Raw genomic sequence first — 70651 nt, 5'->3', positions numbered from 1 at the left:
ATACCACCAACAGAATTTCCAAGGGTCCGGCGGCTCGGGCGGAAGTTACCAGGGACATGGAGGAAACAATCACCAACCGGGTAACCAGCAACAGGGCAATTAGACTGGTTACCAGAGTAACCCCAAACAGCTGAACATCGGCCAGTACCATGTGTTTGTTACCAACACAGACAGGAGAGACCGCAAGCTTAAGAAACGCCTGATCAACATGGTTGAGCCAGCGGTACCGCAGTACCTGAGATGGTCAGAGCACCCAATAACCTGGAGTCGGGAGGATCACCCGCCCCGGGTCATCTGGCCTTAGTGGTGGCGCCTCAAGTTGGGGGCTACTCTCTCACCAAGGTGCTTATGGACGGGGGGAGCAGTATTAATATTCTCTATTACGACACTCTTCGGCATATGGGCTTGTCTGAGAAAGACCTCTCCCTATCCACTACCGTTTTCACGGAATCGTCCCTGGCAAGTCAACCTATCCGATTGGCTGGGTCAAGTTGGATGTGGCCTTTGGGTCAGACACCAATTACAGATGTGAGTCTTTGTCTTTCGAGGTGGTCAAGATTAAGAGTCCATGCCACGCCCTCTTCGGACGGCCGGCCTATGCCAAATTCATGGCCCAGCCCTGCTACATCTACCTCAAGCTCAAAATGCCTGGCCCTCGTGGCACCATTACGGTCAATGGTGATAGGAACATTGCCCTAGAATGCGAAGAGGGTGACGCCACGTATGCAGAGGCGGCTTGCGCCGCAGAAGAACTCAAGTTTTACACTGACAATGTAGACCCAGCTGATATGACGCATCTCAAAAATCCCACCACTAAAGCTGACCCGCCACTCAAGTTCAAATCCGCCAAAGATACCAAGGACGTTGAGTTCGTTCCTGGCGACTCATCCAAGAAGTTCACTATCGGGGCTGACTTGGACCCCAAATAGGAAAGCGCGCTCGTCGAGTTTATCCGTGAGAACCGAGACATCTTTGCATGGAAACCTTCTGACATGCCGGGTGTACCGAGAAAAATCGCCGAGCACCACCTTAATGTGGACCCCAAGTTTAAACCAGTCAAGCAATACCTCCACCGTTTTAACAAGGAGAGACGCAAAGCAATTGGTGAAGAGGTGGCCCGGCTCCTAGCTGCCGGGTTCATCGTTGAAGTTTTTCATCCCGAGTGGCTGGCTAACACAGTGCTTGTTCTCAAGAAAAATGGCACTTGGCGAATGTGTATTGACTACACAGACCTCAACAAAGCCTGCCCCAATGAACCTTTCGCCCTCCCACGTATTGATCAAATCACTGATGCCACTACAGGCTGCGAAACCCCCTGTTTCTTGGATGCTTACTCCGGCTATCATCAGATTAAGATGGCCGTCGAGGACCAAGAGAAGACGGCTTTCATCACCCCCTTTGGAGCCTTCTGTTATGTCTCCATGCCGTTTGGGCTCAAAAGCGCTGGGGCGACTTACCAGTGTTGTGTTCAAAACTGTTTCCACAGTCAGATCGGATGCAACGTTCATGCCTATGTTGATGACATTGTGGTCAAATCAGCCAAGAAGGCGACTCTGTTGGATGACCTCAGGGAGACCTTTGCAAACCTTTGCACATATCAGATGAAACTTAACCCGGACAAGTGTGTCTTTGGAGTCCCTGCTGGCAAGTTACTTGGTTTCCTGGTATCCGAGCGTGGCATTCAGGCTAACCCGGAGAAGATTCAGGAAATCACTTCACTTACTGAGCCCAAGAATCTCAATGACGTTCAACGCTTGGCAGGTCGAATTGCGGCTTTGAGTTGGTTTATAAGCCACCTTGGCGAGAAAGAAATTCCTTTGTACCAGATGCTCAAGAAAACAGACAACTTCAAGTGGAGTGCTGCTGCCAACGACGCCCTGGAGGCCCTCAAGAAGCAACTAGCTGAGCCGCCCGTCCTTGCTGCTCCGATCACCAAAGAGCTTATGCTCATGTACATTGCTGCTAACAATAAGGCGGTCAGTGTTGCGGTTGTGGTGGAACGAAAAGAGGTGAGTAAAGAGTACCCAGTTCAGAGGCTAGTGTATTATGTCAGCAAGGTCTGGACACTATCCAAGCAACGTTACCCTCACTGGAAGAAACTTGTTTTTGGTGTCTTTATGGCAAGTCGGAAGCTGAGACATTACTTCTTGGAACATCCCATCACATTGGTTTGTTCGGCTCCCTTAGGTGATATTATTCACAACAGGGAAGCAACCGGTCGGGTCGCCAATTGGGCCATCGAACTTGGTCCACATAACATCAAGTATGTCCCTCGTACAACTATCAAATCTAAAGCCCCGGTGGATTTCATCAACGATTGGACTGAGCTTCAGGCACCTGAGGAGAAACCAGACAACACGTATTGGACTATACACTTTGACGGATCTAGGCGGCTTGAGGGCTCGGGGGCTGGAGTCGCCTTATCTTCCCCTCGAGGTGACAAGTTCGGTTATGTGTTGAGACTTATGTTTCCCTGTACTAACAATGCAGCTGAGTACGAGGCCCTTCTTCATGGCCTCCGTATTGCTAAGGAGATGAACCTCAGTCGAGTCAGATGCTTGGGCGACTCAGACCTGGTGGCTCAACAAGTTTCTGGCACTTGGGACTCAAAAGATCCCCTCATTGCGGCTTACCGACAAGCGGTCATCAATGTTGTTGGTCACTTCAAAGGTTACTAGGTGGATCATATAGATCAACGACAGAATGAGGCGGCTGATGCTCTATCTCGCCTCGGCTCGCAGCATAAGCCGGTTCCTCCCAATGTTTTCCTCGACGTCCTTCATAACCCATCAGTCAACTACCATCGGAAGAGGATCTTGCCGTTCCTGACCCGGAGGCTGAACTTGTGGCGGCTCTGCATGCTATCCCAGATTGGGCGATCCCTTACCTAGATTACTTGACCCATGGTGTGCTCCCTGATGATGAGCTTACGGCTCGCTTGATTGTCCGATGTTCCAAGTCTATGTCAATCATCAACGGTGAGTTACACAGGAGAAGCATCACATGAGCTTTCCAAGGTTGTGTTTCCCCTGAGGAAGGCCGTGAAATACTCAATGAGATTCACTCTGGCGACTGTGGCCACCATTCCGGCTCAAAGTCCTTGGTGGCAAAGGCTTTTCGTCACGGTTTTTTCTGGCTCACGGCTCATGCTGACACCGAGGACATAGTCAAAAGGTGTGATGGATGTCAGAAGTTCGCACGTCAGGCTCACGTGCCGGCTCAGGAACTCAGGATGATCCCAATAACTTGGCCCTTTGCGGTCTGGGGGCTCGACATGGTTGGTCCGTTTAAACCATCCCAAGATAAGGAAACCCACCTGTTGGTTGCTGTCGATAAGTTTACCAAGTGGGTCGAAGCAGAGCCTATCAGCAATTGTGATGCAGCTACAGTAGTCAAGTTCTTGAAGAAGTTGATTTTCAGATTTGGCTTTCCACACCGCATCATTACCGATAACGGAATAAACCTTTCTAAGGGAGATATGGCACAGTTCTGTCAAAGAGAGCACATCCGGCTCGATGTGGCGTCTGTTGCGCACCCTCAGTTCAATGGTCAAGCTGAATGCGCTAACCAAGAGATACTACGAGGCATCAAACCTCGACTCCTGTTTCCTCTCTAGCGCACGCCGAGTTGTTGGGTGGAAGAGCTTCCTTCTGTATTATGGAGCATACGGACTACCCCCAACAGATCAACTGGTTTCACGCCGTTCTTCATGGTTTATGGCGCCAAAGCCGTCTTACCCAGTGACATACGTCATGACTCGCCCCGGGTCACAGCATACATTGAAGATGACAACAAACAAGCTCGTCAAGATTCTCTGGATGCACTCGAGGAGGAGCGTGATTTAGCTGCAGCCCATTCTGCCATATACCAACAAGACCTACACTGCTATCATAGCCGTAGAGTTCGCAGCCACACTTTCTAGGAGGGCGACTTAGTGCTCCGGCTGATTCAAGATCAGTCTAACATGCATAAGTTGTCACCCCCTTGGGAAGGGCCCTTCATCGTCAGTAAGAACCTTCATAATGGATCTTACTACTTGATTGATCTTCGTCCTGGTAAGGAGTCTCGCACATCTGAGGAGGAGAGCAACAGGCCTTGGAACATAGCTCATCTAAGGCCTTACTACACCTAGAGCTCCGGCTCAGGTTACCTTTGTACATACATATGTGTATGTATACTATCTTATGATCAATAAATAAAGTCGGCACCCCTGAAACTCGGGGTCTCTGTCGTTTCATCTCAATCGTTGTGCATGAGTCTTTACCTTTTTCTGATCATGGGTCACTTGGGGGCTTCCAAACTCCACGAGTTAAGCTATCTCACCCTTTTGACTGGCACCAAAACGCCATTAATCTTGGTTAAACCCGCTTGTTTACTTGTTGCCTCTCCGATCGTATGACCCGCTGTACTCTTGCCAAGTTGCTTATTATAACTTTGCAAGGTTCAAACGACGTTTGTGTCATGCGAGAGCCGGTTTACAACAGCGAGGATACTCCAAGGGCTATCACGCCAAACACTTCTTTGAAGTGAGACTTAAGCCTCGAAAGCAAAGTCTGTCGAGCCTCGAACGCCGACTTAACATTTCTATGTTGTGTTTTTTTTGTTTCGGGCTATTTTTCATGATTATGACTGGCCCTTGAGCCGCTAGTTTTATATTACACTGGTTTCGTCTTACATGTTCAGCCGCCATAACTCGCCTCTATGACCTTTATGGGATCTTAACACACCAAGATCATACATCGTTTTCTCAAGATTTTTTAAAAGGATTACGATCAGGTCAAGACCTTGCACACAAATACTTAGAGGTTTTACACCTCATCATGATCAACAGTTATCAAACAGGTGCACGATGCCATAGCCAGAAGTTTTACTATCCTATTACATGGCCACAGAAGGGCTCTCAAAAATAATCAAGAAGTCTTTTTGAACCTGTGCCATTGATAGTTCTACCCGCCACAGTTGGGCTACTTTTGAGCCGCCTGTTCTTCACCCTGCGCCATCTTTATTGCTTCGACGATCTGAACATCATAAGGATCCCAATCAATGGTTGACAAAGCTTCAAAGAAATCACCCTCTTCAATAAGTTCGGAGGGGTCAACGTTAGAGGCAAAACAGTCCTTACGTCCGGCAGGGATCAGGCTGACAGTCTTGAAGTTGGGTTGCTCTATGCGTTTACCCGCCTCATCAAAACCCGCCTGGTACCTATCCAAATTCACTTCTTGTGCGAGTTTGGTAGCCATAGAACGGGTCTCTTTTTGCAGGCGGGTATAATCATCCCTGGTGAATGCTTTACCGTCATAGTTTAATTTTGGGAAGCCGTCAGCTAATTCAGACACGTCCATGTCTTCATTATGGGCTTTGGCCCGGGTCAGCGCATACATGGCGGCTAAACGCGCTGATGATCTTTTCAGTTCTCCCACTTGACTCGGCAATGTTGATAGCATGTTGAGCGTCTCCTTGATGGTCTTTGGTATATCTGCTGCACCCACTATATAGCGGATGGTACGCAAACTTCCAGTATATAACTGCTCAAGGAGGGTATAAGCCGCCTTCAATTGCACAAGAGGCTCCTTTTTCAGGCCCAAACTTCTCTTACCTACCAAAGGAAGGATGGTCCAGTGAGTTTTCTTCTTCATCATATCATTATGAACATTACAAGGATAGGGCGACTTACCAAATACAGCTGAGTCATTTCGAAGATATGCCTCTTCAATCCAGCAAGCTCATCCACCACGGATTTTAGTCGCCCTTCTACGTCTTGGGCATGCTTTTTCAGAGTTATTTTCTCTTTCTTGTGTTCTGCAAGCTGGGCCTTAAGTTTTTCATCCGCCACAACTACTGCTTTTTCTCAATCAACAGCGGTTGCTTCGGCATCTACCCTTAGCTTTTGCTCCGCCTTGAGGTTTTCCTGGCAGCTGGTCAGTTTGCCTTGCGCTTCAGTCAGCAGCTCCTGTTCACATAGAGATTACATGGATTAAACCACTTTGAAAGTCCCAAGCAGACTACCAGTACTCTACATGGCACTTGGGGGCTAATGCACAATCGAGTTTTTTGTGTATCAACAATAAGAGCCAGCCTACATTGGCATGATAACTCTGCCCTTGTCGAAATATCAAACTTACCTCTTTTCAGGACCATACCAGTAGAATATATTTAAGCAAGACCCAGCTGATTCAGAGAATCAAGCGGCCATTGGGGGCTACACATTTCTACCAACTACGTTTTTACAACCCTGCATACGAATTGTAATGTTTCGTATTCAGGATTGGGCGGCTATTAAAGATATGAACATCTAAGTGGTAAATTCTCAAGATGCAAGATATACCTCATATTTTCTTATCAGCATGTTGACCATGCTAGCTTCCATATTCCGGCTCTCAGACAGCCGAGTCAAATAAGTCTCATGGAGCTCAGCGGCGTTCAGCTCTTCCAAGTTTGGTAGCTCAAGTTTTTCCTTCCCTTTGGCCGAAACTTGAGACTCGCCCTTGAGTTACACTTTTGCCAAAGCTTGTGATGGCTCAGGAGCTTTGAACTCAGTCCTTGTAATGATAAGATCATCCTGGAGAGGAGACGTGGTTGCTTCATTAGCCGCCGTTTTCGACTTCAGCTCACAAGCAGGAGATGACGTGTTAACTTCCGGTTGATTATCGATATCTTTTGCCTGCATGTCCGCGTCATCACCTGGCGGCGGGTTATCCTGCTCCACAACCTCATGAGTCTCCTCAGTTTGGTCCTTGGCAGTTTCTTCATGAGTCACGAGCGGCTCTGATGTCGAGCCAGCCTCGCCAAATTTCTTTTTCTTTGCCTTGGCCCTACAGTTACATAAGGTGTACAACAGTGTTAACCAACATTCAAAGCCTGGTCAAAGAAATACGTCTTGATCACATGCAAACTTACCCTGGCTTGATAATCATTGGAGCCAACAGGGACCCTGATGAGTCCTCTGACGTCAATGGCGACTCCTGATAGCCCGAATCAGATGAGTTAAGAGGCTGTTTAAATAAGCCGGCTCGGGGGTAAGAAGGGGTTGGACTGTGAGGCACCTCATTGGCACGTTTGCCAGGATTTGGTGCAGAATCTGAGCCGCCCATTGAAGCACCAGAGTCGCCACATGCTCCTTGCCGAGATGAGCTAGCATACTGCATTTTCTTCATTAAGAAATCAGGGCCCAAATAAGCAAGTGGATGGGAAAAAGGCACCTTTCTCACTGCCTTTCTCAGCTTTATAGGAACATGAACATCTGATTCAGATGAGATAGATATTACCTCAACATCTTCGGCTCGGCTCTCACCGGCGTCGTCCTAGGAAACGCGTTGATAATAGGAATATTATAAGCAGTCAGAGGATCATGAGTTGGTCAAAGAAAAGAAGTTTTACCTCTGAATCATCATCTTGAGGTGACTCATTAAGGGTCGGGTCATCTTCAGGCGACTCTTCAGAGGCCTCTAGATCAGAGACGGTCTTGGCTTTCTTTTTGGGTTTGGGGTCTTCACCCGACACAGCCTTACGACGCTTAGTGGTCGTTTTCTTCACCATTGGTCGTTTTTTCCAGAAAGGGTCGTTTTCCTGCCAAGAAAAACATCAAATGATCACATGATTGAAGGACGCATAAGCTATGGTTAACTTTATTTCCAAACACTTACAGGGGGTGGCGGGGTAGATGTACAAAATGGCGCCAGCCCGAAATTGCCGCTGTCTGTGGAAGGGACCTTGAGCAAGGACCTCACTGCTTCATCAGCCTCCGCTTCGGTAAAGTTGGTCGAGCTGCTCCACTGAGGATCAGTCGTTTGAACATTGTAAGCATGCATCAAGTTGGAGCGGCGGCTTAATGGCATTATCCACCAAGAGATCCAACAACGTGCTAGGTCAATCCATGTCAATCCGTTGGCCACCAACGCGCCCACCTTTGAGCGAAGGCCGCTTACTTGTGCTCGTTCCTCAGGTGACGGCCAACCAGGGTAAGCCGCCGAAAGAGAAAGCCGGGCTAGACGGTAACCCGGTAAAGGATTTTCATCCTCTGGCGTAGTGTTTTTACAATAAAACCAAGTCTTATTCCAACCCTTTGGGTGACTCTGCAGCTGAGCAGCAGGGAAATTAGTATCCCTTCGCCTCTGGAATGAGACTCCTCCGAGCTCTAGGCTAAGGCCCTTTGCGGTTTCACACTGTTTGTTGACATAGAAAAACTCTCTGGAGAGTCACTGACGGCTCTACTTGCACATATACCTCACATATGACTTGAAATTGGCACAAATTCACGATGGAGTTAGGGCCAAGATCCTGTGGGTGTAGACCGTAAAAGTGGAGGACGTCTCTAAAGAATTTCGAGCCAGGTGGGGAAAAGCCCCTTAACATATGGTCAGTAAAGATAATGACCTCCCCGTCTTTGGGAGTTGGGGGACACTCGCCCATTGGAACCCGGCAGGTAGCAGCCTCCTTTGCAGACAAGAGTCACTGGCTTATGTAATCCTGCATAATGACATTCGAGACCTGGGAAGCGACCCAGTTGCAGACATTCGGTTCCTTGGATTTGGATCTCGACATGTTTTAGCCTAAGTATGATTTAAAGCATAAACAGTGTCAGAGGTGATTTACAACTAAACATCATATGGCAGGTGGTTTAAGAAAACAAGTTGTGAGCCGCCCTATCATCGTGGCCATTGGGACAAGATCAATGATCAGCAATTACGTCACAAATAAAAGGGAACCCTGGAAGAGCAGATTTACGGATAAGAATACTAAGTAAACGCCAGTTGTTGGGAAACTTTGCAATGTTGAGTCGCCCTAGTCAGAGGGGTAGCTCGTTCTATGGCGGGGGGGGTGCCAATATTCACTAAGTGTTGCAACAACAAATTTCAAATGAAGTGGAGAAAATCACAGATCTGAATATTCAGTTTAAAGGGAAATAAAAGCAGTTCTTAATGAGTTCATATGCAGGAACAATGGGCTAGTATGGTTTGCATCTCCAACCCTAACGAACTATATCAGATCTATTTTCGACTGCGAACAAAGGAGAAAGACTTTCCCCTAGATAAAAGCAGTGACATGGCCGACCAAAGGCGACCGCGACATTCATGGCGGCGCCGTCGAAGTCAAGAACATGATGAAATAGGTTTGGGGGTTTTGAAATAATCCAATTCAATGGTGATAAGTACCTGAACTACGGGGGAGAGATCCTCGTGCGATTGAGAGCGGCTTGCGATGACACCCCCTGAGATGCTTGGACCTCGGACGCCGGCGAGCTTGGCGGGAGGCGGCAGAGCTTCAGACGCGACGGCGAGAGGAAGCAGAAGAAGCAGAAGCGGCAAACAAAAAATGAAACCCTGAGGGGGTATTTAAAAGGAGGTGGAATTGCAAAAGGCAGGCGCGAAAAATTAGGATCTACAGTGCCAGCAGATGCCTCGATTATCGCGCCTGTCAGATCCACTCAAGGTATGGATGACGTCATGAGAGATTCATTACGATTTGTTGAATGACGTCATAGAATTTTCAAGCGGCAAGTCAAAGAAGACTGCGCGAGTTGGCTTTTAAACCGGCACAATGCGAGAGATTCGCTTAGAGTAAAACGATCCAGAAGCTTGAAATGAACAAGTTCAAATCAGCTTGAGGGCTAATGTTGGGGATATGACCCCAGGATATAACCCGCCCGTCCAGGGCCAGGTCACCAACGACGACTTACAAGGAGTTGGGCCAGGTGGGCCGTATTCTACTGAAGATCATCAGGAGGAGGATGAGCCGCCCTCCGCTGGGCTGGCTCATTGTGTGCTGGCCTAGGCCTGTTTGTAAACCGCCATGTATGTGTTTTCTTTACTTAGGGAACAAGTTGTAGACTCGTTCTCAGCTTGGACTCTCATGTACGACCCGGGCCTCTACCTATATATAAAGGGGAGCCCCAGGTTGGAGGGGTTGACTGACAATCTCTCGAGCTTTAGGGTTGGCCTAGCGCACCTGAGCCTCGAGATCATAATCGATACACCCAAAACAGGACGTAGGCTTTTACCTCTCCAAGAGGGACCGAACCTGTATAAACCCTCGTGTCCTTCGTGTCCACTTAACCCCTTTGATCTACCACTCGACGTTATGGCCTCGCGACTAAGTCCTATGAGGACATCTGCCGCGGAAATACCACGACATGTCTACTGTTTCTCCATCAAAGCTATTGTATAGGACAAAAGGAAGAGGAAGGAGTGCACAAGGACAATAGGAATGGGAGGCATCAAGAAAGGATCCATGCCAAATATTTGCACCTCCAACACTAGAGGTGCAAATAAACAAGGAGGGCTTTCCTTCTCTTCATGCTTACTCTCGGAGCCTACGAATCTAACGAATCAAAACCTCTCAAACAACAAGCTTGAATTGCTAGACAAAGTGTTTCAGCTTTGAGGCATAAATAACAGGTGGTGCACCATATGGAGAACCATAGAGGAGTGCATGGGGCATAATTGTATTGTCAATGATGGTGGGGCTCATAATCATGGAGCCCTGTCCTATTGTCCTCTACTCATAAATTAGAGCAAGTGAATCCAAATCTTTTTTGCTTACCCTGTTACCCATATCTAAAACTAGTACATAATATCCTCATCGGCATGTGCATTTATACAGTATGAAGAAGTGTAGCAATAAGAAGTCATGAGATAAAATAATATGAACCTGAAAAAATTAAACAAGTACACTTGAAAACAATATAGAACAATGGGGGGGCACTGAAGTGACAACAAATTTTTACACAAGGTATTTCAGAGCCGATGTACACCATTACAAATGGAAAAATATGATTAGTCCATGATTCTAGAGATATCATAGTAGTAAAACCAAATGTATATATGCCATTTTATCAAGAGAGAAAATGTGTATATGGCTAGGGCTATTGTTCTATAAGTAATTTAGTATCCAAATTCTAAAGGTTGTACACAACAATGTACATGGAAGGAGGGAAAATAGGAAAATGTATCTCCAAGGAAATCATTAGCCACAACCCCTATGAGGAAAATACATGAAGGTATAATGATCATATATTCAGTCTAAACTCATTGTAGACATCGGTTCAACATGGATCGCCTAAGCAACATGATGAACCACCTAGTATTTCAGGGACAACGTTCAGATACAAAGAACGAGATCCTTAGATATCTCTTTACTTCTTCCACCCATTGAAGGACTTCCCAGTTACAACCTTGTACCATGACTTGAAGGATCAAATTACCGTTGCAACACAAACAGCCACCGAGGTTCAAGAGTGGGGCCTTATCTCGCACGTATAAACAATCTATAAAAGACATCATTTTATGATCGTGTACAAATTCCATTGGATTTTAGAGTTTTTGAATCGGTTGTTCCTTGCTAGCCTGCGTATATATCCATTAGTTTGCTATGTGCATGTGTGAAGTCTTTAGGAACAATTTGCTGATTTAGATCATTTTACAGGGTGGATGCTAAAAACAAGCTGCAATGCATGTGTTGTTACATGTTTTATGAGCTGACTCTCATCTTTGCCAATCTAATTTCTGCTATGACTCCTATCTACAGTGGTTGGCATTGGCGTGTCATTGATACGATTTTCTCTACATCATGAGTTCAGTATAAGGGAACTAGTGAAGAATCTGCATCATTGTGTGTCTCATCTTAACAAGCCTGAAAGTGTGTTTATTTATGTTTCTACAACTAACTGGCCCTTTTCCAGATATAGCGATGTGTACTTCATGTATGCAATATCTGACAGGTAAATTAAATGTCTTGGTGTGTTTCATGGTGCAAGTAGAATCTTACAAATGAAACAATACTACCAAATTATCATGTACTATAAAGCAATTTGCCTGTTAAGCCGGCATCTTATCTTGTGAATGGATTAAGGCATGCCAGAGAAACAAAGACAAAAAATAGCAATCTAACTATGCATGGTGTATGAACTTGAACGAAATCATTTTAAAACTAGGAATCCTTTTTATGTTGTGTGGTCCAAAATGGAGAGGAAGGAGAACCAAAGAACAATAGGCATGGGTGCCAAGGTTTAAAAAAATAGGCATGGGTGCCAAGGTTTAAAAAAATAGGCATGTGTGGCAACATGAAAACTCAAAACAAAGCCTCTGTTAAACAAGGATCTAAGGTCTTTAGCGTTCCATCATGTTCCCGTGCTTACTGCTCTTAGGTCGTTTTTTCTTTCACTTCCTGTCTCACATTGGACATCTCATATAACATGAATATATTTGCACATATATGTTTTTTCTGCTATAGCAATTTAGCAAACAAAAAGGAAGAGGAAGGAGTGCATAAGAACGATAGGAATGAGAGGCATCGGGAAATACCAAACCAAATTCCCATCACAACACAAGAGATGAAGAACCAATAAGTTAGGTTTTCCTCTATGTTCTCATTCCCACCGCTCTCGGGCCCTCTCTTTCTTCCTCTTCCTAGCTCGCTTTTGAGATCTCACATCGGATATGTGTGCACATATTTTCTTTCTACGCTAAAGCAACCAAGCAAGCCAAAAGAAAAGGAAGGAGTGCTTGAGAACAATAGGAATAGGAGGCATCGGGAAACACCAAGCTGAATTCTCACCTCCTACACTAGAGGTGAAAACAAAGCAAGTTAGGGTTTCCTCCATGTTCCCACTCCCACTGCTCTCAGGCTCTCTTTTCTTCCTCTTCTCGACTAGCCTTCTAGCTAGATCTCAGGTTATTTAAGTATGTGCATACATATCTACGATTTGTGCATTTATCTATTGTGCAAGCCAAAGGGAAGAGGGAGGAGTGCTCAAGAACCATAGGAATGGGAGACATCAGGAAAGCACAAAACTGAATATTTGCACCTCCAACACTAGAGGTGAAAACAGAGGAGTTAAACTTTCCTCCATGTTCCCATTCCTAGTGCTCTTGTGCTCTCTCTTTCTTCCTCTTCCCTGCTTACTCTCGGAGCCTACAAAATCTGGAGAAAAAGGTATCAGACAACAAGCTTGAGTTGCTGGACAAAGTGTTTCAGCTCTGATGTATAAATAGATGTGATGTGCACCTACAGAACCATAGGAAGATCAAGTAATTAAGACACCCGGTGCATAGTATCACTGCAAAGTCAATGACAATAGGGCCCATTGTCCTGTGCTGTACATGTAGAGCATGTGCAAGGAGATCTTCCGCTTACATATATCTGGGAAGCTATTGCATTCATACACCAGGAAAATAATTTAGCATTCGCGGCAGGAGAAAATAAAAATACTCTCCTTCGCCCATACTACCACCTGGCGATGACAACTACTAACACCTTGGCGCGCACACGCACCTCACCTGCCCTCGTCGATGATGGAGGTGAAGATCGGCGACGGGTTTCCGGTCGCCGGCGTGGCATCCCCGCCCGCAGCATGGCCGCCGCCGGAAGACTGCTGCGTGGTCGACGATGACGACAGGCCGGCCTGGCTGCTCGTGCCCGTGTAGCTGCTGCTGCTCCCGGCCTTGACCTGCCACTCCGTGATGTAGCTCGGCTTGATCACCTCCTCCCCGGCCATGTCGGCGTCTCCTGTGAGCATTGACACCACCCTTGACATGGACGGCCGTCGGTGGGGCGATCCCTGGGTGCAGATGAGCGCGACGCGGATCACCCGGAGCACCTCCTCGCTGTTGAACTTCAAGAGCTTGGGGTCCACAAAGTCCAGGGGGTTGCCATTCTCGTAAAGATCCCACACCTGAAAACATCAGACAGTTTCAGTGATCGTAGTACAAATTTCAACTGTAGATCTTGCCGACAATACACCGACCAAAGCACAGCTGCCGCTTTACTTTCGAGAACATTTCAAAATTTAACTTTCGAATGTACTGTGGCTTTTATTGATCTTTACCTTTTCAAATATATAAGTTGTCTCCTCTTCAAGCGTAGTGTGATGGTTTGATTCACCAGCAACAATCTCCAGCGCTACCACGCCGAATGCAAAAACATCAATCTTCTCAGTCATGTGACCTCTCATGGCGTACTCAGGTGCAAGGTAGCCACTTTGGAAAAGGAAAGCCAGCCAATCACCGTCAGAAAATTTACAAACAAATTTGACAAACTCATGAGGGCTGCGTCGATGGAGATGCACTTACAATGTGCCTGCAACTTTTGTGCTCACATGAGTCTTCTTGTCATCATAAAGCTTGGCAAGCCCGAAATCCGAGATCTTTGGGTTGAGATCGGCATCTAGCAAGACATTGCTGGCCTTAATGTCCCTGTGCACAATGCGGACGCTCGACTCCTCGTGAAGATAAGCTATACCTCTTGCTATGCCTAAGCATATCTCGAATCGTCTTGGCCAATCTAGGTTCAAGCCTCCCTTTCCTGAAGATAAACATTGAGGGGCTTTAATTTTTACAAAATTAAGTTTCAACACAGCAGAGTCATAGTCGATCTTGAATGAAATCATACCAAACAGTGCGTGATCAAGGCTTCCATTCTCCAGGCACTCATAAACCAACAGTGGTGTCTTGCTCTCGAGGCAGCAGCCATACAACTTCACGAGATTACGGTGTTGCACCCTTGATATAGTCTCTATTTCCGTAGCAAATTGAACTTTCCCCTGATTAGATGATTCAGAGAGCTGCTTCACTGCCACCACTCTTCCATCACTTAACTTACCCTGCAAGGAAGTTGCACTAATCAATTAAGCTCAGGCTTTAACCAGGTTCTAGCAAATGAATACACTTGAAAATGATTAATTTACGCATATCATCTGACTATGATGGATACTAAGTTCAAGTTCAGATTATGACCAAGCAGTTTCTAAGCATTTACCAAATACAGATATATAGTTTTTTTTTGAGTAATCACCGGGGGGGAGAGGATCCCCACCTGAATTAGTACAGATATATAGTAAAACAAACCAACCTTGTAAACTGATCCATATCCTCCTGCACCAAGTAGGTTACTGGAATCAAAATTTTCGGTGGCTGATCTTAGCTCACTATAACTGAATACATTTGGTCTTCCAACTATAGTGTACAGCTCTGCACAACAGGCAAAAACGATCCTTAGCATAATTCTGTCTACAGCAAAGTAAACAATATGACCCTGGAATATCAAGGAGTACCTTCTAACTCCAATAACATTTTTTTCCTTTTCTGCCTCCATACAAAGACTCCAGCAAGAGCAGCCAACAAACAAACAGCAACACCAATTACAACTCCAACAATCACACCAGTTTTACTGCTGCTCTTCTTGTCCACAGAGTAATGCACAGTAGGGATGAAATCTGAAAAAAGTTAACTTAGTTTGAGTATGCAAAACATTGAATGATGCTTAGTTGCATTGCAAGAGGAGCAATTTAATACAGTTATGATTAAATCAAATACAAATGTGAATCAGGTAGAATTTCTACGCTCATCATGGGTCTTCCAACATTTATGCTAATTTTCAGTTGATATAGAAGGCATTCAACTTGTTTAGACATGAATCAACCAGTGAGCATACACTGGCAGGAACTATACTACAGAGCACCACTTAATCTTTTTAATGAAAACGGTCACAAAAAAGATTGATTACTAATTTCAAATTGTAAGTATCTTTCACATCAAAGTTTCATGTTCAGTTTTAGATATTAAATACACCAGTGGTAAAAGTGAAAAACACTGGCACAGTCGATACTACAGTGAGATGTTTCCCTGGCCACTGTGTTATACAAGTACTCCCTCCATCCCAAAATAAGTGACGCGGTTTTAGTTCAAATTTGACTTCAAGATGGTAGTGTAGAACAAAGAAGTTCCAGTTCAGGTTCATACTTGGGGTTGCGCTCAAAGCCGATATTGCAGGCCCATAGTAGCCTTGAGTAGGAATGCAGCAAGTACCCTTGCCAGCCCAAAAGAGATGAATCTCAAGGAAGTTTTTTACCACAGGAACAACATACTGCTTCTTTACAACAACGAAAGATTTCCCTCCTGCAGCCTTTCTTATGTCGAAGTTCTGCTCCCTTCGCTCTCCCTATACAGACACCAATCAAAAGAATGTATTGGTTTCACAGTAGATGAGCTAAAAATATCAGACAACATAGAAATTTAAGCTTCTAAGCTACCTGGAGATAGATGTCAAAAACTCTTCTCGCTCTGCTTTTCCAAGCCTGTGGATCAGGGGAGTCAAACTCTGCAAACTGAAGTGTCACTGTATAGTTTCCATTCTCGAGTCCAATGCCATAGTATCTCAAAGACGATGGTGACATCCTTGCTGTTTGGAACAGTCCAGAATCTAGTGTGTTCTGAAATTGGCGTGAGCTGTAGATTATGTAACTTCCATTGGGTGGATCCATGAATCTTCCACTGCTGCTAACACCCCAGATAGGTGCACCCCCAACATAATGTGACGCAGCACCAAGATTGGCATTATCAGCCTGATACATGGCATTGTCTGAGCCTGATATGGTTCTACTACCACCACAGTCCACCGCTAAGGAGGAAGCTGCACACAAGTTACAAAACAGTAATCTTTACTTGGGAATCTGCAATTAAGGGTCTAAAATTACTGTAGTGTACTAAAAGATGCAAAGAGTCGAAAGCTTACACTGCGGAGAGCCAAGAGAACAGGGGGTATTTCGCTGAAGACAATTCAACCCAAATGGCAAAACACTGCAAATGGGGAAAAGGTGAATATTTTTTAATTCCACTTACAAGCTCATATGGATATATTATTCTTCAAAAAACACACTGAGATGAATATTTTTTCCTAAATGATTTTGGCAGGATTAAATGAAATGCAGCAAGTACCTGTTATTGGAGCTATCGATCACAAAGTCGTTTGCCACCAAATTCCTAAGCACAACACACAAAAGATGGGTGGAAAATCAGATTTTGTTGCTTAATTCAATCAGAGTGGCTGTGTATCTTTAATCAGTAATAATCATGAAGCATACAATTGTAGGTTTTTCTGGGAAACCCAAGAAGGAAAGCTTCCTGAGAGGTGGTTGTATGAAAAATCTCTGAAAATGAACACACCAAATTAGTAAGTAGATCGAGACATATTTTCTTGTAGAGGCCAATACGAAGTGAAAATCAAGGAGCATATGGTCATACAAATTGGCAAGTAGCGGAGATTTTGTGGCTGGTAGACTTCCCGAAAGGCTATTATTGCCAAGAAATCTAATGAAGAGGGATATTTGCAAACATTAGAGAAACATGATTCAAAAGAAACATTATGAGAAAACGCTAACAAGTAATGCGCTTACAGATAACTAAGCATAGGAAGATCAAAGATTGACTGAGGCATTTGGCCTGTGATATTGTTAAAACTCAAATCCCTGCACCAATGGGACAAGGAGTATCAGACAACAAAGTACCGCACTTCTAACTGAAATTATACCATAGTAGAAAGGCTTCCATTTGACTCTGATTTTTCTGATAAGGAGAATGCTTACAGTAAAGTCAGATTTACAAATTTGGAGAAGTCTACTGATGCAAGTGTGTCAGATATCTTGCTGTTCCTCAATACTCTGCAGGTCAAATAGATTACTCATCAGGATCTTAAACTAACATGGAAAGGAAAGCAAAAAAGAACGTGCCATACAGTTCACCCAAAGATGTCATGTTTCCGACAAACGCCATTGAAGAGCTTCCATTTACAATATCGCCTATTCTCCTGTTATATTCAGACACTCAATGCGTCTGTCAGTGCCACAAGCTTATCTTTGCAATGAGAACACAGCTAGTGAAACTGAAACTGCTAAAACTTACAGGCTTGTCAACTTGATAAGATTAGAAAGACTTCTGGGAATCGGTCCTTGAAAAGAGTTCCCTTGGAGCCTCCTACAAGCTCATACGTATTTTGTTAGTAAAGAAGTAATGCAAGCCATTTCCATTTATTAATGTCCTTGGCTACCATTTATGCTAAGAAAAAGTTTGAAAACATTTAATATTAGTGATTGGTGGAACATATATCTTACAGTTGGGTCATGTTGGTCAAACTCCCAAGAAAATCAGGTATCTGCCCGGTGAAACTATTGTCTGATGCCCACCTGGATGCACGATGACAAGAGTGTCCTGGATTATTGGTTGAAAGTTGAAACCTTAGTATAAATTACACTGATATCTTGGTTTGGAAAATTACAAGGTTGACAAGTTCGTAAGCTGGGACAGCGCCGCTGGTAGAGGACCGGTGAAGTCATTACTATCAATGTACCTACATTCCAAAGACATACATCATTTTCCATTCAAGAAGACTATTATCGATCTGGACAATGCAGAGAACACTGATGATCATGCGGGCATGTGCAAATGGCAATGTAAAAGTGAGTAAATAGATTACTTACAGCTGCTGAAGCTTTGTCAATTTTCCCAGCTCATCTGGAAGTGAGCCGTTAAAATGGTTTGAGCCCAATGCACTGAAAGCATGAGATAAACGGTAAACCAGGTCAACTCTAGAGCAATATTAAAAAGGAAGTGCCACTAAATCATTTTTACAAGTTCAAATGTTTCTTGATATTTGATGAGAAAGATGCTCTGTTTTGTTAGGTTTTCTATTCCAACTGTTTCAATTTGCATGAACAGGAAGACACATGAAAGAATATACTCTATTGCTCTACTTAGACATAGTGTTGCTATGCTGTCTATGCAAACTTCAAGCCCCACAGTACACAATGTCATGCACTTTTTGTGCGAGCGATTTTACACCCGAACTCGTTCAACTAATACAAGAAATGATCCAAAATTAAACATGATTAGAAGATACTATCAAATAATTAACATTACTCATTGGAGGACAAGATTGGATCTTACAGTGATACGAGATCTGTAAGATTCCAAAGCTCCTTTGGGACAGGTCCGGATAATGCATTGGTGCCCACGGTTCTTGCGACATTAGAGGAAAAGAGTGTAAGATCCGCTGAAATCAATCAAGACGATTAATGCAAAAAAGGTGTTGAGTCGAAAGCCTTACATGTACTTCAGCGAAGTCAGTTCTCCGATGAACGCTGGCAACAGGCCGGTCAAGCTATTTTTCCTGAAGTCCCTGAAATGACAAGATCAGAGACAAACAACGTTAATTACACAGATCTTACACTGAGTTCGGGAGACCCAAAACTGTACATCTAATCGACAATGTATCGATCTTCGGTGCTTGTCGTAACTGAAAACCAATAATTCAACACCAATTTGATAAACTGTGCAGTATATTGATTTCTATGGTTGTAGAACTTGGCCCGATTTCACCCATGATATGGAACCTGGAATATTTGTGGGGAAAAAACCTAGGCCTGGAACAATCGGCTGTAATATTCTAGGCGCTGACTGTTATTAGGTTTATAGTCCTCGCCGATATATTTGTGCTCGATGGAGCCAATCCGCACCACTGTAATGTGAAGAGAGCATACCTCCGGCTCCGTTGCAGAACACCGGTGGCGCACTGGGGCCACTCTACTGTCTTTGAAGTTTAAAATCTGAGCAGGAGCGACGGACTCGCCGTTGCGGCGGGCGGGCAGGCAAGCCCACTGCGCCCTGGAAGAGAGCCGGAGCGCGCCGGCGCCGATCCCCGGCTAACCTCGCCGGCGTTTTTTTTTTTTTTTTTGAGCGAACGAAATTTTGGTGGGTTTTTTTTAGGGGGCGACATTTTGGTGGTGGAATGCTGGAAATTTTTTTTTTTAGGGGATGGTGGAATGCTGGAATGGAACGATGGATATTGAAGGGATAGCCAGATGGGCTGAAAACTATACGCGAGAGGGCTGGGCAGAGCTGAAAAAGGCATGGGTCCTTTCAGACCCACTGGACCCGGCCCAGTAGTTATCTAGAGTTATTCACCATCACATTTCCCCAATGAGATTACCTCAAAAAACAAATTCCCCAATGTGAAAAGATATATCTTTGTCTGTTGACTATCACGAAAGTTTAAGTATAGTCTTTGAACTTTTATACCAAAGATTTTTGGTCCGTCAACTGACAAAACTATCCGGTTTTGATATTTTGGCACACTGAAAGTGGTTTCAGCGTGACATAAAGGCAGTTTTCCATGAGTTGCAACATAGAAAAATGGTAAAAAATCAATAAAATGATGAAAAATGCAAAAAAATGAGTTCTTTATTTTAATTTTAGTATTTGAAGATAAAATGGATTAAATAGGTTATATTTTTTCGAAAAACTTTAAGAAAATCTAGTGTCAGAAACTAAACATTGTTTTTAAATTTTTTAATGAATACTTGCGATTAAAATTGAGGAAAAATTATATTTATATTTATCAATAATATTTCTAGAAAAATTATTGGAAAGTATGGTTTTTTAAAATGAATAAATTAGAAAGAAACTTAGTGACTTTACAAATTCCATGGTTTTCCATATTTCTAATTATAAGGCATCCTACATTATTTTTTCAGACTGTTATGTGTACTAGTTTTCAGAATTCCTACAATCTTAATCCTTTTAATGGAATATTTACCCCCCGCCCTCTTTTTTCTAATTTATTTTTATGGTACATGGACTGCCACTTGTGCTAAACTTTGTCACGTCATCATCAAAACCTCTTTTGGCAGAGGTAAGAGATGAAATATACACACTTGAGAGGCAGATGTTTTTGTTATTCGAGTTCAAGTTGATGGACTATGTTTATACTCTGATTAGTAATTAGAATTTATATGAAGGTTTAGTCAATGAAAATGCTTTTTACGAGGCATGCCACAAACGAGCACTTACCAGAACTTCATATGGATTAGAAGCCTGGGAATCCAAACTCGCATATTTTTTCCCATAAGAGTTTTAATCATAAAAAATCTATAAATTGTTGTATCGATTCCGAATAACATCAAAAATCATATTTAATCAGAAAGCAAACTTCGTATTTAATCCAAGAGTCATCATATATTCATATTTAATCAGAAAGCAAAATTCATCAACCACATCGTGCATGCAAGTAATACACTCGTAGTTGAGCTAAGATGTCTAGCTAATCAAGGCGTGGGGTTTTAACTTGGCATAGTAGTATTGCCAAGCAATAATACTAGACTCACGGGGTGCATCTGACGGACCTTTACGGAGTGGCCAACGTGCCCTCTCATAATTCGCCCCCCCCCTGATCTTCACTGATGGGCCCGCTGCCCTTAATTAAATCCTAGCCATTAATACTTAATCAACCCCGTAAACACCCCGTGAGTGTAGCATTGCTCCTTGGTTGGTGAACAGTGGTTTTGTTGGTGAACACTCTTGAGGCTAGAGGTGGACAGGACGTACAGTTTGATGAGGTGGGTGAGGTTCCGCAGCTCTTCGGGGATGGGGCCAGCCGCGTCCAGCGAGTTTATCTTCCTGCTCCATCCAACCAAGAACAAAATGGTTCATCTTCTCCAACTGATCAGCTGGGTCGTCCTCATCAGCAATTCAGCAGACGAGAAAAATATGGAATGGGTGGTGAGAGAGGAAGAGCTAGCTTACAGTCTGGTGACGTGGCAGAGGGTGCCGTTCTGGTCGGTGCAGTCGCACTTGATGGCCGGGTTGAAGTTTGGGTTGTCGTCCAGCGGCGTGTCGTCCGTGGCGGCGCCGCTGCAGGGGTTGCCGCTGATGTTCCACGACGCCGGCGCCGAAAGCCCCAGCTTCCCCAGTATCGCGTTCACCGCCGCCGCTGCACTCCACCCCGCCAAGAAACCAACCAACAACCGTCAACCAAACAGAGCTTAACAACCAGAGACGAGCAGTGAATGCGTGCTACTACTACTAATCCACTGCATACCTTCGGTCGGCTCGGTCTGCGGCGGCGGCGGCGGAGCCTGAGCCTGAGCGGCCGCCCTCCAGGAAGAACACAGAGCTGACAGGAGCAGCGGCAAGAGGAGCACGGGGCCATGGCGGAGGCACGAGCTCCACCCTGGACTCGGACGACCCATCTCCCTCCCTCCCTTCCCCTCAGATTGCAGTCATACTGGAAGAAGAGGCGATGGATCAGAACAATAAAGCAGGCATCCGCTGGAGAATAGAGATATACTCAGAGGAGCTGTGGGAGGAAACATGCAGCCAAGTGGGTGCTGGGCGATTGTTTTTTTATGGAGGTGGCGGCCCCTACTCACTCTAGTATACTACAGCACTCCTACTATACTCCTATGCCGATCAGCTGCATGCACCTGCTGCTACTACAGTACGGCCAAAAGAAGAGTGAGCTATTGGTACTAGCAGTATTTTTTGTTGTTGTTATCTGGTGCGTTGCTGAATTTTATAGATGAATGCATAAATGCGCGGTGCTCGGATGGAATAGTCTATTCTCAGATGGCTGGCTTGGACCGGGACCAAAAGGCGTGACAAGAACAGATTGAGTTCACATGAATGAGTCCAGTGGACTCATCCTCATCGTGCTTGCCATTGTCCTGAATTTACATTCTTTTTCTGCCCCTTGATGGTTGTAGCGCGAGTAGGAATATACATGCATCCACATGCACACGGAGCAGGTGCCCAAGCAAATTAGTTGAAAATTTTCACATGGACGTTTGCAGTTAAGTGAATATGGTGGCAGTTGGGCATTTCGTAGGATTGGAAGGCGGCTAACACCATCTCGTACGTTAGGTGTGTATTTACATCTCTGTCGAGGGTAATTAATAAGGAGCTTAGTTTGTTAGCGTGGCCGGTCCCTCTCTCTTTGGTTGCGGTGTGCCAACTTGGGCCTGAACATCAGGCATGGATCTTACCATGTTAATTAAGTTCAAGACAGAGAAAGCATCGACATTAGCCATGAATATCATATCATAATACCAAAAGGCTGCCACCTTGATGAGAGGGGGGGGGGGGGGGGTGATGTAGCACTCAACTTGCCCAAATTTTAAAATGCTACCTAGCTGCTAATTTTAAATGACCACATGGTTTTTAAATAACATAATGACCTTCAACTTTATCAAGCCGATCCAGACATGTTACCCAACCCAAGACCCAAATGCAATGGACCGGCCGATGCCCAAGGCCGAAGCAACCACCTTAATGCGCTGATATGACTTTGGACACATCAGTCCACCAAGACTTAACGGTCAAGATTCGAGATGACATCTGAAACAACAAGTATATAACTTTCTTCCACCGGACAAAGTTGTAGGAAAATGTTGACGGAGCAACGTCAGCAACGCCGGGTCACGTACGTGCACGTTGTTCAGCTTTCAGCTACCGACGATTTCCCGGAAAGACCGAAAAAGAGTCAAGCAAGAGACCAAGCGAATCTCTGAAGTGGATGCCACCAAACCAGGTAGCCCAGTCTAAAAACCAGAAACAAAATGCGCTGTCAAAAACGAAATCGCAAAAGTCCGATATCGCGACGACTGGACAGACATTCTTCTCAAGCAGGCACGTGGGCAAGAAGAGGCCACGAACCTTCCTCGAGCTTCCAAACTTCAAAGTCCAAGCCGAAAATTACTGCAAATCGTACGCGCGTCCAAGGAGACCAAAGAATTCAGAGCTTCACCTACACAAGTACACATACAACTATACTCATCCTACATACCACCACTGTACAGTTCAATACAATGCCAAAAAAAAAACTGCCTGTATCGACACCATCCGTAAGATGCATGCATTCTCAACAAATCTGTAGCACGAGAGGTCGATTGACATCAACCGGTCGAATTGTATCAGCGGCCTTCGTCGATGACGGAGCTCAGGAACGGCGAGGAGGTTTGGGACGTCGACGAGTTGGGCCTGGGCGCAGAGCTCGACTGCCCGCTGACGTCGGTGCTCATGTAGGAGGTGTTGCCGCCCTTGATCTGCCACTCCGTGATGTAGCTCGGCTTGGTCACCACGTCGGGCGCCTCGACGTCGCCCGTCAGCATCGCCACCACCCTCGACATGGGGGGGCGCTGGTGGGGCGAGCCCTGGGTGCAGAGCAGCGCCACCTTGATGGCCCGGAGCACCTCCTCGCTGTCGAACTCTTCCAGCCTCGGGTCCACCACGTCCAGCGGGCGGTTGTCCTCGTACAGTTCCCACACCTGCAAACATTCAGATGGTACGCTGGGGTTAACTTGATTCAATGGTGCTTTATTCAGGGGAATCATTTCTCTTACCCATTCGAAAATATAAACCTTGTTCTCGTCCTTTGTACTGTAGTTTGGTCTCCCAGCTAAAGTCTCCAATACTACGACGCCGAATGCAAACACGTCGATCTTCTCTGTCATATGGCCTCTCATGGCATACTCGGGTGCGAGATAACCACTTCAAGGAGACGACAAACGCCATCAGCAATACATATGAAAATACTACGTAAACATAAAGGTTGAGAAGGTGGAAATACACTTACAATGTACCAGCAACCTTCGTGCTCACATGTGTCTTCTGGTCATCATAAAGTTTGGCGAGCCCGAAATCCGAGATCTTAGGATTGAGATTGGCATCAAGTAAGATATTGCTGGCCTTGATGTCCCTGTGCACAACACGGATGCTAGATTCTTCATGAAGATAGGAAAGACCTCTTGCAACGCCTAAGCATATCTCAAAACGCGTTGGCCAGTCTAGGCTTGACTTCCCTTTGCCTGCAAATGTAGGTCTAAGTTTTTAGTTGTTTATACTAGCCCAAATCTGCAGATATGTAACTCCATCAATCAAAAGCAGTTGTACCAAACAGAGCATGGTCCAGGCTTCCATTCTCCAGGTACTCATAAACCAGCAGTGGCTTATTGCCCTCAAGGCAGCAACCATACAGCTTCACCAGATTACGGTGTTGCACTCGAGATATAGTTTCTATTTCCGTTGCAAATTCCCTTTTTCCCTGATGAGATTTTTCAGACAGCTGCTTCACTGCCACGAACCTACCATCAGTTAACTTTCCCTGCAAAAAGGCGACATTTTTCACCAATGAAAGTTTCAGGTGTCGCACTGCCAAACATAAATAAGCTTATCTGAAGTTACTTCCAGATTGAAAACTTTACAGAAAATTCAAGACTGAATGTATGGGATGAACCAACCTTATAAACCGACCCATATCCTCCTTGACCAAGAAGGTTATCAGGACTGAAATTATCAGTAGCTGACCTCAGCTCACCGTAACTGAGGACATTAGGTCTTCCCACAATACTGTAGAGCTCTGCAAGACATCACAAAAGATACAATAAGCTTACTTCGACTACTCCTTTGCTCAGTTAGAATACAATGTGGTCTTAGTATATCCCATACCTTCTTGCTCCAATGATAGTTTTCTCTTTTTCTGCCTCCAGACAAAGATCGCGGCAAATGCTACCAATCCTAAAACTGCTAGACCAACTATAACTCCGACAATCATGCCTGTTTTACTACCATTCTTCTTTGCCGCAGCATTACGCACTGTAGGGGTGAAATCTGATAAAAAGTTCACTTGTTAGAAACATGTGATGTCAACAGTCAGTATATTTCAAGTGAAGTTAAATGAAAGGTCTGACTATGTGCAAACTGGTTGGTGTATTACATCTTAAATGTCAGGTGATACATGTATTAGGTATTTCACTTCTCTAAAATTTTCTTACTGAAAACTATAGACCCAAAGTGGTCGGACCGTTCCCCGGACCCTGCGCAAGCTGGAGCTACGTGCACCGGGCTGCCCTTTAAAAAAAAAAAACTCCAGAGCATCCCTGAGTAGTTTGTTTAGTATATTTGATTTACTAGCTCTCTTGTGAATGTCTAACAAATGTAATAGGTAATACAGTAGTGGCAATAGACAAATTGATATTTCTACGAAGCCTCTCATTTATTTCGATGAACGATATCCAAATGTTTTAGTTTGAGCAAAGCCTGACTAGATGCGTTTCCGCATTCCATGGTACTGAAAGTATAATAATTAGAACTTCTATAACAGTTACGAGTACATCAATGACTAAATGAAATATGTACAGATCAGCCCTCATTTTCATATTGACGCTCTAGTATTTCCCTTTGCTATTATTTCAATCTGCACAGGATTACATTCAGCATAACTTAGTATGTATGTATTTCTGCCAAGTTAATCTGGAGAATATATGGTAGTCGGTATTAAAACCATTATTTCAAGTCAAGGAAAGTACTTGGTGTTGCACTCAAAGCTGAGATCGCAGGCCCGTAGTAGCCTTGAGTAGGAATGCAGCAAGTGCCCTTGCCAGCCCAGAAGAGATGAATCTCAAGAAAGTTCTTCGTGACAGGAACAATGTACTGCTTCCTAACAGCAGTGTAAGATTTCCCGCCTGCCGTCTTCCTTATGTCAAAGTTCTGTTCTTTACGCACACCCTATACCAACAAAATCAAGAATAAAATAATATTGAGCAGGTTATAAGCTAATAGTATTGGTTATCACTTATAAGGGGGACAGGAACCTACCTGAACATATATATCGAAAACCCTTCTCCCTGTGCTCTTCCAAGACTGACCGTCTGGAAAGTCAAACTCTGCAAATTGTAGTGTAACTGTATAGTTTCCATTTTCAAGTCCAATACCAAAGTATCTTAAGGATGAAGGTGACATCCTTGCATTCCGGAACAGTTCTGTATCAAGTGTATTCAGAAACTGGCGTGAACTGTAGATTATATAACTGCCATTCTGTGCATCCATGAACCTTCCAACATTGCTAACACCCCATGTTTGTGCTCCTGTAACATAAAATGACGCAGGTCCAAGACTTGCATCATCAGATTCGTAGAAAGAATTATCTGAGCCTGATACGGGTCGCCTACTACCAGAGTCCACAGCAAATGAAGAAGCTGCAGGAAGATTAAATCATTTAATACCGGTACTAGTTTAGTAAAGCTGCAGTAGCAGGTTTATAGTTCTTCAAGTAGGCATATGTTTAATTTTCAAAAGGCAGTAGTCTCACACTGTGGCGAACCAAGAAAACATGGTGTATTACGCTGAAGGCACCCCCACCCCGTAGGTAAGACACTGCAAATGTAACAGAGTGACATTTTGAACCCAAAATAAAAGCCAAAAGAATCTACTAATTATACTTAAGATGTTGAGGACATATTGAAATATGGCCGAACCTGTTGCTGGAACTATCAGCCACGAAATTATTTGTCACCAGATTCCTAAGTAGAAGGAAATTAGGCAAAAAAATCAGAATGCATTGTTCGTACTTCATAGCATATTAGGGCTTCTTTGCAATAGTTTAAATAAGAAGAGTTAATTTATGCATAAATTTTGAGCTAGACTGTAAGACTAATGTCTCCTTAGTCCTTTCACACACAGTAGTAGCAATAGGCATCTTAAACAATTTTATAAATACTTGTAAGATAAATGCACCAAAACAGCCTTTCAGATTTATCAAATATGATTCTAGCATATTTCATCTGTACACTATAAACCTAGCAAGTAAGCTCAGGTGCCTAACCTAGACCAAACGTGCCCTTAATTGGGCTATATTTAGTTGAGCAAAAAAGGAAAGTTTCAGAATTTGGAACTTACAATTGTGAATCTTTAGCCCAAGAAGGAACAGTTCCTGAGAGCTGGTTGTAAGAAAAATCTCTGTACAAAGTTAAAATATGAAAGCACCATTAGAGATTAAATAAACACCTTCCTTCATTTATTGGGTAAATAAAATTAACCACATTACGTACAAATTTTTAAGCGAAGATCCTATTGAGCTTGGGAGATTTCCTGAAAGGCTATTATTCCCAAGAAATCTAGTCACAACAAAATTTACAAACATTAGCTACAAGAATGATGAAAGCCTTCATTTCATAGAAATATGCTTTGCAAGTCAAGATAGTCCATACAAGAAGTTTAGTAACTTCAGATTCAACAAGGTTTGTGGTACTTGGCCTGTGATATTGTTGAAACTCAAATCCCTGTAACAAAAAAGAAAGCGAAAAGGAAGGATGTCATCAGCCAATGTATAATACATAGCGATGCATTTAAGTATCTTGCACGAAAGGAATTTGGCTCTCGTTTATTGTGGAAATAAAATGCTTACAGTAAGTTTAAACTCGTCAACTTTGAAAAGTCAATCGATGAAAGCTTATCAGATATCCTACAGTTCCTCAAAACTCTGCAAAAAAAAAATAAACATGTTGCATGTTTTAGACGTGATGAACCTGACGAGTTACATCAAATTGGGATTCTAATCTGAGACATTAAGTGAATAACAAGTTATGCATACAAGGTGCTCAAAGATGTCATGTTATTGACGAATGCCAGTGAAGAAGAACTCCCATTTAATATATCACCGATTCGTCTGCACCATAGAAGTAGATTATTAACTGTCCCTGCTGCAACCTTGACATTTAAGAATGACATTTATCTCTTATCACCAGCAGTAGGCACTTACAAGCTTGTCAATTGGGCAAGATTGGAAAGAGTAGCTGGAATCGGACCTTCGAAAGAATTGCCTTGAAACCTCCTACAATGTCATAGTTCTAGTTAGTCACTTCGAGCACCCTTTGTTGACGGATGTAGTAAGCTAATAGTGAAAGAAAGGACATCTCTATTCTTTGGAAAACAAAAGAATGTGAATATATGTAGCTAGAAGTACAACTTACTTCTGAAGAAACGACAGAATATTGAAAGTGATTCAATGCTTATTAATCAACTTATCCAAAACTAGCAATCATCTAAGCTTTAACTATTTGAAATGACTCTCCCACTTCAACACCAATTTATGTTTTTCACAAACTAAAGCTTGGCTTGTAGCCTTGTAGGTAATGGTAGCAAGCTGCACAAATATTCTCTGTAAACTTTCCCGAAGAAACAAGTATTCTTTGCAATTGTGTAACCAACGTATTCATATTACTTGCAGCATTTTTATATTTTTAGAGAATTGCTATAAATGAAATCAATAGCAATCTTACAGCTCTGTTAAACTCCAGCTCCCAATATAATCTGGTATCTGGCCAGTAAAATCATTATCTGATGCCCACCTAAACAAAGAGCAGAGAAGTACAATAAGATGGGATGGTGTGAAACACTATAATGTCAACAAGACATCAACTATAGGCATACAATATTTTCATTTTCGTGAGCTTCGAAAGTGACGCTGGTAGTGGGCCAGTAAGGCCCGCACTGTCAATGTACCTGTAAGTGATCAATACAAAAACAGCACACATTAGACACTGAGATGACACTAGCCCAAGCCCAAAAGAAAAATCGCTTGGCAGAAGAAAAAAGGAGTGCCCAGAATTCAGTAAATACGTACATTTGTTCAAGTTTGGCCAGGTTTCCCAACTCCGAAGGTAGTGAGCCATTAAATTTGTTTGAGCCAATGCCCCTAAAAGTACACCAAGAATTTCAGGTTAGACAAGCGAACCTGACAACTATAATCTATATCCTAAGAAGCATGAAAGTTATCAGCATAGGTACCCTTCAACCCGAGTTTAACTAAGTCCTCGGTACAAGATGTCAAGAATAGACAACGAATAAAGATTTCACTAACAATTTCAGGGTCCTTTATCGAATCTTGCAAACTTGAGGTCGGTGGCATATTAAACAATTCTCCATATCTTGATCATTTATACAACCAATCGATATTTATTGTTTTTATTAATTAAAGAAACAATACAGTTGTGATGAAATGAATAAATTACTAAAGGTATATTTCTTACAGTGATACAAGATTTGTAAGGTTCCCAAGCTCCTTTGGTAGAGGTCCAGATAACGCATTGATGCCCAAACTCCTAATATATTCAAGAGAGGAAGTGTTAGATTAAATGACAAGAAACAAATCTATTTATTTGATGCAATCATTTTTTGAGTTCCGAATCGTACAAGTACTGCATCTGAGCCAGATTCCCAATGAATGATGGTATAGGTCCTGTTAAGTAATTTTGTGCTAAATTCCTGAAACAATACCAAATCAGATACAAGAAATAATTGAATTTAGTGTGAAATTGGCATATCATACAGAATGTCTTTTCACGTTAGCACAGCAAAGCATAAGAAATCATTGCCACTATAAGTATATAATCGATATTGTGGGCGGTTCCCTTAATGGAAACATCAGGGATGCTAAAAAACATTGAAGATATTAGTAACAATTAACTGAAATTATGTACTAGCGATCATCTACGAGCCCTTTTAAAACAAATACGAGGGCAATGGAAAAAAGCTAGAATGTGTGAACTTGGGCAAAAGTTCGGTGGCAGAGCTAACCGACAAACAGCCAACTCTGCTGGTGCCTGGAACACAGTGCTTTGTCCTAGAGACCATTTCACGTTTGAAAGTTGAGAGGACATACAAATTGGTGAGGCTGGTGAGGTTCCACAGCTCCTCTGGTATCGGGCCGACCGCGTCCAAGGCGTATATTTTCCTGCATTGGCAATGACGAGCATCCCATCAGGTACTGGCGCCTGTAGGCATTTCATCGAGCAGGCTGGGGGGAGCGCGGCGGGCACTTACAGCCTGGTGATGCGGCAGAGGGAGGCGTTGCCGGTGGAGCAGAGGCACTTGATGGCCGGGTTGAAGTTGGGGTCGTTGTCGATGTCGGTGTCGTCCGTGGCGGCGCCGGTGCAGAGGTTGCCGCTGATGTTCCATGAGGACGACGCCTTCTGGCCGAGCTTGGCGAACACCGCGTTCAGCGCCGCCGCTGCATGCGAGAACAAAACCGGGCCATCAAAAAAGAAAGTGGGAAATCCGAGTCAGCGCTCGACCGTCCGATGCGGATCCGATGGCCAGGGAGTGGAGGCAAAACCAGGCAGGCGAAACCGGACAAGGTTTCTGGCTTTTCTGTGTAGGGCCAGCCAAAGTCAAACGCCGGAATGAAACACAGCCATCGAGGTGCTTCGATTGACTTTTTTGACCGAGACGCCCGAACGAACAACCTACCAGTTTCAAGCTCGCAAAGGTGGTGGGAAATTGGCGAATTGGGCAGCGTTCCGCGGCCGGATTTGTTCAGCGGCGGTGGTTGATCATCAGACAGAGCAAAACAGAGGCGATAATCGATGGTTCCGACGACAGCAAAAGGACAGGATGAAGAAAAACAGAAAATGAAGCAAGAAAGTGGCTGGATGATTCGAGCAAGATGCGATCGGAGGTCAGGAACGAGGAGCAGCGTGAGCCTTGGGGTGAGGAGAAGGACGGAAGAAGGCGTGCTTACCGTCGCCCGCATGGGTCCTCGGGGTCCGCTGAGCGTGGGCGGCCGCCGCGAGAAGCAGCAGCGCGAGCGCCGCGCCATGGAGGAGCTTCATCTCCCTTCCTCGCTCTAGGTCTCTAGCTTAGCTTAGCCTAGCCTAGCTCGACGGCGTGGACGGCCTCTTTGTTTGTGAGTTTGTGAAGGAGGGGATGGGAGCCGGGACAAAGAAGATAGATAAAACCTCACCCGGAAAGGGACATGTGTGCGTGCGTTGGTGCTCCCGGAGGCATGTACGTACAGACGACGGTGATGGGTACATGTAGCCTGCCACTGCCAGGTAGTACAGCCAACCAGTACAGGGTTGGTAACGGGAAGCACCAACTTGATCATCTCCTTCGTTCCCAGTTGCCAAGTGGGAGGACTATTTTCTTTATCAAGCTTTGGTTGAAGGCCCACTTGGTCAATTAGAGAATTGGTACGCAGTGCCTCGATTCGATGAACACGTGTGGCTCCGGTTAGAAAAGGGGTATAATCTGAGGTGTCGGATTGGAATTGGCCCCTACGCCAGCCGCCGCAGCCACATGCGACGGTTGCGACGGGAGGAAGCTGCCAAGCTGGACGGAGGCGGAGCGGACAGCTTTGACACTTCGCCGCGCGCGGGAAAGGGTTTCTCTTTCTTCTTTATTATTTTTCCTTTGGACTTGTTATCCTTGTTTGATTTCCCGTCTGTGTGTTGTGTTGTGCGTGTCTGTCTTGGACGGGTTTTTTCTTTCTAAGACGGAGAAAAGATGGAGCTTGGTTGACTGCTTTTGGCGTGGCGTGCTTAATCGATAATTGGGACAGGTGCATGCACGTATGGGTATGGAGGATGTAAGTACAGGGCGATCAGCGCCTCAGTTTTCTTCAGGAATAATGGAATCGTACAGGATTGATTATTTATTTATTTTTTGATGAAATATCCAGCAACTTGCTGGCCTTTTGATTGGTCAAAAAGCCGGAAAACAACCTGGTGGGGTTAGATATAAAGTACCGAAACCTCATATATTAGGGCATGTCCAGCGGGTAGCCTTAGGGGTGCTGCCCCACTGGTTCGGGTGGTCCAGCTAGATTCGGTTGATGCTTCAAACTTGTTAGGGGATCTTCTGCAAGAGGCAGCCTCTTAGGCAGAAAAAGTGAAGAGAGATGAGAAAATGTGAGAGCAAAGATGATAGACACGGGGTCCATGGCATGAAAGGCATGAACTTTTTGTTCATGTGACTGAAGAAATCAATTTTCCCATACCTAGCTGGATGCATCGGGGGCGGCAGCTACCGCTGCCCCCATTGCTCATGCCCTTAGGGGACGGAGGGAGTTGGATCCAAAGAAAAAAAAAAGAGAAGGCCAGACCAACTATTTTGGTCCGGACACTAAAAAGTGCTAATTCTCACGGTGGATCCTGGAAAAGGCACTCTACACATTTAGCCCCACCCAGTCTTCATAGCTTGATGTTTCTTGCCACTCCACTGCATCAATGGTATCCTTTGATGCAGAAACTTTTCCCCTGAAGGTGTTGTTGTTGTTGCGTTCTTGCCATATCTCCCAGCAAGTTAGTGCCTCCCTTCCTTTTGCCTGCTTTCGTTCTCTCGATGCTGTCATGCATGGTCGTTGAGGTAGATTGTTGCCGCCATTCCTCACGTGGGGTTAGCGAGATGCAACCCTTCCATTGTGAAATTTTGCTCCACACCTTCTTTGCTAAAGGGCGGCTCCAAAATAAGTGTTGGGAGGTTTGCAGGTTTCGAAGGCAAAGCTGGCAAAAGTAGTTGTTCTCCCATCCTCTCCAATGAAGCCTGTCGTTGCACCACATCCGATTTTGTAGTAGTAACCAGGCGAACATCGTGATCTTCCCGGGAACCCATGTCTTCTATATGATCTAGTCGAAACCAGTGTGCTTAAACCCTGAAACTGCAGGTTATACGCCGATCTCGTTGAGTACTATACTGATCTCTCAAAATTGAACCGATGGTGTCCTGAACTTCCTCATTTCTGACAATGCCTGCCTCCTGGATCTTCCGATGCATGAGATGAAATCGTGCACCAGGTTTTGCACGCTGACATTTGTGAGATCCCAGATCCAGGTGTCCTCCGCGAGCGCCTCCTTTTACAGTCCTGTTCTTCCTTTCTCCAGTGCTTGTATAGCATGGGGAAGTCCGTGGCGAGTTTCCCCGCCCCCAGCCAGGAAGAGTGCCAGAAGGAGGCCACCGCGCCATCACCAACCGTCACCGTAGTTGTGGCGGCGAACAACGCCCTGTCATCCTTGTCACAGGGTGGTTCAGACCCCACCGATGGTCGCTCAGGGTGGCGCCATGCCAGCCCAGCCATCGCAGGCATAGGGCACGGCTGAAGCGCTTCAAGTCATGGATGCCCAGGCCGCCGTGCGTCGTGGGAGCACAGATGGCCATCCAGTTCCCCTTGCAGCTCCCTCCGGTGATCTCGTCGTCTGCGTCCATAAGAATCGTCTTCTGCATTTGTCGATGTCCTTGAACAGCTTTTCTGGCGCGCAAAGAACGGTGAGTGCAAACGTTGGCATCGCGCCCAGCACGCTTCGGACGAGAACTCGTCTGTCAACCGCCGCCATTGGCTTGCCCTTCCGTCCGGCTAACCTAGCTTTGATGCGATGGACTCGAGACGGCTGCACGTCAAGGTCCAAGCCAAAATTATTGCAAATCGTACGCGCGTCAAGGAGACCAAAGAATTCAGAGCTTCGCCTACACACGTACTACTACACATACAACTTTACCTGCTACTCATCCTACATATACTACCACTGTACAGATCAATACCAGTGCAAAAAAACTGCCTGTATCGACACCATCCGATAAGATGCATGCATTCTCAGCAAATCTGTGCCACAAGAAGTCGAACCGAATTGTATCAACGGCCTTCGTCGATGACGGAGCTCAGGAACGGCGACGAGGTGCGGGACGACGGCGAGTTGGCCCTCGGCGCTGAGCTCGGCTGCCCGCTGACGTCGGTGCTCATGTAGGTGGTGTTGCCCCCCGTGATCTGCCACTCGGTGATGTAGCTCGGCTTGGTCACCACGTCGGGCGCCTCGACGTCGCCCGTCAGCATCGCCACCACCCTCGACATGGAGGGACGCTGGTGGGGCGAGCCCTGGGTGCAGAGCAGCGCCACCTTGATGGCCCGGAGCGCCTCCTCGCTGTCAAACTCTTCCAGCCTCTGGTCCACCATGTCCAACGGGTGGTTGTTCTCGTACAGTTCCCACACCTGAAAACATTCAGGCGATGTTTTATTCAGGAAATCAGTTTACCCATTTTTTCACTTGTTGCAGGCGACCGCTAGCGTGTAGAGTTCCTCGGGGAGCTTACCCATTCGAAAATATAGACCTTGTTCTCATCCTCCGTGCTGTAGTTTGGTCTCCCAGCTAAAGTCTCCAATACCACGACGCCGAAAGCAAACACGTCGATCTTCTCTGTCATATGGCCCCTCATGGCATACTCAGGTGCGAGATAACCACTTCAAGGAGACGACAAACGCCATCAGCATACATATGAAAATATTGCTAGACATAGAGGTTGGCAAGGTGGAAATGCACTTACAATGTACCAGCAACTTTCGTGCTGACATGCGTCTTCTGGTCATCATAAAGTTTAGCCAGCCCGAAATCCGAGATCTTAGGATTGAGATTGGCGTCAAGTAAGATATTGCTGGCCTTTATGTCCCTGTGCACAACACGGATGCTAGATTCTTCATGAAGATAGGACAGACCTCTTGCAACGCCTAAGCATATCTCAAAACGTGTTGGCCAGTCTAGGCTTGACTTCCCTTTGCCTGCAAATATAGGTTTAAGTCTTTAGTTGTTTATACTAATTAAGCTTGAATCTGCATATATTTAGCTCCATCAATCAGAAGAAGTTGTACCAAACAGAGCATGGTCCAGGCTTCCATTCTCCAGGCACTCATAAACCAGCAGTGGCTTATTGCCCTCAAGGCAGCAACCATACAACTTCACGAGATTACGGTGTTGCACTCGAGATATAGTTTCTATTTCCGTTGCAAATTCCTTTTTTCCCTGATGAGATGCTTCAGACAGCTGCTTCACTGCCACGAACCTACCATCAGTTAACTTCCCCTGGGAAAAGAGGCAGTTTTCAACAATGAAAGTTTTAGGTAGCGCACTGTCAAACATCATTTTCTCCAGATACACTGAATAAATTCCTCCTTCATTTTAGAAATGTTACCAATATGTATGTGCAGATACCAAAAATACAGAAAATAACTCAGATAAACAGGTCTGTCTTCTGATGTTTACTTGTACTACTAGCTTTAGTTACTTCCAGAACGAAAACTTTCAAGAAAATTCAAGGCTGTATGTACGGGATGAACCAACCTTATAGACCGACCCATATCCTCCTTGACCAAGAAGGTTATTAGGACTGAAATTATCAGTAGCTGACCTCAGTTCACCATAACTGAGGACATTAGGTCTTCCAACAATACTGTACAGCTCTGCAAGACATCACAGAAAGATATAAAAAAACTTACTTAAACTGCTCCTTTGCTCAGTTAGAATACAATTTGGTCCTAGTGTATCCCATACCTTCTTGCTCCAACGATAGTTTTCTCCTTTTCTGTCTGCGCCTCCAAAGAAAGATTCCGGCAAGTACTACCAATCCTAAAACTGCTACACCAACTACAACTCCCGCAATCACACCTGTTTTACTACCATTCTTCTTTGCCGCAGCACTGCGCACTGTAGGGGTGAAATCTGACAGAATGTTCACTTGTTAGAAAAACGTGATGCCTACAGAATCAGTATATTTCAAGGGAGGTTAAATGGAAAGTTGGACTATGTGTAAACTGGTTTGAATATTACATCTTAATGTCAGGTTATCATGTATTGGGTATTTCAAACTTTATTACAGAAATCTATCCCCATACCTAGTATTCCTGAGTAGTTTGTTTAGCATATTTGATTTATTAGTTCTCTTGTGAATATTTGATTCCTGAATAGTTTGTTTAGCATATTTAACCAATATTAATACAGTAGAGACAATAAAGAGATTTGATATTTCTATCCAACTTCCCATTTAATTCGAAGAACATTGTCCAAACGCTTTAGTTTGAGCAAAGCCTAACTAGATGTGTTTTCACTTTCCATGGTAATGAAAATAGAATGATGAGAACTTCTATAACAGCTATGAGTACAACAAGGGCTAAATGAAATACATACAGATCAACCCTCAGTTTCATATTGATGCTCTGGTATATCTGTGTTTGCTATTATTTCAAGCTGTATTCAGCATAATTTAAAATCGATCTATCCAAATTAACCTGGAGAATATATGGTAGATGGTATGAAAACTATTATTTCAAGTTAAGGGGAGTACTTGGTGTTGCACTCAAAGCTGATATTGCAGGCCCGTAGTAGCCTTGATCAGGAATGCAGCAAGTGCCCTTGCCAGCCCAGAAGAGATGAATCTCAAGAAAGTTCTTGGTGACAGGAACTGTGTACTGCTTCCTAACAGCAGTGTAAGATTTCCCGCCTGCCACTTTTCTTATGTCAAAGTTCTGCTCCTTACGCTCGCCCTATACCAATAACAAGAAGAAAAATATGACTGGGTTATAAGCTAGAAGTATTGTTTATCATTTATCAGCGAGAACCTACCTGGACATATATATCAAAAACCCTTCTCCCTCTGCTCTTCCAGGACTGAGCATCTGGGAAGGCAAACTCTGCAAATTGAAGCGTAACTGTGTAGTTTCCATTTTCAAGGCCAATACCATAGTATCTCAAGGATGATGGCGACATCCTTGCATTCCGGAACAATTCTGTATCAAGTGTATTCAGAAACTGGTGTGAGCTGTAGATTATAGAACTAACGTTTGACGCATCCATGAATCTTCCAACGTTGCTAGCACCCCATGTGGGTTCTCCTGTAACATAATATGATGCAGCTCCAAGAGTGGCAGCATCAGGTTGATACAGAGAATTATCCGAGCCTGATATGGGTCGATCACTACCACAGTCCACAGCAAATGAAGAAGCTGCAAGCAGGTTAAATTATTTAATACTGGTATGAGTTTAGTAAAACTCCAGTTGCAGGTATATAGTTCCTCAAGTATGTATAGACTTAAAATTGCAGAAGGCAGAAATCTCACATTTAGGAGATCCAAGAAAACAAGGTGTATTTCGCTGAAGGCAGTCCAACCCCGTAGGTAAGGCACTGCAAATGCAAAAAATCAACATTTTGAATTCAAAATTCAAGCTGAGAGAACATAATAATTTACTCGAGGTGGGTATCATAATATGAACGAACCTGTTACTTGATATATCGGCCCCAAAATTATTTGCCACTAAATTCCTAAGTAAAATGAACAATAGGCAAAAATTAGAAAGGATTGTTCATAATTCATATCATATTCCTATTGATTGTTAGATATAGATTAAATAATAAGGAATAAACAATTGGCTTGGTTGTTAGATATAGCTTAAATAATAAGGGATAAACAATATGTTCAATATTTTTTGGCTTAATTGCATGCTAGGCTGTAAGGTTAATAAGTCTCACTTCACAAATGAAGGAACGTAGGCATTTCAAATAATCTTATAATGCTTGTAAGATTGAAGTACCAAAATATCCTCTCGTTTTTTCAGATTCATCAAATATATATGATGCTAGGTTAATTTCATACACTACAAGCCTAAAAGTCAGCTCATGAGCCTAAGCTAGGCTAAACAGGCCCTGTTGGGCTGGATTTGGTCCAGCAAGTTAGTAGAAGTTTCAGAACATAGAACTTACAGTTGCGAATTTCTAGCCCAAGAAGGAACACTTCCTGTGAGCTGGTTGTAAGAAAAATCTCTGCAGAAAATTAAAAGTGAAAGCAGCATTATAAATCAAATAAACACCTCCCTACTTTTATTGTGCATATATGCTTGAACCACATTGACATACAAATTTTTAAGCATAGGTCCTACTGAGCTTGGAAGGCTTCCCGAAAGGCTATTGTTTCCAAGAAATCTGTCACAAAGAATTTAGAAACATTAGCAAGATGAATGATGAAAGTTTTCCTTTCAAAGAAATATGCATTGCAAGTTAAGATAGTCCATACAAGAAGCCGAGTGAATTCAGATTCAACAAGGTTTGTGGTACTTGGCCTGTTATATTGTTAAAACTCAAATCCCTATAACAAAAAAAAGGATAAGGGGAGGATGTCAATAACAAATGTATGATTTATAGCTCCGCATTAGTGTATCACACAAATGACACTTGGCTGTATTTTTCAGTCAAATAAAATGCTTACAATAAGTTTAAACTCGTGAACTTCGAAAAGTTTACTGATAAAAGTGTATCAGATATCCTACAGTTCCTCAAAACCCTGCAGCGAAACATTTTACATGTTTTAGTACAGAATAACTTGGCGAATTACATCAAAATCGAACTGTAGTTTGAGGTATTTAGTGCATCACAAATTAAGCATACAGGGTGTTCAAAGATGTCATGTTACTGATGAATGCCAGCGAAGAAGAACTTCCGTTTACTATATCACCGATTCGTCTGCACCATAGAAATCGAATTTTTATTTGTCCTGCCGCTGCTTTGACATTTTTAAGAATGATACTTGGCTATTAACACAGAAATAGGCACTTACAAGCTTGTGAGTTGGACAAGATTGGACAGAGTCGCTGGGAGCGGACCTTGAAACGAATTGCCCTGAAACCTCCTACAGTTCCATAGTTCTAGTTAGTCATATAAAGCATCGTTTCTTCATATCCAGGTGTGCAAGGTTGGCAGAGATAGCAATAAGGTTGTTCATGAAATAGCAAAATTCTCTAGGATCGTTGGAAGGGATGTTCTTTGGAAAAATCCACTTCCCCTTGATCTAGCTGTATTGGTGCAACAGGACTGTAATGACTTGATTGTTACTCTCAAATGGAATTGCTATCTTTCCCATAATAATAAATAAATAAATATATAAAGCATTATTTCATCACGGATGCAGTAGCCTAGTAGTGAAAGAAGGGAGGTCTCTATTCTTTGGTAAATCCAAAGAAATTTTTATTATCAATGCTACTGATACCATCACCTAATCCAAAATTAGCAAGCATCACAATTAACCATTTAGTGGGGGAAGGAAGATATAATGTTTATCGATACTCATCTAACATCTGACTTCTAATGAGCTAGTATTTCTCAAGAGGCCTCAGATGGAGATTCAGCAGGGTAAAAAAACACTCTAGAAAAAAAATGCTATCCCTGGCACAGATCATAATGTACCATCACATATTTATGTTTTGAACAAACTAACACTTGACTTGTAGATAACTGCATAAAATTGTACAAATATCCCTTTAAACTTCCCAGATAAAAATGTTCTTGGAACTGTGTAAGCAAAATATTTGGATGGCTTTTAATACTTAGGCTAAACAAAGAAGTACTATGACGGAGATCAATGACGATCTTACAAATCTGTTAGATTCCAGCTCCCTATATAATCTGGTATTTGCCCAGTAAAATCATTATCTGATGCCCACCTAAGCAAAGAGAAGACAATATTTTCATGAGACTGAATCATGTAAAGCATTAATAGCGATAATCCGTCAATTATAGCCATACAATGTTTTCATTTTTGTAAGTTTGGAAAGCGTTGATGGTAGTGGACCACTAAAGCCAGCACTGTCTATGTACCTGTAATTGAGAGATACAAAAACAATACACGTTAGACATGGAGCTAACTAGTCTAAGCGAAAAAACGCTTGAAGGAAAATGGGGTCTTCAGTATTAAATACATACAATTGCTCAAGTTTGGCCAGGTTCCCCAATTCCGAAGGAAGCGAGCCACTGAAATTGTTTGAGCTAACGCTCCTGCAAATACACAAAAAATTACAAGTTAGACATGCAAAATTGACAACTTGCAATTTATATTCTAGGAGGCACGAATGCTATCAGCATAGCCCCCCTTCAAACCGAGTTTAACTCCATGGATTACTAAAATAAAAGGGATTCTAGATTAGTTCAGTACAGGTAGTTATTTGATTGATCTAAGATGAAAAAGAGTCCAATTTTTTGTGCGTGATTTCCTCAAGTCCTTAATACAAGAATACTAGAACAAATTAAGATGTGATCTGTACTTTCACTAACAATTTTGGAGTTCTTTATTGAATCTCGCAAACTTGAGGTTGTTGGCATATATTCTCAATTTAATGGCTCTTCCTGCTTGTTCGGAAGCTCTCTAGTCTCATAACTCCGCTCCGCTCAAGGAGCTGGGTTCGAGCCGCTCCGTGCTTTTGTGCTGCCGCTCCCTCTGCTCCGGGAGCTGCAGTTGGGGAGCGGAGTGGATCCGAACAGGGCCTTCATCTCACAAATTTTTTTTTTTTTGCACAAACAACTTGTATTTCTAGTTTTATAACTAAAACACAATAAAGTTGCATGATAAACACAGTCATAAAAATAATGAAAAAAAAAGTATTTCTTACAGTGAGACAAGATCCGTAAGGTTCCCGAGCTCTTTTGGCAAAGGTCCAGATAACGCATTGATGCCAAAAGACCTTATATGTTCAAAAGAGAAAATGTGAGATCAAATGAAAACATTGCAAAGTAATACTACCTTTATTGATCTCATTAAATCAGGATTAACGTTCTGAAAATCTCACATGTACTGCATACGAGTCAACTCCCCGATAAACGATGGTAAAGGCCCTGTTAAGTAATTTTGCGATAGATCCCTGAAACAAGATTGGAGCAGATACAGAAATAATTGAATTTGGTGTGAGACTGGAATATATCATACAGAGAAACCAAAGCGAGCCATTCCATGCTTCTAATAAGCTGCTGCTATGTCTATGTCCATCAAACCATTTCACGTGTGACGAAAGTTGAGAGTCCATACAAATTGGTCAGGGCCGTGAGGTTCCGCAGCTCCTCTGGTATCGAGCCGACTGCATCCAGCGCGTATATTTTCCTGCATCACGGGCGTCCCGTCAGCCGTGGCGTTTCGTCGAACACCCTGTGTGCGCGGGGGTACAAAAGAGAAGAGAGGGTGCGGCGGACACTTACAGCCTGGTGACGCGGCAGACGGAGGCGTTGCCGCCGGTGCACTCGCACTTGATGGCCGGGTTGAAGGGCGGGTTGTTGTCGATGTTGGTGTTGTCCGTGGCGGCGCCGGTGCAGGGGTCGCCGCTGATGTTCCATGACGGCAGCGCCTTCTGGCCGAGCTTGGCGAACACCGCGTTCAGCGCCGCCGCTGCGAGGCAGAAAGAGTCAAATAAGTAAGCAGAGCAGCCAGTCGGTAGGATCGCTCCTCGGCCGTCCGATGGGCCAGGCTCACGCGGATCCGACGGTCGAGAGGCGAGATGAAACTGGACGTGGTTTTTGACTTTTCCGTGCCGACGAGGTAAAAGTCAAACGCCGAAATATCAGACAGACAGAGTCGTCGACGTGCCTCCGTTGACTTGAGGGCTGGCTGGTTTCTTGGAAGAGCTAAGCTAACGAGACCATCTGGCATGCAGATGATGCGAACGAACGAACCCAGCGAAGGAATCCATCCAGGGGAAATTAACCAGGTGAATCGTGTCGCCTCCCCTACTTACTTTCTTCAGCAGCGATTGGCCAAAACAGAGGTGAGTGAATCATGGTGTTTTTACTGATCAACCGGGCAGCAAAAACAGAGGAAGGGTTTCTCTTGGAAGAGAGGAGCCAAGACCAAGAGAACTGGATGGTCTGGTCTATTCGAGCAAGATGGTTCGGGGTTGAGGAACGAGCGGCGTGAGCCTTTGGGATTCGGGAGAAAGAGGGAATCAAGCATGCATGCTTACCGTCGCCTGGATCGGTCTGCTGAGCATGGGCGGCCGCCGCGAGCAGCAGCAGCGAGAGCGCGGCGCCATGGAGGAGCCGGCTCCTCCGCCCCATTGCTCCCTGGCTCCGCCTGTCTGCCTGGTGCAGTGGTGCTCTGGCTTAGCCTTGCTCGGCCGCTTCTGACTCGCAATAAGAGAGCTGGTGAGCGACGAGGGCCGGGACAATGAGGAAGAAGATCAAGCCTGGCCCGGAGAGGGACGTGTGTGCTCGTGCTCCTGGACCTGGAGGCAGGCATGTACACGACGGCGACGGGTACATGTAGCCTGCCCCGTACAGCAAAACAGTACAGACGACTATTCTTTTGTTTATTTTGATTTGAGAAGATTTGAGAAGCAGTGGAACGACTAATTGAAGGGCCATTTGATCAATTAGAATACCTCGATCACGTGTGGGTCCGGTTATACAACGAGCATAATCTCAGATGTCGGATTGGAATTGGATGGCTGCGGCGTGCAGAGACGGCAGCCGCCACCCCCACATGCGACGTGCGGCGCGATGATGCCCATCCACACGCGACCGTTGGTTGGTTGGTTGCGACTTGCGACGCGCGCAGGCCAAGCTGGACGGAGACCGACAGCTTTGACACTCTGCCGCGCGCGCGCCGCAGAACGGGAAATGGTCTTCTCTTTTTTTTTTTCTTTTTTTTTTGCGGGTGGGTCTTCTCTTTTGTTTACTTTTCCTTTGGACTTGTCCCTGTTTGATTGATTTTCCCTCTGTGTTGTGCTTGTGCTTGTGCGTGTCTTGTCTTGGACGGGTTCTTTCTTTCTAAGACGGGGAAAGATCATTCCAATCACAAAAAAAAGGACGGAGAAAGATCGAAACATGGTTGACTTCTTTTGAGCTTATATAAATGCGACAGGACAGGTGCATGCATCGTAGCGTACGGATGGACGATGTAGGAGTCGGGAGTGTGAACAGAGCGGTGCCATCAGCCCCATTTTCCGGGATCGGGCATGCTTGATTTACGTACGGTTCGCCCCTAGTCCTCGGCGCGCAACGCGCGTGCTTACCACGAGCATGAGAAAAACCGTCCGTCGGCGGTTGTGTTCTGGGCTGCAACATCCCAGCCTCAACTAGATCGTCCACTCTCTCCAGACCTTTGAGAATCCAACGCCTTAAACATTTCTGTGGAGGGGTTGGATTTTCAAGATTCCGGAAGAATCGGTCAAAAGAACCGAGTCATATACATTCAAGCGTAGTGCATGTATCTCGTATCTCGCATGCATTTTTCCATAAAGACAAAGTAGTGTATTAATATTAAGATGCTAACAATTACATCTGGTGTCTACAATGACACAATATGAGAATGCACACAACCAAAAAGATAAAAAGAAGAAGAAACAGAAAAACAAAGATAGCCAGTGCGACAGACGACATGCAACAGACACCGTCATCACCTTGCAGCAGCCGCCGGTGTTGCAAAGCGGCGTTGTCGGCGGCATGCTGCGAGGGTGGCAAATGGATACACATGCAACACCAAGGTGCTGCAGACCGTTGTTGTTGGGTGCTGTGAGTGGAGACGACCAACTGCCGATGCGGTTGCATGAGCAGATGACGATGGGTGCTGGGATGAGTGAGAAGGGGTGCTACATGGGGGTTGAGACTAGGAAGGACGATGGTGTCAACATGTGCTTGGGTGGTGCGATCATACACGTCTCAGATCCAACGATGGGCCAGCCAATCGATTTTGGGAGAAAATGAGGCATAACAATTGCTCTTGTTTTTCTAATGTACATGCTAAGGGCATCCCCAACGCCGACACCCAAAACGGACATGGTATCCGTCCACGGATTGGTCAGGACCAGTCCGCGGACAGTGATGCGGGAGCCGAACAGTGTCGCGGAGGTACAATATGGGCTTGGCATGCGGTTGGGATGGTAGAGCGGTGGTGTCAGCGAGGGAGAAAGCTGATACAGAAAAAGAGGGAAGGATGGAGACGCGGGGTCTGGTTGGGGCTGTCGGTGTCCTACGTGGTGGCGGTCCGGACCCCCACAAAGCCCCCTAGTTTGCTTTTGATTTCTAGGAAAACAGACAAGGGATCAGATGCGGGACGGCGCTGGATGACAAACTGCACCCGGACATCTCGGTCCAAATGCTTGCAGGAGGTTTGAGGGTCCATTTTAAAGATGCGCTAAGGTACAAAACTTATGGACTCCCCCTTCTTGGGGGAATCTAAAGGGACCTCTGACAACTCTGACCTACAAGACAATTGGGAACAAGAGAGGTGGGGTGGGGGAGAGGATTTGTGGCACGCAGGTGAGAGAGCACCGAATCCCTCGCGTGTAGTTTTTGTTTTAGCTTTGATTTTCAATTTTACATAACTTGTGAATGGAAATTCCAAACTAAATTATGTTTTCATATTCGTGTTTCTCGTGACGAGGTTTTCAAATAAGATCTATTTTGAATGCATTTGGAGGAGTTTAAAAAATACCATTAAGTTTCAACCTTTGAAACTTTGTACGAGCGATCGATAAAATCACAACTTTTGTAAAAAGAAAATCCTTAAAGTTTCAACTTTGAAACTTAGTACGAGTGTCCGAGAAAATTGCAAGCTTCAGATGCAAAACCATAGTTTTCAATATCCAACTACTTTGTGGATTGCAGGCAATCCGACGGTCGAAGAGGGCTCGGCAGGTGTGTGCCCCATGCCTGCGTGTCCTGCGAATTTCCCGATGGGATGAACATGAAGTTGCCAAGATGGCTAACGCCGACAGCTTTGACGGCTCACCATGCGCGGCAGAATGAGAGAAGGTCTCGTCCTTGTCTAACATTTTCTTGCTTGCGAGCACGGCTAAGCGCCTGAGCGTGCGCTATAATAAAAAAGGGTTTTCCCCCGCTTTATATTATAAAGCAACCTGAGCGTGCGCTATTGACGAATTCTTTGTAAGACAGAGCAGGATCTTAGTAGTTGACTTGTGTTAAGTTTTTTTTTAAGTAGTTGACTTGTGTATATTGTGACCAATTGGGTGAGGTGCTGGCATGACTACGTGGATGCGGAGCGGATAGCGGAGCGATGGATCGAGCTGGGTCGTCGGGCTCGTCTCGATCGGCAACTTGTAGATAGATACAGGGTGGCGATCCGAGCTGTACCTTCTTTACCCCCTGTCCCGTCCGTAGTCCATGCAGCCCCAATCCACACCCTACTTCATTGACTTTGACAAGAGGAATTGACTTTGACAAGAGAAAAGTTTCCTGCTGCCATGCCATGGTATACAGCTAGCTGTATGCCGATGTGCTGCGGAGCGCTTTGACACTTCACCGTGCGCGTGGGCAGGTTCCAAGCCGAGGGGAGAAAATATATCTTGGTATGACTTTTGATTAAAGGTTGGGACTTCAGACCGGTAAATAATGGGCATCACTTCAAAAGACCATGGGTATCTTTACTTTTTACTCCTATAAAAATTTGAGTTGATGATGATGGTGTGCCTGCCATCTATCACGAATAGCCGTCGGATTTGAATCTGACGCATACAAAGTAAACCGCTGCAGTTTTGCAAAAAGATGCATGCACTTGTTTTCATATTTACAAACAACTCCTTGTCTCTCACAATCAACCTTATCTCTTCCCACCACATCCAGAAGGCCATGGAACAATCTGGTGTAATGGTTGCTGCTGGCACTGTCCACCCCCAATCTTGGTGTTCCGTGAAATGCACGAGCATCTTACTAGTCACTTGAAAACATAACACGATTCACCAAGCGTATCTGATGGCACACATCTCTCTGGCAATTAAAACCACCTCTTTTGTTTCCTTCGACCTCCCTTGAAGGTCGAAGTTGGTTTTTGTTTTCTTCATTTTTGAGTATGAGGGAGGAACAACTGTGTCAATTCGTGATAGATTGGTCTCTCCCTTGGACCATCTCCATGGTGTCTTCTCCTACTTGGATAAGACTAGCAAAGGATACCACACGTCTCTAACCTAATAATCATGACTCAAGACCTCAATAGATTTACATCTTCTATTTCAAGATGGCATCCCATCTATATTGCCGCTTATCCTCCTTTCGACCCTCATCAACGATGGCTTGAGTGCTCACACAACGATAATGCGTTTGGATGTGGTCAATCTGGTTCCATTGAGGTATTCATTTGCTTCCACCCCCTCAACGATGTCTTCAATCTGGTTCTATTGAGGTATTCATTTGCAATCCAGATCATTGCGGTGCGACAGAAAGAAGGATCATGCTGTTGGGGAACATAGTAATTTAAAAAAAATTCCTGCGATCACGCAAGATCTATCTAGGAGAAGCATAGCAACGAGCGGGGATAGTGTGTCCACGTACCCTCATAGACCGAAAGCGGAAGCGTTTAGTAATGCGGTTGATGTAGTCGAACGTCTTCACGATCCAACCGATCCAAGTACCGAACGTACGGCACCTATGAGTTCAGCACACGTTCAGCTCGATGACATCCCTCGAGCTCTTGATCCAGTTGAGGACGAGGGAGAGTTTCGTCAACACGACGGCGTGGTGACGGTGATGATGAAGTTATCGGCGCAGGGCTTCGCCTAAGCACTACGACGATATGACCAAGGTGTGTAACTATGGAGGGGGGCACCGCACACGGCTAAGACAAATCTTGGTGTCCCTTTGGGGTGCCCCCTGCCCATGTATATTAAGGAGGGAGGGAGAGAGGCCGGCCCCCTAGGGGTGCGCCAAGAGTATGGAGTCCTACTAGGACTTCCAAGTCGTAGTAGGAATCCCTTTCCTTTTCGGAGTAGGAGAGAAGGAAAGAGGGGAAGAGAGAGGGAGTAGGAAAGGACAAGGGGGCGCCGCCCCCTTCCCCTAGTCCAATTCGGACCCATGGGGGGCGCCACCTCCCCTTTGTCCTGTCTCCCCTTTTCCCGTATGGCCCAATAAGGCCCATTACTTCTCCCGGTGAATTCCCGTAACTCCCTGGTACTCCGAAAAATACCCGAATCACTCGGAACCTTTCCGATGTCCGAATATAGCCTTCCAAAATATGAATCTTTACCTCTCGACCATTTTGAGACTCCTTGTCATGTCCGTGATCTCATTCGGGACTCTGAACAAACTTCGGTCATCAAATCACATAACTCACAATACAAATCGTCATCGAACGTTAAGCGTGCGGACCCTATGGGTGCGAGAACTATGTAGACATGACCGAGACATATCTCCGGTCAATAACAAATAGCGGAACCTGGATGCTCATATTGGCTCCTACATATCTTACGAATATCTTTATCGGTCAAACCGCACAACAAAATACGTCATTCCCTTTGTCATCGGTATGTTACTTGCCCGAGATTCGATCGTCGGTATCATCATACCTAGTTCAATCTCGTTACCAGCAAGTCTCTTTACTCGTTCTGTAATGCATCATCCCGCAACTAACTCATTAGTCACATTGCTTGCAAGGCTTATAGTGATGTGCATTACCGAGAGGGCCCAGAGATACCTCTCCGATATTCGGAGTGACAAATCCTAATCTCGATCTATGCCAACCCAACAAACACCTTCGGAGACACCTGTAGAGCATCTTTATAATCACCCAGTTACGTTGTGACGTTTGATAGCACACAAGGTGTTCCTCCGGTATTCGGGAGTTGCATAATCTCATAGTCAGAGGAATATGTATAAGTCATGAAGAAAGCAATAGCAATAAAACTTAACGATCATTATGCTAAGCTAACGGACGGGTCTTGTCCATCACATCATTCTCCTAATGATGTGATCCCGCTCATCAAATGACAACACATGTCTATGGTCAGGAAACTTAACCATCTTTGATTAACGAGCTAGTCTAGTAGAGGCATACTAGGGACACTTTGTTTTGTCTATGTATTCACACATGTATCAAGTTTCCGGTTAATACAATTCTAGCATGAATAATAAACATTTATCATGATATAAGGAAATAAAATGATAACTTTATTACTGCCTCTAGGGCATATTTCCTTCAGTCTCCCACTTGCACTAGAGTCAATAATCTAGTTCACATTGCCATGTGATTTAACACCAATAGTTCACATCACCATGTGATTAACACCCATAGTTCGGACACACCATTAAGTTGTGGTGTTCCGGGTGGCGTGAGTTGCGAAACATCTATGCATAGACCTGGCTCGGATGCCACTGTTGGGGAACACAGTAATTTCAAAAAAATTCCTACGCATACGCAAGATCCATCTAGGTGATGCATAGCAACGAGAGGTGAGAGTGTTGTCCACGTACCCTAGTAGACCGAAAGCGGAAGCGTTATGACAACGCGGTTGATGTAGTCGTATGTCTTCACGATTCGACTGATCTTAGTACCGAAAGTACGGCACCACCGCGATCTGCACACGTTCAGCTCGGTGACATCCCACGAACTCTAGATCCAGTTGAGTGTCGAGGGAGAGCTTCGTCAGCACGACGGCGTGATGACGGTGATGATGAAGTTACCGACGCAGGGCTTCGCCTAAGCACTACGATATGACCGAGGTAGAAATCTGTGGAGGGGGGCACCGCACACGACTAAACAATCAACTTGTGTGTCTATGGGGTGCCCCCTCCCCCGTATATAAAGGAGTGGAGGAGGGGAGGGGACGGCCCTCTCTATGGCGCGCCCTAGGGGAGTCCTACTCCCACCGGGAGTAGGATTCCCCCTTCCCTAGTTGGAGTAGGAGAGGAAGGAAGGAGGAGAGAGGGAGGAAGGAAAGGGGGGCCGCCCCCACCCAATTCAGATTGGGCTTGGGGGGGGGGGCGCCCCCTCCTTGTCCGCCTCCTCCTCTCTCCCACTAAGGCCCAATAAGGCCCATATACTCCCCGGGGGGTTTCGGTAACCTCCCGGTACTCCGGTAAATGCCTGAACTCACCCAGAACCATTCCGATGTCCAAACATAGCCATCGAATATATCGATCTTTATGTCTCGACCATTTCGAGACTCCTCGTCATGTCCGTGATCACATCCGGGACTCCGAACAAGCTTCGGTGCATCAAAACACATAAAATCATAATATCGATCGTCACCGAACGTTAAGCGTGTGGACCCTACGGGTTCGAGAACTATGTAGACATGACCGAGACTCATCTCCGGTCAATAACCAATAGCGGAACCTGGATGCTCATATTGGTTCCTACATATTCTACGAAGATCTTTATCAGTCAAACTGCATAACAACATACGTTGTTCCCTTTGTCATCGGTATGTTACTTGCCCGAGATTCGATCGTCGGTATCTCAATACCTAGTTCAATCTCGTTACCAGCAAGTCTCTTTACTCGTTCTGTAATGCATCATCCCGCAACTAACTCATTAGTCACATTGCTTGCAAGGCTTATAGTGATGTGCATTACCGAGAGGGCCCAAAGATACCTCTCTGTAACACGGAGTGACAAATCCTAATCTTGATCTATGCCAACCCAACAAACACCATCGGAGACACCTGTAGAGCATCTTATAATCACCCAGTTACGTTGTGACGTTTGATAGCACACTAAGTGTTCCTCCGGTATTCAGGAGTTGCATAATCTCATAGTCATAGGAACATGTATAAGTCATGAAGAAAGCAATAGCAATAAACTAAACGATCAAGTGCTAAGCTAACGGAATGGGTCAAGTCAATCACATCATTCTCTAATGATGTGATCTCGTTAATCAAATGACAACTCATGTCTATGGTTAGGAAACATAACCATCTTTGATTCAACGAGCTAGTCAAGTAGAGGCATACTAGTGACACTTTGTTTGTCTATGTATTCACACATGTACTAAGTTTCCGGTTAATACAATTCTAGCATGAATAATAAACAGTTATCATGATATAAGGAAATATAAATAACAACTTTATTATTGCCTCTAGGGCATATTTCCTTCAGTCTCCCACTTGCACTAGAGTCAGTAATCTAGATTACATAGTAATGATTCTAACACCCATGGAGTCTTGGTGCTGATCATGTTTTGCTCGTGAGAGAGGCTTAGTCAACGGGTCTGCAACATTCAGATCCGTATGTATCTCGCAAATCTCTATGTCTCCCTCCTTGACTTGATCGCGGATGGAACTAAAGCGTCTCTTGATGTGCTTGGTTCTCTTGTGAAATCTGGATTCCTTTGCCAAGGCAATTGCACCAGTATTGTCACAAAAGATTTTCATTGGACCCGATGCACTAGGTATGACACCTAGATCGGATATGAACTCCTTCATCCAGACTCCTTCATTTTGCTGCTTCCGAAGCAGCTATGTGCTCCACTTCACACGTAGATCCCGCCACAACGCTTTGCTTAGAACTGCACCAACTTACAGCTCCACTGTTCAATATAAATACGTATCCGGTTTGTGACTTAGAGTCATCCGGATCAGTGTCAAAGCTTGCATCGACGTAACCATTTATGATGAGCTCTTTGTCACCTCCATAAACGAGAAACATATCCTTAGTCCTTTTCAGGTATTTCAGGATGTTCTTGACCGCTGTCCAGTGATCCACTCCTGGATTACTTTGGTACCTCCCTGCTAAACTAATAGCAAGGCACACATCAGGTCTGGTACATAGCATTGCATACATGATAGAACCTATGGCTGAAGCATAGGGAATGACTTTCATTTTTTCTCCGTCTTCTGCAGTGGTCGGGCATTGAGTTTGACTCAACCTCACACCTTGTAACACAGGCAAGAACCCTTTCTTTGCTTGATCCATTTTGAACTTCTTCAAAACTTTGTCAAGGTATGTGCTTTGTGAAAGTCCAATTAAGCATCTTGATCTATGTTTATAGATCTTGATGCCCAATATATAAGCAGCTTCACCGAGGTCTTTCATTGAAAAACTCTTATTCAAGTATCCTTTTATGCTATCCAGAAATTCTATATCATTTCCAATCAACAATATGTCATCCACATATAATATTAGAAATGCTACAGAGCTCCCACTCACTTTCTTGTAAATACAGGCTTCTCCAAAAGTTTGTATAAAACCATATGCTTTGATCACACTATCAAAACGTTTATTCCAACTCCGAGATGCTTGCACCAGTCCATAAATGGATCGCTGGAGCTTGCACACTTTGTTAGCATCCTTTGGATTGATAAAACCTTCGGGTTGCATCATATATAACTCTTCTTCCAGAAATCCATTCAGGAATGTAGTCTTTACATCCATTTGCCAAATTTCATAATCATAAAATGCAGCAATTGCTAACATGATTCGGACGGACTTAAGCATCGCTACGGGTGAGAAAGTCTCATCGTAGTCAACTCCTTGAACTTGTCGAAAACCTTTCGCAACAAGTCGAGCTTTGCAGACAGTAACATTACCATCAGCGTCAGTCTTCTTCTTGAAGATCCATTTATTCTCGATGGCTTGCCGATCATCGGGCAAGTCAACCAAAGTCCACACTTTGTTCTCATACATGGATCCCATCTCAGATTTCATGGCCTCAAGCCATCTCGCGGAATCTGGGCTCATCATTGCTTCCTCATAGTTCGTAGGTTCGTCATGGTCAAGTAACATGACCTCCAGAACCGGATTACCGTACCACTCTGGTGCGGATCTTACTCTGGTTGACCTATGAGGTTCAGTAGTAACTTGATCTGATGATCATCATCATTAGCTTGCTCACTAATCGGTGTAGTAGTCACAGGAACTGATTTCTGTGATGAACTACTTTCCAATAAGGGAGCAGGTATAGTTACCTCATCAAGTTCTACTTTCCTCCCACTCACTTCTTTCGAGAGAAACTCCTTCTCTAGACAGGATCCATTTTTAGCAACGAATGTCTTGCCTTCGGATCTGTGATAGAAGGTGTACCCAACTGTTTCCTTTGGGTATCCTATGAAGACACATTTCTTCGATTTGGGTTCGAGCTTATCAGGTTGAAGCTTTTTCACATAAGCATCGCAGCCCCAAACTTTAAGAAATGACAACTTGGGTTTCTTGCCAAACCATAGTTCATAACGGATTTAGATGGTGCCCTATTTAACGTGAATGCAGCCGTCTCTAAAGCGTAACCCCAAAATGAGCGGTAAATCAGTAAGAGACACCATAGATCGGACCATATATCTAATAAAGTGCGGTTACGACGTTCGGACACACCATTACACTGTGGTGTTCCGGGTGGCGTGAGTTGCGAAACTATTCCGCATTGTTTCAAATGAAGACCAAACTCGTAACTCTAATATTCTCCTGCACAATCAGATCATAGAAACTTTATTTTCTTGTTACGATGATTTTCCACTTCACTCTGAAATTCTTTGAACTTTTCAAATGTTTCAGACTTATGTTTCATCAAGTAGATATACCCATATCTGCTCAAATCATCTGTGAAGGTCAGAAAAAAACGATACCCGCCACGAGCCTCAATATTCATTGGACCACATACATCAGCATGTATGATTTCCAACAAATCTGTTGCTCGCTCCATTGTTCCGGAGAACGGAGTTTTAGTCATCTTGCCCATGAGGCATGGTTCGCAAGTACCAAGTGATTCATAATCAAGTGATTCCAAAAGTCCATCAGAATGGAGTTTCTTCATGCGCTTTACACCAATATGACCCAAACGGCAGTGCCACAAATAAGTTGCACTATCATTATCAACTCTGCATCTTTTGGCTTCAATATTATGAATATGTGTGTCACTACTATCGAGGTTCAACAAAAATAGACCACTCTTCAAGGGTGCATGACCATAAAAGATATTACTCATATAAATAGAACAACCATTATTCTCAGATTTAAATGAATAACTGTCTCGCATCAAACAAGATCCATATATAATGTTCATGCTTAACGCTGGCACCAAATAACAATTATTCAGGTCTAAAACCAATCCCAAAGGTAGATGTAGAGGTAGCGTGCCGACTGCGATTACATCGACTTTGGAACCATTTCCCACGCGCATCGTCACCTTGTCCTTAGACAATCTTCGCTTAATCTGTAGTCCCTGTTTCGAGTTGCAAATATTAGCAACAGAACCAGTATCAAATACCCAGGTACTACTGCGACTATTAGTATGGTACACGTCAATAACATGTATATCACATATACCTTTGTTCACCTTGCCATCCTTCTTATCCGCCAAATACTTGGGGCAGTTCACTTCCAGTGACCAGTCCCTTTGCAGTAGAAGCACTCAGTCTCAGGCTTAGGTCCAGACTTGGGCTTCTTCACTTGAGGAGCAACTTGTTTGCCGTTCTTCTTGAAGTTCCGCTTCTTCCCTTTACCCTTTTTCTTGAAACTGGAGGTCTTGTTGACCATCAACACTTGATGCTCCTTCTTGATTTCTACCTCCGCAGCCTTTAGCATTGCGAAGAGCTCGGGAATCGTCTTATCCATCCCTTGCATGTTATAGTTCATCACGAAGCTTTTGTAGCTTGGTGGCAGTGATTGAAGAACTCTGTCAATGGCACTATCAACCGGAAGATTAACTCCCAGCTGAGTCAAGTGATTATGATACCCAGACATTTTGAGTATATGCTCACTAACAGAATTATTCTCCTCCATTTTGCAGCTATAGAACTTATTGGAGACTTCACATCTCTCCATCCGGGAATTTGCTTGAAATATTAACTTCAACTCCTGGAACATCTCATATGCTCCATGACGTTAAAAACGTCGTTGAAGTCCCGGTTCTAAGCCGTAAAGCATGGCACACCGAACTATCGAGTAGTCATCAGCTTTGCTCTGCCAGGCGTTCACAACGTCCGACGTTGCTCCTGCAGCGGGTCTTGCACCTAGCGGTGCTTCCAGGACGTAATTCTTCTGTGCAACAATGAGGATAATCCTCAAGTTACGGACCCAGTCCGTGTAGTTTCTACCATCATCTTTCAACTTAGCTTTCTCTAGGAACACCTTAAAATTCAAAGGAACAGTAGCACGGGCCATTGATCTACAACAACATAGACATGCAAAATACTATCAGGTACTAAGTTCATGATAAATTAAAGTTCAATTAATCATATTACTTAAGAATTCCCACTTAGATAGATATCCCTCTAATCATCTAAGTGATCACGTGATCCAAATCAACTAAACCATGTCCGATCATCACGTGAGATGAAGTAGTTTTCAATGGTGAACATCACTATGTTGATCATATCTACTATATGATTCACGCTCGACCTTTCGTTCTCAGTGTTTCGAGGCCATGTCTGCATATGCTAGGCTCGTCAAGTTTAACCCGAGTATTCTGCGTGTGCAAAACTGGGTTGCACCCGTTGTATGTGAACGTAGAGCTTATCACACCCGATCATCATGTGGTGTCTCGGCACGACGAACTTTCACAACGGTGCATACTCAGGGAGAACACTTGTACCTTGAAATTTAGTGAGAGATCATCTTATAACGCTACCGCCAAACTAAGCAAAATAAGATGCATAAAGGATAAACATCACATGCAATCAATATAAGTGATATGATATCGCCATCATCATCTTGTGCCTTTGATCTCCATCTCCAAAGCACCGTCATGATCGCCATCGTCACCGGCGCGACACCTTGATCTCCATCGTAGCATCGTTGTCGCCTCGCCAACTATTGCTTCTACGACTACCGCTACCGCTTAGTGATAAAGTAAAGCAATTACATGGCGATTGCATTTCATACAATAAAGCGACAACCATATGGCTCCTGCCAGTTGCCGATAACTGTGTTGCAAAACATGATCATCTCATACAATTAAATTTAGCATCATGTCTTGACCATATCACATCACAACATGCCCTGCAAAAACAAGTTAGACGTCCTCTACTTTGTTGTTGCAAGTTTTACGTGGCTGCTACGGGCTGAGCAAGAACCGTTCTTACCTACGCATCAAAACCACAATGATTTTTCGTCAAGTGTGTTGTTTTAACCTTCAACAAGGACCGGGAGTAGTCACACTCGATTCAACTAAAGTTGGAGAAACAGACACCCACCAGCCACCTGTGTGCAAAGAACGTCGGTAGAACCTGTCTCGCGTAAGGTACACGTAATGTCGGTCCGGGCCGCTTCATCCAACAATACCGCCGAATCAAAGTATGACATGCTGGTAAGCAGTATGACTATTATCTCCAACAACTCTTTGTGTTCTACTCGTGCATATAACATCTACGCATAGACCTGGCTCGGATGCCACTGTTGGGGAACGCAGTAATTTCAAAAAAAAAATCCTACGCACACGCAAGATCCATCTAGGTGATGCACATCAACGAGATGGGAGAGTGTTGTCCACGTACCCTCGTAGACCGAAAGCGGAAGCTTTTGACAACGCGGTTGATGTAGTCATACATCTTCACGATCCGACGGATCTTAGTACTGAAAGTATGGCACCTCCGTGATCTGCACACGTTCAGCTCGGTGACGTCCCACGAACTCTAGATCCAGCTGAGTGTCGAGGGAGAGCTTCGTCAGCACGACGGCGTGATGACGGTGATGATGAAGTTACCGACGCAGGGCTTTGCCTAAGAACTACAACGATATGACCAAGGTGGACATCTGTGGAGGGGGGTACCGCACACGGCTAAACAATCAACTTGTGTGTCTATGGGGTGCCCCCTCCCCCGTACATAAAGGAGTGGAGGAGGGGAGGGGCCGGCCCTCTCTATGGCGCGCCCTAGGGGAGTCCTACTCCCACCGGGAGTAGGATTCCCCCTTCCCTAGTTGGAGTAGGAGAGGAAGGAAGGAGGAGAGAGGGAGTGATACGTCCATTTTGCATCATGCTTTTATATCGATATTTATTGCATTATGGGCTGTTATTACACATTATGTCACAATACTTATGCCTTTTCTCTCTTATTTTACAAGGTTTACATGAAGAGGGAGAATGCCGGTTGCTGGAATTCTGGGCTGGAAAAGGAGCGAATATTAGAGACCTATTCTGCACAACTCCAAAACTCCTGAAACTTCACGGAGGCACGTTTTGGAATTAATAAAAAATACTGGCGAAAGAATCAACCAGAGGGGGCCCACACCCTAGCCACGAGGGTGGGGGCGCGCCCTACCCCCTGGGCGCGCCCCCTATCTCATGGGCCACCTGGCAGGCCTCCGGTGCCCATCTTTTGCTATATGAAGTCTTTCGCCCTGGAAAAAAAATCAGAAGGAAGCTTTCAGGATGAAGCGCCGCCGTCTCGAGGCGGAACCCGGCCAGAACCAATCTAGGGCTCCGGCGAAGCTGTTCTACCCGGGAAACATCCCTCCGGGAGGGGGAAATCATCACCGTCGTCATCACCATCGATCCTCTCAGCGGGAGGGGGTCAATCTCCATCAACATCTTCACCAGCACCATCTCCTCTCAAACCCTAGTTCATCTCTTGTATCCAATCTTTGTCTCAAAACCTTAGATTGGTACCTGTGGGTTGCTAGTAGTGTTGATTACTCCTTGTAGTTGATGCTAGTTTGTTTATTTGGTGGAATATCATATGTTCAGATCCTTTATGCATATTAATACCCCTCTGATTATGAACATGAATATGATTTGTGAGTAGTTGTGTTTGTTCCTGGGGACATGGGAGAAGTCTTGCTATAAGTAGTCATGTGAATTTGGTATTCGGTCGATATTTTGATGAGATGTATGTTGTCTTTCCTCTAGTGGTGTTATGTGAACGTCGATTACATGACACTTCACCATGATTTGGGCCTAGGGGAAGGCACTGGGAAGTAATAAGTATATGATGGGTTGCTAGAGTGACAAAAGCTTAAACCCTAGTTTATGCGTTGCTTCATAAGGGGCTGATTTGGATCCATATGTTTCATGCTATGGTTAGGTTTACCTTAATACTTCTTTTGTAGTTGCGGATGCTTGCAATAGGGGTTAATCATAAGTGGGATGCTTGTCCAAGGAAGGGCAGTACCCAACCACCAGTCCACCCACATATCAAATTATCAAAGTAACGAACGCGAATCATATGAGCGTGATGAAAACTAGCTTGACGATAATTCCCATGTGTCCTCGGGAGCGTTTTCCTTTATATAAGAGTTTTTCCAGGCTTGTCGTTTGCTACGAAAAGGATTGGGCAACCTTGCTTCACCTTTTTTACTTTTATTACTTGTTACCCGTTACAAATTACCTTATCACAAAACTATCTGTTACCGATAATTTCAGTGCTTGCAGAGAATACCTTACTGAAAACCGCTTGTCATTTCCTTCTGCTCCTCGTTGGGTTCGACACTCCTACTTATCGAAAGGACTACGATAGATCCCCTATACTTGTGGGTCATCAAGACTCTTTTCTGGCGCCGTTGCCGGGGAGTGAAGCGCCTTTGGTAAGAAAAAATTTATATAGTGTGCTGAAATTTACTGTCACTTGTTACTATGGAAAGTAATCATTTGAGGGGCTTGTTCGGGGTATCTTCACCCCAACCAGTAGAGCAAAGAGTTGCTCCTCAACCTACTGAACCTAATAAAAATGTTTACTTTGAAATTCCTTCGGGTATGATAGAGAAACTGCTAGCTAATCCTTTTACAGGAGATGGAACATTGCATCCCGATTTGCACCTAATCTATGTGGATGAAGTTTGTGGATTATTTAAGCTTGCAGGTATGCCCGAGGATGTTATCAAGAAGAAGGTCTTCCCTTTATCTTTGAAGGGAAAGGCATTGACATGGTTTAGGCTATGTGATGATATGGGATCATGGAACTACAACTGATTGAAATTTCATCAAAATTTTATCCCATGCATCTTGTTCATCGTGATCGTAATTATATATATAATTTTTGGCCTCGCGAAGGAGAAAGCATCGCTCAAGCTTGGGGGAGGCTTAAGTCAATGTTATATTCATGCCCCAATCATGAGCTCTCAAGAGAAATTACTATTCAAAATTTTTATGCTCGGCTTTCTCTCAATAATCACTCCATGCTCGATACTTATTGTACTGATCTTTTATGATGAAGACTATTGAATTCAGATGGGATTTATTGGAAAGAATTAAACGCAACTCTAAAGATTGGGATCTCGACGAAGGTAAGGAGTCAGGTATAACACCTAAGTTTGATTGTGTTAAATCTTTTATGGATACCGATGTTTTCCATGAATTTAGCACTAAATATGGACTTGACTCTGATATAGTAGCTTCTTTCTGTGAATCATCTGCTACTCATCTTGATCTCCCTAAGGAGAAGTGGTTTAAATATCATCCTCCCATTGAAGTAAAAGTAGCTGAACCTATTAAATTGAAGAAAAGACTATCACTTATAATGTTGATCCTGTTGTTCCTACCGCTTATATTGAGAAACCACCTTTCCCTGTTAGAATAAAGGATCATGCTAAAGCTTCAACTGTTGTTCGTAGAGTAATACTATAACACCTACAACCCCTGAGCAAATTAAAGTTGAGCCTAGTATTGCTATGGTTAAAGATCTCTTGGTCGATAATATTGATGGGCATGTTATTTACTTGTGTGATGAAGCTACTAGAATTGCTAGACCCGATACTAAGGGTAAACATAGACCTGTTGTTGGCATGCCTGTTGTTTCTGTTAAAATAGGAGATCATTGTTATCATGGCTTATGTGCTATGGTTGCTAGTGCAAGTGCAATACCTCATTCCTTATACAAAGAAATTATGCATGATATTGCACCCGCTGAGATAGAAGAAATTGATGTTACAATTAAGCTTGCCAATAGAGATACTATTTCACCAGTTGGGATTGTTAGAGATGTTGAAGTCCTATGTGGGAAAGTTAAATATCCTACTGATTTTCTTGTTCTTGGTTCCCCACAAGATGACTTTTGTCCCATTATATTCGGTAGGCCCTTCTTGAATACTGTTAATGCTAAGATAGACTGCGAAAAAGACATTGTTACTGTTGGTTTAGGGGATATGTCGCATGAGTTTAATCTTGCTAAATTTCGTAGACAACCCCATGATAAAGAATTGCCTAGTCAAGATGAAATTATTGGTCTGGCTTCTATTGCCGTGCCTCCTAATGATCCTTTAGAATAATATTTGCTAGACCATGAAAATGATATGTTTATGAATGAAAGAACGGAAATAGATGAAGTATTCTTTAAACAGGGACCTATTTTGAAACACAACTTGCCTGTTGAAATCCTAGGGGATCCTCCTCCACCCAAGGGTGATCCCGTGTTTGAGCTTAAACCATTGCCTGATACCCTTAAATATGCTTATCTTGATGAAAAGAAGATATATCCTATTATTATTAGTGCTAACCTTTCAGAGCAAGAAGAAGAGAAATTATTGAAAACTCTGAAGAAGCACCGTGCTGCTATTGGATATACTCTAGATGATCTTAAGGGAATTAGTCCCACTCTATGCCAACACAAAATAAAATTGGAGGAGGACGCTAAACTGGTTGTTGATTACCAACGACGGTTAAATCCTAAGATGAAAGAAGTGGTAAGGAAAGAAATACTAAAGCTTCTGGAGGCAGATATAATTTTCCCCGTTGCTGATAATTAGTGGGTAAGTCATATCCATTGTGTCCCTAAGAAGGGAGGTATTACTGTTGTTCCTAATGATAAAGATGAATTGATCCCACAAAGAATTGTTACAGGTTATAGAATGGTAATTGTTTTCCGTAAACTAAATAAAGCTACTAAAAAGGATAATTACCCTTTACCTTTTATTGATCAAATGCTAGAAAGATTATCCAAACATACACATTTTTGCTTTCTAGATGGTTACTCTGGTTTCTCTCAAATACCTGATAATCCCCAAGTGCAGGGAATCATCGTAGCAATTCCCAATGGTGGAAGTGATAAGTATGGAGTGTCGAACCCACAAGGAGCTAAAGGTAAGATCAATATTGTCTCAAGTCCTATCTGCCACCGATACGACTCTACGTGCACATAACGTTTACTTCCAACTAGAAACGAGAAATAAAACTACGTTGTGGGTATGAAGAGGATAACTTTGCATGATATCGGAGAGCTAAAATATAAAAGTAGGTGCTGTTATCATAAAGTTAGAATATATTACTAAATATTATAAATAGCGAGTGTGGAATAATGATGGATCGGTGTGCAGAATTGTCCTAGGAAATTGTTAACAAGACCGGTAATCACTATTGCAATTTCATATGAGGGAGAGGCATAAGCTAACATACTTTCTCTTCTTGGATCATATGCACTTATGATTGGAACTCTAGCAAGCATCCGCAACTACTAAAGATCATTAAGGTAAAACCCAACCATAGCATTAAAGCATCAAGTCCCCTTTATCCCATACGCAAGAACCCCCTTACTCGGGTTTATGCTTTTGTCACTCAAGCAACCCACTATAAGCGAATCATAAACGTATTGCAACACCCTACAGCGGGAATCCCTCACGCTTGCGCGACATGGAGGGCACAATAGGATAGCACCAAAATAAAACATACAACTCATACTGTCGTGGTTTTGTCACGGCAGATGTCCTAGAGAAAGGACATTGTCGTGGAGGCATCGCTACGGGTTAGCTTGAAGGGGTTAAAGCGGACAAGGGACTCAAGAGAGTTTTATACTAGTTCGGCCCCTTACGATGAAGGTAAAAGCCTACATCTAGTTGTGATGGAATTGATGGGGTTTCGATGACCAGGGAGCGAATACGCTTTGCCCGAGTCTCGAGTTGTTGTCTGTTGTCCTTGAACCGCTGCCGGGTCGTCCCCTTATATACATGGGTTGACGCCCGTCAGTTTACAAACTCCGAGGCCGGCTCATAATCGTGTCCGGCTCGGTCTCTGCTACGCATATCTTACAACACAAGTTTACATCTCAATGCCGGTTTGTGTCTACATGCCTTAAACCAGCTTTGGGCCTTGGGCCTTCATGAATCGTCACCGTCTGTCTTCATGGGCTTCAGATACAGATGAACTACTTATGAAGTTAACCCGGCCTCTCCTGGCCGGTTTACGCCCAGTAGTAATATCCCCAACATTAGGCCCAAGATTGATTTGAACTGGTTCATGTCAATCCTCAATACTTGAGAAAATTTCTTCTTCAACATCTTCACACAATCTTGTAAACCGCCATGACATCATCTTCTAGGATCTTGGTAAACTGCCGTGACGTCACCTGTCATTAACGAGCCTCCGACAATCGAGGCGACAGCATCGCCTCATATCCAAAAATCCGGCTCCTCAATTTTTGCATCTGCCGTTTATCTCCCTTATAAATAGGGCCAGGGGGTCTTTCCATTTTCCCCTCGTGCCTCTTCGCTCCGTCTTCATCCTCGCGACGCCCGACCCTTCGACCTCAGCCGCCGCCATCAACCTTCGACTGCTGCACCAAGTTTGGCCGCTGCATCGACCTGAATGTACCAGAGCTCCTCCGCGCACCGCCGCTGCTCAACAGCATCCGTAAGTCTCCCCTTTCTCTTACCATAGATCTGTACTTAGGGTTTCTATCGTTCATCAGTGTTCGTCGCCACCCTTCTTTTCCCTTATTTATACCCATGGGTTAGATCCAAAAACCACATAGGTCTCGTGCGGTAGTAGTTGAAACCACATAGATCTCGCGCTTTAGCAGTTTCAGCACCTGTTTGATATCCAACTCATCTCATCTTGGTGAACCTTCAGTACTCTGGAATTTAGGTCATAATATATTTTGTTTTTCCTACGTGGTAGATCTGAAATTACCATAGCAAGATGTGAAACTTGTTTCTTCCTTCTCTTACACCCTTTGAATACCAGATTGGCCAGTTTAACCTCACAGAAAAAATGATGACCCGGTAGATACCATTAGTCCCCTGTTGAACCGCCAATGCATTACACCGTTCCATTGCCAGACTCCGGTTTACGAATAACCAAATCCGGTTTACCAATATGCTAGTATCCTCATACCGCTAGATATTTGTCCATTGTAAATCTTAAACCGGGTATACTCATGTTTCAGATTTTCCTTGTCATGGCTAAACAAGTCTATGAGTGCAATTGGGCTCCCTCTCGAGTAACCGAGGAGCAATTAAACAACCTTGTTAAAACGGGCGCTTTAGCCAAGAAAGATGTCATCCACTGGAGGGTCCCTGGCCCGGAAAATCCTCCTGAAAGTGCAAGTATCACTTAGATTATATTTTGGTGTGATGACAATGTGGTTAGTGGAACTAATGTTGGTTGCTAAAGTTTATCTCAGGACGTTGGTTCCAAGGTGTCCATTGATGGAGGTGTGCGACCCCCCAGTCCAAAAAGATCAAAGGCGTGGTTACCGGCGACTCGAAGGTTTTTCGTTTTGGTTCGATTTGAGTCGTAGGTAAAACCGCACTATCAAGAGGGGTCTTCGTGGAATATGTGTCGTGTGGGAATGCCTCCAAGACAGATACATCAGCCCTCCTACACCTCCTCAGTTATTACACTTCTTGTGTGCTTTGCCGTGGTGTCGTGTGATGGTTCATCAGAAATCTTCTGGACACCCCGTGTGCACGGGGTCTCTGACCCCCGTGCGCACGGGGTAGTCAGAATACTTCTGGACACCCCGTGTGCACGGGGTCTCTGACCCCCGTGCGCACGGGGTAGTCAGAATACTTCTGGACACCCTGTGTGCACGGGGTCTCTGACCCCCGTGCGCACGGGGTAGTCAGAATATTTCTGGACACCCCGTGCGCACGGGGCTGACTTGGCCCGTGCGCACGGGGTACCTCGAAACTCACTGGACACCCCGTGCGCATGGGGCTGACATGGCCCGTGCGCACGGGGTCCAACGGGCAGAAATCCCCTCCCGGCCAAGAACACTATATAAGCCCCCTTCTTCCTCCTCCATCCATCAACCCTAATGTCTTTTTTTTTGACTGGGTCAACCCTAATGTCTTGTTGAGCTCCTCCATTGCTACACCCCATTTTGCTCACTACTCTCAATCCCTCCACCCAATCTTGTTGAAACTTTGGGGATTGGGAGAGCAAGACCCGATCTACACTTTGACCAAACCAAATCGCATTCCCCGCAACATTCATCCACCATGACTTGTTACTCTTGGAGCTTGGGCTCCTAGGCGGTTAGAGGTTCCTCCGGAAGCTTCCTTGCTTGTGGTGTGCTCCGGAGAAGTTTGTAAAGGTGTGGTGGTCGCCTTCAAGACCAACCCCGAGTGATTTGAGGCTCATCCGTTGGGGGTGACTCGAAGGAGATTACGGTGAGCCTTCGGTGGCGTTCCACAAGCTTTGGCTCCGGCACCGCTCCAAACGGAGAGTAGCTCTTCCCCAAGGAAGAGTGAACTTCGGGATAAAATCCGCGTCCTCGTCTCACTTGTGGTCAATCCTTTCCCGCACTTTACTTAGCCTTGTATGCTTGTTGGCTTGCTAATTAGTTTGTTGCCTAGCATACTTAGCTTAGAGCTTGCTTGTCATATAGGTTGTGTTCACCTAGTTGCATATCTAGTGAACCCTTTTTATCCGCTAAGCCTTAAAATTGACAAGAAAGAGTAAAATTTGTAGTCTCCTATTCACCCCCCTCTAGTCGACCGTATCAATCCTTTCAATTGGTATCAGAGCCTTGTTCTCTAATATAAGGTTTTACAACCTTAGAGGATATGGTCGATCTAGGGAATGAGGGAGGTGACGCACCACTTGCGGACGATGGTCAAAACCTACCGCCCGCCGCGGCCGACACACTTGTTGCTCCGGCCGTTGCTCCCGTCGCCCCCATTAACCCGGGTGCCCCGTTGACCGCGGCCTATATTCTTTCAATGTTTGCGGACCTCAAAACTTCTATGTTGAAAGAAGTTCGCTCCTCGGTCAAGGAGGAAATTGATGCTCGCTTAAAGCCCTCGACATCCGCCTCAAACTCATTTGATCCAAATGCGGTTCATGATGCGGATGATTCGAGAGAACCTCTTGCATCCCCGGCTCGTACTCAAGTTCCCAAGTACAATGCCGTGGAACCCTTTTACTCACCACAACCCTTGCAGCACCCTCACATTAATCCTGTGGGGCCTCCGCCCCCTTTGAAAGCTAACGCGTTTGCTAAGTGGAAGCTAGATATGGAGTCTCATATTCGCAGTGCATCTACACAACTATGGTGGATTGTGGTCAATGGTTTCAACCCCAAGGATCCCATGAATCTCACTCCAAGAGAAGCAGTTGATGATCAACTCAATGCTACCGCCCACCACATGTTGCGCACCGCGGTGACCGATGACTATAGTGACTCCATTGCTCTACTCAAGACCGCCAAGGAAATTTGGGATTGCCTTGAGGAGGCCCTCGAAGGTGATGAAGCAATTCGAAGATCTCGGTTGGCTTTGCTCAAGCAAGAAGTCAACCTATTTGTGAGAAATGAGGGTGAGTCCGCGGAAGAGGTATATCGAAGGTTGAAGTCTCTTGTGCTCAATTTGAGAACCTTTGGGTGCACTTGGGCAAATGATGATTTCATTAAGGACAAGTTCATTGATGCTATGGTTCTCACGGAACATACCATGGTGATGATGATACATCAACGCCCGGACTATCAAAAGTTGACCGCGGCACAAGTTGTATCCACTTTCTCAACTCATGTTCTTTTGGAGACCAAGTCCAAGAAGACCTTTGCCATAGCTCAAGCCACCAAGAACTCAAATCTTGCATTGAAGGCCAAGAAAGTAGTTGCCCAACCCTCAAGGGATGAAGAAGTTGTTGAAGAGACTTGTGAGGAAGATGTTGACACCTCATGCCCGGCAAATGACTTTGCGGAAGACTTGGTTCTCTTGGTCAAGAAATATTCCGGGACCATGGCAAACAAAGGGAAGAATCTGCAAGGAAGATCGTTTGGACGAAGAAAATGCTACAATTGTGATAGCCCAAGACATTTTGTGCACGATTGTCCTTATGAGAGACGTGAAGACAAGTCCGAGAAGCTTGTGCTCAAGAAGAAGAAGTTCACCAAGTTTTCCAAGAGGAAAGATGACAAGGCTCTTGTTCATGAGGAGTACATGTCCGGAGATGAAGATGACGGTGATGATGATTATGTGGGCACGGCCGCCATTGCCATGCATGCCACTACCTCCTCCTCCACCACCGGCCTCTTCGACTCTCCCAACGAGGACAAGCCGTTCACTCATCATTGCCTCATGGCCAAAGAGGTAAAAACAAAGTCCAAATCTCAAAAACCCTTCATCCACACTCCCAATGTTTCATGTGAGATAGTGGAGGATGAGTGTGATGATGATGTGGATAATGATGAGGAATCCTTGATGGCTTTCATGAACACTCTTCATGGTGAAGCTCGTGCTCGTTTTAGCGATCTCCTTAAATCACTCGCCGAACGCGATGACTTTATTGAGAACGTTGAAAACCTCCTCATAGAGGAAAAAGAGAGAGTCGAACTCCTTGAGCACGAGCTACATGAAGAGAGTGTCATGAGAGCATCACTTGAGGAAGCCTTGTCTTCTCATAAAATTGACTTCGTTAAAACCGATGATGCGTTGCAACTTGCTCTTGAGAACAACGATGCCCTTAAAGTAAGGGTTGAAAAGCTTCTAGTTGATCACACGAGACTTGTTGAGGAACATGAGCTCCTTGTGACTAGTTCCAAGGTTGTCAAAGGTGACCTCATTGCCCTCACCGAGTCTTATGCTCAACTTAAAGCTACAACCATTAAGGCTCTTACTTCCATCCCTCATATTGATTTAAATGATGAATCTTGTATGGCTAACTTTGCTCATGATTGCACCTCTCTCCAAGAGGAGAATAAGAAGTTAAAAGCCCAAATTGAGAAAGGGCTTGTGTCATGCATTCAAGGGGAGAAAAACCTCAATGACCTCTTGAGCAACCAAAAGGAGTGTGTTGCCAAGGAGGGAATTGGGTTTGACCCCTCTTCTAAGAAGAAGAAGACCAAGAAGAAGAGCCACAAGAAGAAGATCGGTCCTACTTCTCCTCCCCAACAAAAGATAGCATTTTTTCATGAAGGACACAAGGAGAAGGAGAAGGAAAAAGGGAATGTCGGGGATGGCAAGGTCACTAGGGACAAGGCCATTCCCAAAGAGTTTGCCGGCAAGAACAACCCATCTTATGTCCTCATGAGAGGAAATGATGGTCATACCTTTGCTAAATTTGTTGGCACTAACTATGATGATTATGCTTGGACTATTTGGGTTCCTAAGACCCTTGTTGCTAACTCTCTAGGACCCATTGCAAAATGGGGACCTAAAATCAAAGCTTGATTCTTGTAGGACTATACCTCCGGTGGAACACAATGGGTGATCGATAGTGGTTGCACCAATCATATGACCGGAGAGAGGGAGATGCTTGTGGAGTTCATTGATTCGCTCAAGGCCACTTCAAACATCTCTTTTGGTGACAATAGCAAGGGCAAGGTATTGGGTTTGGGCAAGGTGGTAATCTCTAGTGATGCATCACTTAAGAATGTCATGCTTGTTCAATCCCTTCACTACAATTTACTTTCTACGATTCAATTGGCACGTGCCGGTTATGATTCTCATTTCGGTGAATTTCATGTGACCGTCTTTAAGAGAAGCAATCTCAAAGTGGTCTTTGTTGGGCATGTTGAAGACAACCTTTACGTGGTTGATTTCTCAAATGAGAAAACTTATCTTGCAACATGTCTAATGGCCAAGGCCGACGTGGGGTGGCTTTGGCACCGTCGGCTAGCACACGTTGGCATTAGAAATTTACAAGCTCTCTTAAAGGGGGAGCACATCCTTGGACTAACCAATGTGTCTTTTGCCAAAGATCGTCCTTGTAGTGCTTGCATTGCCGGAAAACTTCATGAAAAAGCTCATAAGGTGTCGACTAGCATTACCACTTTGAGGACTCTCGAGCTCATTCACTTGGATCTCTTTGGGCCTCCATCTTATGATAGTTTGGGAGGGAGGAGGTATTGCCTTGTCATTGTCGATGACTATACAAGATATACACGGGTGTTCTTTCTCAAGACTAAAGATGAAACTCAAGATACCTTCATCAACTTTGCCAAAGAAGCTCAACGTCAACATAATTGTGAGATCAAGGCAATTCGAAGTGACAACGGCACCGAGTTTAAAAATTACACTATGAACGAGTTCTTGAGCGATGAGGGGATCAAGCATCAATATGCCGCGCCATACACTCCCGAACAAAATGGTGTTGCGGAAAGGAAGAACCGGACTCTCATTGAAATGGCAAGGACCATGCTTGACGAGTACAAGTCTCCATACAAGCTTTGGGCCGAAGCCATCAACACCACGTGCCATGCTACAAACCGGCTTTATCTTCGTAAGCTCAAGAACAAGACTCCCTACGAACTCCTAATCGGGAGAAATCCTAACGTCAAATACTTTCGAGTATTCGGTTGTAAGTGTTTCATTCTAAATAAGAAATCCCGTTTAGCTAAGTTTGCGCCTAAAACTTATGAGGGCATATTTGTTGGATATGCATCAAACTCGCATGCTTACCGTGTTCTCAACAAATCCACCGGATGTATTGAGGAAACGGTAAATGTGGAGTTTGATGAAGATAATGGTTCCCGTGCGGAGCAAATTGTTCCTAGTGTTGTAGGTGATGAGGCTCCTTCACAAGCTATAAGGACTATGGGGATAGGCCACATTCGTCCACAAGAAACACCCCAAGTCCAAGTAGAAGAAGAAGGAGTAAGAGCCCCTCTTGTGGATTCTCCACAAGGGAAGTCATCACCGCCACCACAAGGTCAAGATGCTATGGAAAATCATGAACCTATCCAAGAACAAGATCAAGTCCCTCATGTTCCCGAGCAAGATCAAGGGCAAGCCCAACCAAATGGCGAAGAACCAATCCGTGAGGCCCAAGGTCAAGCTCTTGATCAAGATCAAGATCAACCCCAACCTCAAGTGTCTTCCACATCATCACATCCAAGTGATCAAGAACTAGAGTTTGTGAAGAGAAGGGTGTCTCCAAGGCTAAAGCATTCTCAAGGCCAAGCTTCTTCCACAAGTTCAAAACCAAGTGAAGAAGAGCTTACCCTCAAAGTGCAAAAAGCGGCCGCCAAGTTAAAGCATCTTCAACATCTCACCGACAACATTTATGGAAGCATCAACAAAGGGGTAACTACTCGTAGACGTTTGGCAAACTTTTATGAACATCACTCGTTTGTCTCTTGTGTTGAGCCCCTTAAGGTTGAAGATGCACTTGACGACCCGGATTGGGTAAATGCCATGCATGAAGAACTCAACAACTTCACCCGCAACAAAGTATGGACTCTTGTGAAGAGACCCAAAGAACTTCATAATGTCAATGGAACAAAGTGGATCTTTAAGAACAAACAAGATGAGCATGGACAAGTCACTAGAAACAAGGCAAGGTTAGTGGCACAAGGGTTCACCCAAGTTGAAGGTTTGGACTTCGGTGAAACCTTTGCCCCCGTTGCCCGTCTTGAGTCCATTCGTATCTTGCTTGCATATGCTTCACATCATGATTTCAAATTGTATCAAATGGATGTGAAGAGTGCATTTCTTAATGGTCCTCTTAAGGAGTTGGTGTATGTCAAACAACCTCCCGGTTTCGAAGACCCCGATCACCCCTCTCACGTTTATGAACTCCATAAGGCGCTCTATGGACTTAAACAAGCACCTCGTGCTTGGTATGATCACCTTACGGCGTTCTTAAGCGAGAAGGGGTTCCAGATCGGGTTAATAGATTCCACTCTCTTCACGAAGAGGGTAAAAGGAGAATTGTTTGTGTGCCAAATATATGTTGATGCTATTATTTTTGGTTCCACTAACCATGCTATTAACATTGAGTTTGAGAATCTTATGACCAAGGAATTTGCTATGAGCATGATGGGAGAGTTGAAGTTTTTCCTCGGATTTCAAGTGAAGCAATTGAGAGGAGGAACCTTCATCAACCAAGCACTTTATATTCAAGACATGCTCAAGAGGTTCAAAATGCAAGATGTCAAGCCCATGAAGACGCCCATGCCCACAAATGGCCAACTTAATCTTGATCCCAATGGTAAAGATGTGGATCAAAAGGTATATTGCTCTATGATCGGTTCTTTGCTTTACCTTTGTGCATCTAGGCCGGATATTATGTTGAGTGTGTGTATGTGTGCAAGATTTCAATCCGCTCCCAAGGAGAGCCATTTTTCGACAGTGAAAAGAATCCTTCGATATTTGGTTCATACCCCAAACTTGGGCCTTTGGTACCCCAAAGGATCAACTTTGAAGTTATTAGGATATTCGGATTCGGATTGGGCCGGAGACAAGGTAGACCGCAAGTCCACTTCCGGGTCATGTCAATTCCTAGGGAGGTCATTGGTAAGTTGGTCTTCAAAGAAGCAGAATTGTGTGTCCCTTTCAACCGCCGAGGCCGAGTACATTGCCGCAGGAAGTTGTTGTGCACAATTATTATGGATGAGGCAAACTTTGATGGATTATGGTGTCAAATGTGACAAAGTGCCTCTATTTTGTGACAATGAAAGTGCAATCAAGATCACCGACAATCCAGTGCAACATAGCCGAACCAAACATATCGAGATTCGTCATCACTTCATTCGAGATCATGTGGCCAAGGGAGACATTGATTTATTCCATGTCAACATCGAGAAGCAACTTGCCGACATTTTCACCAAGCCACTTGATGAAGCAAGATTCCGCGAGTTAAGGCATGAGCTGAATATCGTGGATATAAGTAACTTGGATTGAGGTTCTTGCATACACACACATACTCTACTAGTATCTTGTTTTAGATGTAGGCACCTAAGTAGGGGGAGCTAGCTCAACTAATGAGCTATCTTATCCTACTAGTGCATAAATTGATTAAAATCTTTCACATTAGCCATTTGAAGATGGCATTTGTGCTTCAAAGATGAGTATTGGTCTTGGGCCCAAGGTTCATATCTTCGCGGTGCCATACCAAACAAACTCAAACATGGTGGCTTCGGCCACCGCCCTCCGTTGGAGGTTGGATCTTTTTTTTTTTGTGTGGTTCTTCTTGTCCTTGTGTTCGTGTTTCCGTGTGTGTTTGTGTTTCTCGATTCTCTTCCAGTGCAAGTGCTACACATACTCCTTTCTAGTAGTGTTGGATTTCTTCTGCGACGTGTTTAGAACTGAGGCGGGAATGCTCTTTGGGGTCTTGGTAAGAATTTGCATTCAGCCATAACCCAACAAGCTTCTTCCTGTCAAAATCCTCTGGATACCCCGTGCCCACGGCCCTTGTACAGTGCGCACGGGGACCCCATGCCCACGGCCCTTGTACCGTGCGCACGGGCCTCCGTGCGCACGGGGCCTTTAGCCCGTGTGCACGGGGTCTGCGGTTTCTGGCCCTGAAGAGGTGGGACGTGGGGGGGGGGGAGTTTGGGTTCTTTCCCACCCAGTCGCCCCCTCCATGCCCCAGATCGCCTCCAGGCCGCCGCCGTCGCCTCCTTGTCGCCGGTGCTCCTCCGTGCGCCGTGGGACTTCGCTGCTCCATGGAGATCTCCCGGGATGGGGTCCTCCTCTGGTATCCCCCTCCCCTTGTTCTTCTTTTTCCTCCTTTGGATCCTTATTAGTCTAGGGTTTCCTCCTCTACTAGTCTAGGCCAGTCGTTCCCTTGTGGTAGACTAGAATCAGATGGGCATTACTGTGGCGGTTCTCCCTGCCGCACTCACTCCCGGATCTCGATCTGGAAGTGGTTGCCGCTGGGCGAACCCCGTGTCCACGGGCCTTGTACCATGCGGACGGGACCCCCGTGTCCACGGTGGTCAGACCCCCGTGTGCACGGGGTACACAGTGGTGCCAGTCCTGTTTCTTCTCTGTCTTCCATTCCTCGCCAGCTTCTCGAGCACTTGTACTTATTTGTGTCTCTCGTGTTTGTTGTGTTTTGTTGCTGTTGTGTTTCAGACTCTGCTGACAAGAGGTCCGAGCTCCGTCGCAAGCGCACCAGGGCAGGTTCCAGGGAATTCACTTTGGCTCCTCGTCAGCCGTCCGAGGGAAGTGGTCAGGGCTCTGAGCTGGGCCGTGTTCGCCGTGCCGCCTCCAAGCAGCCAGTGATTGAAGCCTCCGAGGATTCAGAAGAGGAGTATGATTCGCAGGAAGATGCTCACTATGAGAACCCCGCAGATGCAGAGATAGAAGATGAGGATGATTCTGCTGATGATGTTGATGAGGAGGAAGGAGAGGAACAAGTGCTCCCAGGAGGTCGGAATGTCAAGAATCTACCT

The 70651-nt window shown here is 44.7% G+C and overlaps 3 protein-coding genes across 4 annotated transcripts; all 3 read right to left on the bottom strand.

Moving 5' to 3' along the window:
* Nucleotides 1–13029: 13029 nt before the first annotated feature.
* On the bottom strand, nucleotides 13030–21968 carry LOC123054265 (probable LRR receptor-like serine/threonine-protein kinase At1g56130). Its single transcript, XM_044477996.1, has 24 exons — nucleotides 21643–21968; nucleotides 21348–21534; nucleotides 21150–21221; nucleotides 18874–18945; nucleotides 18714–18785; nucleotides 18248–18319; nucleotides 18046–18117; nucleotides 17882–17953; nucleotides 17673–17744; nucleotides 17506–17577; nucleotides 17357–17431; nucleotides 17168–17239; nucleotides 17016–17081; nucleotides 16856–16921; nucleotides 16710–16754; nucleotides 16507–16571; nucleotides 16025–16404; nucleotides 15735–15933; nucleotides 15047–15208; nucleotides 14845–14963; nucleotides 14386–14596; nucleotides 14067–14298; nucleotides 13823–13973; nucleotides 13030–13669 (listed from the first exon to the last, which is right to left on the bottom strand). The coding sequence occupies exons 1-24, from the start codon at nucleotides 21791–21793 to the stop codon at nucleotides 13271–13273; spliced, it is 3156 nt and encodes a 1051-aa protein (XP_044333931.1). The 5' UTR covers nucleotides 21794–21968; the 3' UTR covers nucleotides 13030–13270.
* A 1326-nt stretch (nucleotides 21969–23294) lies between these two features.
* Nucleotides 23295–31164, bottom strand: LOC123054266 (probable LRR receptor-like serine/threonine-protein kinase At1g56130). Of its 2 annotated transcripts, XM_044477997.1 has the most exons (24): nucleotides 30898–31164; nucleotides 30201–30387; nucleotides 30040–30111; nucleotides 29571–29642; nucleotides 29408–29479; nucleotides 29002–29073; nucleotides 28809–28880; nucleotides 28658–28726; nucleotides 28138–28209; nucleotides 27970–28044; nucleotides 27784–27858; nucleotides 27587–27658; nucleotides 27428–27493; nucleotides 27276–27335; nucleotides 26855–26899; nucleotides 26689–26753; nucleotides 26196–26575; nucleotides 25907–26105; nucleotides 25047–25208; nucleotides 24839–24957; nucleotides 24492–24702; nucleotides 24175–24406; nucleotides 23942–24089; nucleotides 23295–23866 (listed from the first exon to the last, which is right to left on the bottom strand). In XM_044477997.1, the coding sequence occupies exons 1-24, from the start codon at nucleotides 30986–30988 to the stop codon at nucleotides 23513–23515; spliced, it is 3042 nt and encodes a 1013-aa protein (XP_044333932.1). In that variant the 5' UTR covers nucleotides 30989–31164; the 3' UTR covers nucleotides 23295–23512. The 2 variants fall into 2 exon arrangements, with proteins under 2 accessions (XP_044333932.1, XP_044333933.1); XM_044477998.1 differs by lacking the exons at nucleotides 30201–30387; nucleotides 30898–31164 and having other exon boundaries at nucleotides 29955–30066.
* A 2384-nt stretch (nucleotides 31165–33548) lies between these two features.
* Nucleotides 33549–41937, bottom strand: LOC123054264 (probable LRR receptor-like serine/threonine-protein kinase At1g56140). Its single transcript, XM_044477995.1, has 24 exons — nucleotides 41687–41937; nucleotides 40929–41115; nucleotides 40762–40833; nucleotides 40526–40597; nucleotides 40349–40420; nucleotides 39666–39737; nucleotides 39489–39560; nucleotides 39338–39406; nucleotides 38524–38595; nucleotides 38355–38429; nucleotides 38176–38250; nucleotides 37984–38055; nucleotides 37827–37892; nucleotides 37674–37733; nucleotides 37191–37235; nucleotides 37033–37097; nucleotides 36539–36918; nucleotides 36261–36459; nucleotides 35471–35638; nucleotides 35261–35379; nucleotides 34792–35002; nucleotides 34470–34701; nucleotides 34239–34386; nucleotides 33549–34137 (listed from the first exon to the last, which is right to left on the bottom strand). The coding sequence occupies exons 1-24, from the start codon at nucleotides 41778–41780 to the stop codon at nucleotides 33784–33786; spliced, it is 3051 nt and encodes a 1016-aa protein (XP_044333930.1). The 5' UTR covers nucleotides 41781–41937; the 3' UTR covers nucleotides 33549–33783.
* Nucleotides 41938–70651: the final 28714 nt, after the last annotated feature.

The sequence above is a fragment of the Triticum aestivum genome, chromosome 2D (assembly GCF_018294505.1).
Source record: "Triticum aestivum cultivar Chinese Spring chromosome 2D, IWGSC CS RefSeq v2.1, whole genome shotgun sequence".
In the NCBI taxonomy this organism is placed as follows: Eukaryota; Viridiplantae; Streptophyta; class Magnoliopsida; order Poales; family Poaceae; genus Triticum; species Triticum aestivum.
This window is presented reverse-complemented; position numbering and strand designations above follow the sequence as displayed.

What these genes read in the sequence shown, in the direction of transcription:
- LOC123054265 (XM_044477996.1), bottom strand. Translation starts at nt 21,793, where the DNA reads ATGGGTCGTCCGAGTCCAGGGTGGAGCTCGTGCCTCCGCCATGGCCCC. An exon ending in CTCACCCACCTCATCAAACT is followed by an intron (nt 18,946 to 21,149) that starts GTACGTCCTGTC and finishes TTGTCATTTCAG; the next exon opens with GGACTTCAGGAAAAATAGCT. An exon ending in ACAAAAGTTGCAGGCACATT is followed by an intron (nt 13,974 to 14,066) that starts GTAAGTGCATCT and finishes CCTTTTCCAAAG; the next exon opens with TGGCTACCTTGCACCTGAGT.
- LOC123054266 (XM_044477997.1), bottom strand. Translation starts at nt 30,988, where the DNA reads ATGAAGCTCCTCCATGGCGCGGCGCTCGCGCTGCTGCTTCTCGCGGCG. An exon ending in ATGACATCTTTGAGCACCTT is followed by an intron (nt 27,859 to 27,969) that starts GTATGCATAACT and finishes TTTTTTTTGCAG; the next exon opens with AGTTTTGAGGAACTGTAGGA. An exon ending in TGGGCTAAAGATTCACAATT is followed by an intron (nt 26,900 to 27,275) that starts GTAAGTTCCAAA and finishes CCTTCTACTTAG; the next exon opens with GAATCTGGTGACAAATAATT.
- LOC123054264 (XM_044477995.1), bottom strand. Translation starts at nt 41,780, where the DNA reads ATGGGGCGGAGGAGCCGGCTCCTCCATGGCGCCGCGCTCTCGCTGCTG. An exon ending in CTCACGGCCCTGACCAATTT is followed by an intron (nt 40,598 to 40,761) that starts GTATGGACTCTC and finishes ATCTTGTTTCAG; the next exon opens with GGATCTATCGCAAAATTACT. An exon ending in CTTGTCCAACTCACAAGCTT is followed by an intron (nt 38,430 to 38,523) that starts GTAAGTGCCTAT and finishes TCTATGGTGCAG; the next exon opens with ACGAATCGGTGATATAGTAA.